The sequence below is a fragment of the Medicago sativa genome, chromosome 5 (assembly GCF_051527215.1).
Source record: "Medicago sativa cultivar Bolivia chromosome 5, Bolivia_mono, whole genome shotgun sequence".
In the NCBI taxonomy this organism is placed as follows: domain Eukaryota; kingdom Viridiplantae; phylum Streptophyta; class Magnoliopsida; order Fabales; family Fabaceae; genus Medicago; species Medicago sativa.
The window spans coordinates 63,566,190-63,638,278 of NC_140753.1; the positions used below are offsets into that span (position 1 = coordinate 63,566,190).

Below are 72,089 nucleotides of genomic sequence, written 5' to 3' on the forward strand. Positions count from 1 at the left end.
TAATAGTCGTTTAAGGTTTATGCATAGTTATTAAGAAAATGATTAATTGTGTTGATTTTGATGGTAAAATTAGTACTTCCTCCGTTTCACAATGAGTGTCACTTTAGCAAAAAAATTGTTTCAAAATAAATGTCACTTTACATTTCCAATACAACTTTAATTTTTTTCTTCCAACTTTACCCTCAATAAATACTCCAACTTTTCTCTCACACAAATTTTAATGCAACTTTAAGTTTATCTTTTCCGTATAAAGTAAGGGCAGTTTGGTAAAAGTGTTATGTCTAGTGATTATTTCATTTCTTAATCTGTGTGCCAAAACCTTAAACACACTCATTGTGAAACGGATGGAGTATCATTTACTAAAACACCCTTATTAATTCTAAAGTAATAAATGCTGCATTGCTATTCTAAAGTGATAATTATTTTGAAAAAAAAATGATAAAGAGACAATTATTGTGAGACGGATGGAGTCAAAATGACTTTAAAGGTCCTAAAAAATGTTCCAGGATTATTCGTTAACATTTTCCTTTAACAAATTATTTCAAAGTGACTTCCATCCAACTATGTAAGTTATGAGTCATAGAACACGTACAACTTAAGAAGAAGAAAAATTAAATCAATTAAAGTAATCTAAGTTAAAACATTTGTGAAATTAAAATCTAATTATGTTTTGCCGCTAAATTTAAGTGATAGAGAACTTGGAAACAATTTTACTTTTTTTTGTTAAGAGAACTGTTATGAACATTCTTTTTCTAACACTCTTTTTTACACTCACTCTCTTGTTGAGTAAAATTTATGTGGGTACCACACTTTAAAAATGGATCCCACATAAAGTTGTGAGACTCATCTGGGTTTCACCTAATAAGAGACTGAGTGTTATAGAGAGTGTTAGAAAAAGAGTTTTCTAGCATTTTTCTATCGTTAATTATGGTCATTAAGTCAACTCTAGTTTTTTAAATCTAGAAAATCGTTAATTATGGTCGTTAAGTCAACTCTAGTTTTTTAAATCTAGAAAAGGATGCAAAATCAAATGTATGAATACTGTTTCTAGAGGGCGACAATGTGGATGAAAATCAAACGATCCATATTCCGACTTTGTAATCTTGAGGCCATGATAATATGGATGGTTTTTGTGGGGAAATACTTCCATGACATAGTTTTGGTGCCATTGGTGCCATTGGGGAAATCCTGATCATTGATGTGTGTGGATGTGTGTGGGGATGTGTATGTGATGTGTGTGTGTGGTGGAGATGCAAGCTATGGCACCAATGGCACCAAAGCTATGGCACCAAAGTGCTACTCATTTTTGTGATACACATAAAAAAAAGGTCGGCTTTCAAATTAAAGGCTTGAATTGTTGCCAACATCATAATTGCAATTTCAGCTGCAACACATAAGTCGTACGATTAGTAATATGTCAGGTGAGAAACGAATAAGGAACAAAGCTCACTCCCACTTGGGTGCATGGACCGATTTATTTGGACTTATCTAGTAGCATAGGTTGTGTGAGACATTTTAGAAGCAAATGTCTTTAGAAGCAAATTTATTTGGACTTATATAAGTTTTTTTTAGAAGCAAATTTGTTAGATAAGTTGTCACTAATAAAGTTGTCAATGATTAAAAAAAAATGCGCCAACGGCGCAACCCGTGCTGACGCACGGGTACAACACTAGTTTTAGAAAAACTTATGGAAACAATTTATGACAATTTTCATAAACTTTTTTTAACTTTTCATAAGTTCTCCAATATAACTTATATAAACACAACTTAAAGCATATATAAAATCAATTTTACATCTTGTTCAAAAAAAAAAATCAATTTTACATTCTTTTCATCTTTTGCTATAAAAATAGTTTTTACAAGCTTATACATAAACACTTATCAGTTATCATGATTCCTTCACAAAAAAAAAAAAAAAACTTATCATGATAAACGCTTGTGCTAAAAGTTGCAAATAAGTCGTTTATCCAAACAACGCAATTCACGTCGTATGCACTTTGACGTTATATAGTTATTACTCTACTGTTAAAAGATGGATCGCTAACAATTTAGTAATTAAAATTGGAAGAGTTGGAAGATAATCCAACAGATGTAGAGCAAGCAACATACAAGGAGGAAAAGAAGGACTATAAAGCACAATTTATTCTTGACCAGTGTGTAGATGCAGCAAACTTTAAAAAGACTGGAATGGTTGAAACATCAGAAGGAGGCATGGGATAAGTATTCTTTCAATGTCCTATGCTGGAGATGACAAATTGAAGAAGGTGAAGTAGCAAACCCTCATGAGGCAATATGAACTTTTGCAAATGGAAACTAATGAAGGTGTGTCTGCATATTTCACAAGGGTTCAGTCAATAACTAATCAATTGAAAGCACCGTGGTGAAGAGGTTTCACATCAAATGATTGTTAATGTTTCAAAACTTAATGATGGTTAGAACCATATAAACCGATATCCAGAATTCCGATTAATAAAAAAACAGAACAATACTCCACCCTAAAAAATGTCCCTTATAGATAGGTATTTTTAGTCCATTTTTTATGTTTTTTTATTTACGAGTCAAAATGAAGAAGCACATAATAAGATTAAGTATAAAAAATCAAGATGATAGACCCAAAAGTATTTTGGATATATTTAAAAGATTTGTTATACTTGAATCTTATTATCAGCTTTTAGAAGAATTTTCTTTTTTTTTTTGAAGGACTGCTTTTAGAATGTTATTATCTGCTTCTTCATTTTTATTCGTAAGTAAAAAAAAATCGTAAATAATTGACTAAAAGCATCTTCCTATGAGGGACATATTTTACGGTGGGGTATTTTTTTTTTTTTCACCACCTTGTTGTGGCCATTGAAGAATCAAAGAATATTGTAAAAACGAAGTTTGAGGAGTTGCAAGGATCTCTTGAAGCTCATGAGCATAGGCTCGATGAAAGAGAAGCAGAGAAAATCATAGAGCAGGCCTTATAGGATCAATATGGTTCAAAAAATGATGTTGATAATTTCAAGAATAAGAAAAAAGGAAATATATCAAGACTAATAAAAGTAGAAGGGGACAATCAGATTGGAGAATTGGAGAAAATAATCAAAGAAGAGGTGGTGCAAGTGCATCCAAGGACCAAGGAACTAAGCTGCATTCTTGCTTGACAAGTTTGGCATAAAAGTGGTTTGCACCGAATTAGGATGCAACTCCTCAAACACTTTATCAGGCGAGCATATGCAATATTATAGCAAATAAAGCACTGTCTAGAAATCTCAAAAGTTCAAAAGTGACATGTATAATGTATGCAAATGCATCTCCAAAAGTAGTTGAAGTAACATTTGATCCACAAAAAGCAGTATTAAACTATAAATATATTAACAGAAAAAAAAATGATTTTTTTTTCAGTGATTCAGCCATTAATCGGTATCCAGATGCTTATCTTTTCTATTTTTTTTTTTTTTTGCTCCTATAAAGAATTCAATTCTTTCATTAATATTCAAAATCCTAATATAAAATAATAACATGTTAACAAAGTTAAAAAATAGTATTATCTTGATTTTAATTGGGATCTATGTGAAGTGTATATACTCTGATTAATAATTTTATGAAAATTGAATTGTTAAAAAGAATTTGAGTTCAATTTTGGAGTAGAATAATTTTTTATCGAATTTTACTTATCTCTCGGTCAAACTTCGGATCACCATCTTTCTTTTAAGAACTGGCCGGAAGGTTATACACAAACAAAAATATATACTCGGGTTAATAATTTCATATACTTCCTTCAAAAAAAAAATTTCATATACTCGGATTAATAATTTCATGATTGTCAATTTTTGGGTAGGGATAAAATCATAAAATGCTCCAACTCCAATTGAGGTGAGGAAAAGGGTAAAAAATGTCTTCGTGTGTACACATGACATGATTGAACACATCACCGTCTAAATTTTAGGCAAACCTCCTAAAAGTAAAGAGGATGTCCACTAAAGTTTAGACAAAATAATCTAAAATCAACCTGGAAATATGCACACATTGAACACATGCTTCCAAGTATGAAAAAAATCCCTTTCAAAAAAAAGAGTATAAACACAAATCAACTATTTTAAACTTTTTAATATTATTATTTATATATTCATCATTTAATTCAAAAACATTTAACGAGTTGAGTGATTTTTTTTCATAACTATGAAAAAGAGTGTACTTTAGTACGCTTATCTTATGGTTTACATGAAATATGAAACGTTAATTAAACTTAACTTTTTTTTAAATAAACAACTTAAGTAATTTTTTATAATAGTGAGCAGAGAATATAATAGTTGCATGTAAACGTCAAAATAAAGTAATGCATCAGAGTACTCCTATAAGTTTACAACTACATTAGTTTTTTTAACGGGAAATATTATTATTAGATGAAAATGAGAGAAATACAGAGAATATTTAATCCACTAAATAAAGAAAAATACAAGGGGTACTCAACTCAAACAAATAACAAAAAGAAACAAACCACTCCATAAATAAAAGTGAATTCGTGAACCACTCATAAAACAAGCAAGATCCTCCATTTTTTCTAGCAGCAGCCATCTCCAAGAGGTGACTTTGATGTCTTCCATTAACCCTCTGTTTGATAAGACTTAGAGGAGAATATAATCTCATTCTTTGCCTCCCAAATCTTCCAAACAATTGTGTGCGAAACAAAAATTAACCCCTAATGATGTTTCTTTGACCAAGAAGAAGAGAAAATTAATCAAGGATAGTGATTATGTTTCCGAGCAATATAACACTAGTGTTCACCCACTTGAAAATATCATACCAAACCAAGGAAGCAAATTTACTTCTACAAAACAAATGATCCATGCATTCTATCACACCACACACGATTGGGGGCATTTTGCTCCTCTCGAGACGCCCCTTTTAGCAAAGTTACCCCGAGAAGGAAGTTTTTTATGAATTAGTTGCCAACCAAAAGCTTTCACTTTATTTGGAGCTAGACTTTTCCAATTTGCAATAAAACCTCTTCTAGTACTCGTACCCCAAAATACAAGAAGGAAGGAATTTACAACTATATATTAGTATAAGTATAGCAGATAGAAGCAATTAAATGGTCTTACTCTTATTCCTCCGGTTCCCTCATCATTGGAAACAAAGGATTATGGTTTGTAAACTTAGAATTTAATGACCGAATTAAAAAATTAAGGACGTGCTTACTTTCAAAAAAATTTAAAAAATTCCACTTTGAATATGTTTATTTTTATTACAAAGAGGGTTAAACGCACATGAAAATAAAAAAAAAAAATAAGCAGATATTAACGACGGGTAGTTAATCCCATAAAATCAGTTGTAAGCAAAGTGCCAAAATTGCGTCGGGGTTGACTCGAAAAAACTGTCACTAGGCAATAAGCTTGCATAATTGACTAAAGCATTTGCAATTGGTTATAGCTTCACGATACGAGTGCTTACGAATAACTTCCCACACCAAACCTATCATACGACGAATTTTCTCAAAGACCTTCCCATAGGAACCTTTCCCATTACGAATAAGAGCATTATCAACCACCAGAGAATGCACATTCAACTTTATCGCACGAAAAACGAAGCTTATAGCATACCTCAAACTTTCGTGCACTCCCCAAAACTCATCCATATAAGCACTACACACACTGATGCTTTTAGCAAATCTGCCAAGCCATTCATTATCGCTGCCCCTAATAAAACCACCACAACCTGCTCGACCATTTTCACTGCAAGAAGCATCCGTATTTAGTTTAATCTAACTCTCTGCGAACCGTTTGATGTGAAATTGATGACGAATTTCACAAGAGACTTTAAATTTGTACGTTTATGAAAATGTTGTGATCGAGTTAATTTTGTGCTAGCTTGATTTTGAAATGTGTTCATGTTTTAGACTTTGTATGTTCGAGAAAATGATCTTCGATGTTGACAACTTGTAGCTAATTCTTTGATTATATTAGGGGTTATACATCTTTTTTTTATTTAGTTTAAGTAGACTCTTAAGCTAATCGTTTGTTACTTAGTTTGTAATACCTTAATCTTGTCTTCGTTGTGTTCTTGACAACTTTGATTTCTTGCAAGTATAGGACCTAAGTTTTTTTTTTACACACAATTATAAGGTGTCAACTTAAAGGGAAGAGTTGGACGATGTAACCTCATAGAATTACTATATTATAAGGTGTAAATTTATCGGGAAGAGTTTGATGATGTAACTTTATAGAATTACTAGAATTAAATTTCCACAAAATTATAAAATATGATGTGTCGTTTTTGACCATGTAACCTCAAATCTTAGTAAAATTATCATTATAATAGAGGAGTGTTATTTGAACAACCTTTAATTGACAACTTATAGGGACAACCATAATTTGCAAAGAAAAAATAGGTATTTGCACGAAAATCAAAGCAATAGAGAGATAAAGTAAAAAATAATATGAGTATGAGAGAGAAAGTTGTAGCAAAAGTTGTCACAAATGGATGTTCAAATATCATTTCTCTATAAGAAAAACTGGAGAGGTATGATATGTTAAGAACTCTCGAGATAAAGTTCCAAAGGTTTACAATTATTTTGCTGTCCCCATCTCCCTCTCATGGAATCATGCCTACCGAAACCAGGTGGCATTTAGGGTGGGTCAATGGAATACTTTCCCACCATGGCCCAATTAGTATTTAACCATGAGATCAACTAAAGAGTATAGCTTTATCATAGACTCACCACATTGGATCGTTTTATTTTCCACACTATCTTCTACCTGCATCCTCTCTCTCCTCCATGTCCCCACTCAACCACCACCCTTAGCAATCTCCATTTCAGTTGTGTTTGATTTCTCTACAACTACCAAATGATTTTCACAGTGATACACAGAAAATCAAAAGTTTCTTTCCAATGTTGGATATTAATATTCCTAAACACAATCATCATTTGAAAAAGCTATTTATGTTAATGTTTGAGAAAAAGTCTAGTGAATAATGAACTGATATGAGTCATTTAAGTTTGTCCAAATGTTTCAAATCAAGCGGTTATATTATGAACAACAATAGAGAATTTTCGCAAGCCAACGTCGTTGCTCTCTGAATTAAATTGAAGTGTAAACTAAATTCTACTACTGTTAATTTTAGAAAAAGCGTTGGAGAATAGAAATTTGATTTACAATTAATTGAGGATTCTTTAGATTGGAAGAACATAAATAAAAATTCCTAACTCCCAAATCTGGATCTGAAAATCCCATTTCCTGTCTCTTTGCTTCTTCTTTCACACTATTATTTTTTGGGGATTATAATTTTGGATGGTAGATTTTCACGTTATTTTATTTTATTTTAAGAAAATTAAATCAATAAAGAAACACATACAATGGAAGGAGGATAGTTGGAAAAGTGGGTTTGATGTTGGTGGTGGTGATAGATGAATGGGTATGGAGGAGAGAGAATGGAGGTAGAAGATAGTGTGAAGAAAAATAGAGTATAAGTGAGTCTATGATAAAACAATGTACTTCAGTTGATCCAATCGCTAAATACCATTGAACCATGGTGGGAAAGTATTCTATGGACCCATCCTAAATGCCACCCCGAAACCAAATCATCTCTGTTGTTTTTGGATTTCCAAACTGTTAAATTTGAATTTCCAAATTCTATCATCTACCGAAGTTGTTACTAGGTTGAGTCACGACCAGGTCGCTCTCTTTAAGACGTTTCGTGGCACTACCCAAAGTTGTGCAAGGTAGACTATCAACCACGCCGCCTCCAGGATAAAACAAGCCCAGCTACAACTGTTCGATTAACTACTGCACTGTAGATAAATCGTTCGAGAATTACACCCTCAAAATATGGCTCGATCGTTTGATCGAAGCCACTCGATACGGTACGTAACCGCTCTATTCGAAACCGTTCAAATTAATATGGTATTATTACCATTCTATTATGGTGCTGAGACCACTCAAATATGGTGTTACCACCATTCTAACTTCTCCAAAACATGAATATGGCACTACGACCACTCAAATATGGTGATACCACCATTTCTCTTTAAAATAATATATATATACTGTTAAGATCATATATTATCGAAGGGAATATGAACCTAAGACCAAGGGACTATGGTCTTAAGAACACTCTTAATACCGAAGGGACAGAAAGGAGTAGAAGAAGAAGAACGATTTGTTAAAATCGAAAGGGAGAAGAGAGAAAACCGCACAGGAAGCATCAACTGTGAGATTTTGGTGTAAAGAATGAGTGGGGCGAGCTCTCCTTTTATAGGCAGAGTTACTTGGGGATTAAGTTTGCTTAATCCTTAAGCAAACGCGTTTTACGTGTGACTTGGGGATTAAGTTTGCTTAATCCTCAAGCAAACGTGTTTTCTTAATTGGAAATATCCGGAAGCTTCTGGATACGGGTTTGGATCGGGTCGGAATGTAACACATCAATTTGTTACGCGTAACGCTTTCGTATAATGAAAAATTAATTAATTAATTAATTAATTTAACATTTTAAAGTGACAAAAAAATATATATCAATTTTTTTAAGCGTTCACCCGTTCACAAAATTGGGTACCCCAAGGGCACACCCTTAGAGGTCACTTTTCCCATATATAAACACTTACTAGTTGGGGTGACCCTTCAATGTGGGACATTTTTAAGTCACACCCACACACTAGTTTTTTCATAGTGTTTTTCTTTCCAATTTTCTTCACTAGAATTAACTAGTGTTCCAACAATCTCTTATTCAAAAAGTGATTAAAATATGTTTGTCTTGATTAGTATTTGAACACGTGATACGAACTTAAGCCTAAAAGCATGTGCAAACATGAAATTTCAATCTTCAACCTTCACTTTTCCATTCTTCTGTCCCTTTCTTTCAGATAACAGTGTACAAAATTTCAGATAACTTCTGTCCAACCCTTTTAACATTAAAAATTTCAACAACAGTGTATTTGTTTTCCCTCCTATAACAATACATTAGGATTGAATTTTATTAACTCCTTTGCACAAAACCAGTTTATATGTCAATCACTTGCAATTAACTACTGTTTAAAAATATAACTATTGTTTAAATTATATTATTATCTATCCATATGAAAATCCAATAAGAGACTCTCAACTACCCACAAAATTTGTACACAAACATAAGAATATTTCAAACATCATTCATTTTTCCATTCTCCTATGTCTCTCTTTTATTCAACAATTCAACTAGGAAAACTTTTAAGGAAAAGTGAGAAACTCCACCATTTTTTTTTACTTAACCCTCCAATTTCTAAGGATACTAGCAGATAATTTAGAATTTGGTACCTAAAGTTTGGCCAAAGATTTTAACTCCACCCTTCATATTAATTTTTTTATTTTAATTTGTTTAATGGTCAAAATCTCTTATCAATTATTGGATCAATTTATTGTTGGATCCATTTATTGTTGGTTCCACCCACCCTTTACATATAACACTATAATTAAGTCATGATATCATATAGTAGTAATTAATATCACTATCCAAATTCAGAACTACACAAACAGAAAAGAAACTTCCAAAGCAGAAACCATTCGGTATTATTATTATTAATTATTCTTTGGTACAAAAACCATTTGTATTATTTATTTTTTGTTGCGTAGTAACCATATAAAATTCCCAAACAAACATTGTGACACTACCACAAAGTTTACAAAACAAAACAAAATTATGGGAATTATGGAGGGAAGGAATCCCTTTAAACCCACAACAAAAGAAAACATCCTAACCTTGGCTTACTAGCTAGCTAGGACACATTACAACAAAACAATCTCAACTTGATCACATAAGTTCACAAGGAGTATAGAGTAATGTTATAATGTGTTTAGTGTTTGTTTGGTAAAATCAGTGAGTCCAATAAAATCGTAGTAAACTAATGTGATCAACTAATTTAGGTCAACCCACCGTAATACCAACCAAACAGACAGGTCATCTCAATATGGAGGTGGATGTGGACGCCAGAACACATCGTGTTCGTGTCCATGTCCACTACCATTTCCATTTTGAATCATACTTGGATTAAAGTTGTATTCACCTAATCCATGAGAAGTTGCACCACCGCCGCCACCACCACCACCACTTCCACTTGCTGACCCAGAAAGAGAAGCAGAACCACCATCACCATTAGTAACATGATTACCATTACTCATAGCATGGTTACCATTGGTAACAACAAGATTAATGTTATTAACCTCTTGCAAATTCTCTTCATTTTCCTCATCTTCATCTTCCAAAGGCAACCTCTCATAAGTAGCATTAGCAAAAGTAGCTGCAACAACCATCACCGGCCCGGACGCAATCAACGACCCGATAACCAGTCCTCCAACAACCTGCCCCTGACCTCCAGCAAGATAAACAGTCAGTCCAGTAGCATCCGGTGGCGAAGGCGGAGGCAAAAAAGCACCACTGAGTGACAGAATGTGACACCTCCCTTGAAGAGATATCATTCCTCCCGGAGCATTATGCTGCCGGAGTGTCACGTTGGTAACATAACCAGTGCCGCTGAGAACTGAAACACCACGGTGGCGACGGTTAGCGTAGGATGAAATACTCCCGGCGATGTCGGCTCCGTTGGCGACTTCCAAGATAACACTGCTAAGAGCGTTTGGAGTTTCTTTTGTGATCATCAACGGCGGTTTTGGCTTGTTCTTCGACCCCGGCGGACGTCCACGTGGCCGGCGTCCACTTCTGGCGGTCTGGTCGCCGGAACGGCCATTGCTGTTCTCAAGTTCGTCGTTAACGTGGCCGTTACTGTTCCCGGTGTTGCTGGTGTTACTCCTCGTTGGAGTAACGTTACCGCCGGTAACGTTGCCGTTAACGCTACCGTTACTTGCCCTTCGTGACTCTCTTCGTAAAATGATCCGGGTTGGACCGTTTCGGTTCTCTCCTTCGACCGGGTTCGCCTCAGTTTGTCTTTCGTTCCACCATCGATTCGCCATGTTTCTAAACCAAAACCAAGACAAACAAAAAATTAAAAAATATCACAAACCCAGAAAATAAATAAATAAATATCTAGAAAATAAATTGATATTCTGTCAAAAAAAATAAAATAAATTGATATAACACAAAAAATAAAAAAACCTTATCTTAACTTTGTAAAATTTAAAAAAAAATAAAAAAAATAAACTTATATAGAAAGAAACCTTGTAGAAGCTCACCTTGAAAAACTTGAGATGTTTTTTGGATGTTGTGTAAAAAGGGTAAGAAGAAGAAGAAGAAGGTGGAATTGAGTGAATGTTTTAGATGATAATGTTTGTGTTTTTGTTTTTGTAAGTAGTGTGCGGTTTTCTTTGACTCACAAGTAAAACAGTGTTTTTTGTTTTTGTGTTTGTGACCCTACAACTTGTTATTATTATGCCACCTAACTAAATAACCTTTGGATTTATTCAAAACTAAGAAAGAAGGATTTTAGAGCAAGTTGCATAAAAGGAAAGATTATGGAGGAGGAAAAATAGGGGCCATAATAAGGGATGGGTTAAAGGGTGAGAGGAGAGTGTGAGTTGATGGGGTGGCAGTGTGTGTTTGTGGTTTGGAATGTTTTGTAAATTATGGAATCTAAGAGCTCGAGCACCTCGTGGGAGGCCAAAGAGGTTTATGTGTTTGTGGTTTTATGACTTTGTGTGCTTGTATGAGCTTGCTTTTATAGGGTCAAAAAAAATGTGGCATTGACAATATTAAATATCATTTTTATAATAGTTTCTATAAATGAGGTTATTTCTAATATTGACATTTGAATAAAGTCAATCAATATCTAATTTTTTTTCTTTTCAATTAACTTGATAATTTTTTAACATATTTATCATTCATGTATTGTATCAATTTTTAGTAAATTTAATTCAAAATTAACAACATTTTTTAAGTATTTATTTATTTAAAAGTAATTTTATTAAGATTATTTTTTCAAGCCATTTTTGTACAAATTTAGTTTATACTAATATTCATTTAAAATTAATATGTATGCGCATATCCAAAGTCATGTTTGGAATCACAACAAGTTGTGACAAAAGAAAGGTGCCTTTGTAATTTTGTTGATGTTCCAATTAAATTGTAGTTTTTGCTAAAATCATGGTGGTACATTGTGATTATGTTAAACATGCGTCAATTTAACCATGCGTTGTGTTATAGGTGTTTCTAATTTTTGATACTTTAAGGACAGGCTAAGAAATAAGAAAAGAAAATGTGTATTTAATTAGTTAATAACGAAAAAAGAATAGTTAATTTTTTTACCATAAATCAAATTCAAAATTTACCGTTGAATGACTTATCGTTGAATAATTTACTATTGAATCGTTTACCATATAAATTTAATATAAATTTATAGTTGACCAATTTATAAATTTAATTAATTTATCAAATTTTTAAATAAAGAAATTTGTTAATTTAATACTTATTAAAGATTTTTGTATTAAATGATAAAAATACCGTGCAAGATTAAGATAACATAAAAGAAAACCGGGGGGTATAAGTTTGATGGTTTGGGTGGTGATATTAAGAAGTGAGGGTGATAAAAATAGCTAGGGGTTCGATCCTCACTCCAAGTATAATACTAATGACTACAAACAATATTAAATTTGTATGTAAGTACCCAAATACATATTTTGAGTCAAAACAAGTTATGACAAATAAGATGGCCTTGTAATTTTGTCGATGTTCCAAATTAAAGTGTAGTTTTTGACAAACAATAATGGCACATTGTGATTATGCCGTTGGTCCAGACATGCCATGTCTAATAGATGTTTCTATTTTTTACACTTTTAAGGACACGATAAGAAATTTTGATAAAATAGCTACTTAGAGTACAAAAAAATTGAATCCATTTACGGATTTACCATTAAAAATTTGTGTTTAATATTTTAATAAATAAAAATTATAGTTAATTATTTTCCAAATTTAGATAAGTTGAATTCAGAAGTTGCCGATTAATGATTTACCGTTGAATGACTCATCGTTGAATGGCTTATCATTGAATGGTTTACCGACATAAATTCAATTTTTATTTAGTTGACTGATTTATAGATCAATTAATTTATCAAATTCTTCAACAAAAGAGTTTAATAATTTGATATTTATTAAATATTTTTGTATTAAATGATAAAAACACATAGTGCAAGATTGGGATAACGAGGGCCATCCCAAGGGTCACGTGGTCCAAGTAAGGACTTTATGTCTCAAAATTTTGGTTGAAAAAAGGCCTTAAAATATTTTAATTTACTTATAAATATAGAAAATTGCTCTTCTCCCATCAAAAACTGCTCCCTCCCATACAAACTGACGAAAATACCCCCCACGTGACTTAAGTCACGCATGTGTTATACCCAACGTAACTTAAGTTACGTTGACATCTAGCATGACTTAACTCACGCTCATTACGCGTCAACATGAATTAATTAACTCACATAGGTTGTAAGTCAGCATGAGTTAAGTCACGTTCTGCTTGTGTCCTGAAAAGGCGTGATGTCTCGACTATCCTTGTACGGCCTCTAGATGACATCATCATTCACCATCAAATCAATGAGGCTTATGTAGGGTACATAATCAGAATAGCCCAAGGGGAGTTTCCATCTAGCCGCAAACGGGTCAGCATGCTCGTAGCCCTTCAAAATCTTCCTCGGAATAAGCTTCTGGAAGTGCTCCAAAACCCATTCCTACAAACACAAAGAGACACAATAATATTAGCATAAGTATCATAAATGCATATACAGAAACAATAATATCGTAAGTCATTTATCATCCGCTAAAAAAAAGAAAAAAAATATTACCTCAAGTAAGGTCATATAACAACCAACGACGCTAATCTTCGCGTTCGAGGTAAGAGAAAGCCGGGAGTACAGAAAAGCAAGTGTCATCCTACCCCAACACCACTCATCCAACGTGTCCAAGTCTTGAAACGACGTCAGTCGTATCAGATGAACACATTTGTTCTTGTTGGTGAAAATGGTGTTGCCAACCAAAAGCAACAAAAACACCTTAATGCAGGCGTTCCTAGCAAGACCCTGCTCCTTCCTCTCCTCGTCATCAACAAGTTGCTCCAACTGATTACACCTATTGAGAAGTCTTTCATAACACTCCTTCAGGTGAGGTATGCTGACATATCCACCCCACTGTTTAATCACCTCCTTTTGAGCCTCCTCCACCGTAAAACTCAGCTCGGTTTGTAGCAGTTGTATACCATTCTCATACTCTATATCCGCCTCAACAACGAGCCTCCCAATGATGGGGATGTCTAGAAGACACGCCACATCATCTAGTGTGATGATCATCTTTCCAACGGGAAGATGGAAGTTGTTGGTCTCCGCATGTCATCTCTCTGACAAGGCGGTGATGAGGTCATGGCTGATGTTCTCGTACCCAGTCTTAAGGAGGGGGGCAAGACCGGGACTGACAAGCTCTCAAAGTTATGATTCTTCTTGTGCAAGACAACGGTCAACTTATGTGTCTTCTGAAACTGAAATACAAAAAAAATAAAATAATAAACAATACACCGTTAAAAATATAAACATTTGAATAAATAAAAAAAGACATAACAAATAACAATTTAATCATAAAAAAAAACAATAATTAAAATAAACATTAAATATTTTAACATAAATATAAATTCGTACAGTTAAATTTAAATAAGCATTTAAATTGACGGTTGTAATTTAAATGTACGCGCGTAATTAAATAATTTAAGTCAATTTAAATGTTTTAACATAAAAAATTAAATCGTAAAAATTAACATATCATTAAAATAAAATTAAACAATTATACTTACTTTTCGACATTGTCTCATAGCCTGCATGCCACGTGTCTACCGAAAATTCAGTAGAAGCGACAATCAATAGGGTCCCCGAAAAAAACCTGCGGTCCGGTCTGCTCCTTCTGAGCCTCACCCTCCTGCTGGTGAGTCTGCTCATACTGAGGCTGATACGCCTCATGCTGATACGGATGCTGATATTGTATGGGGTCCACTAACTGGGACGCACCCGCTTGTGACGTCTTCCCCTTTGCATCATCACTCCTACTAATCCTCTTGCCGCCCTTGTCTCTGTCTACCAGCTTGAGCCTGAGGAGGGCGCGAAGCAACCTTTTTGGCTCGTGCACTCCCTGTAGCGGTCTCCCTCCCTACCCTAAGTCTGTCAGGTCTCTGAGAGATATCTACACAACATTTTAAAAATCAAAAAATCAATGTCATTTCTAACTATTCAACAACAACAACAGTTAAATTTGGCAATGTTATTTTAATCTGTAAACTATCACATTGCACTCAAACTCGCTATAATCAACATTAACAATCCAATTTCTAACTAATTTCATAATCAACAATGCAAAAAACAAACAAATTTTCATTGAGACATTTTATCAAACACCTAGAGTTCAACATAATTTCTAACAATTCCTAACTCTAACCTAACTCAAACCCACATTTCAATCAAACCTACTCTAATCAACATCTAAACAACAATTTATAACTTAATTCATCATTAACAATAAAAAAATCAAACATGTAAATCAGCTCTAAAACCTAAAATTTCACAATTTCATCTTAAAAAACCTAACATTTAAACAAACAAAAAAAACCAATGCAAAAGGTTGGAGAACACTTACTTGTGACGGAAGTAGAATTTGATGTTGATTTGGTTGAGTTTGGTGAAAATTGCAAAAATTGGGAGCAAAATTGTATTTGGTAAAGTGAATGGTTATGTTTCTGAGTTGATGTTCTATAACAACACGCTGCGTGAGTTAAGTCACACTGGGTTACAACCTGCGTGAGTTAACTCACACTAAAAGTACCGGGCGTGAGTGAAGTCACGCAGGGGTACTTTCGTCAAATCAGTTGAAAGTGAGCATTATTTGTTGTGAGAAGAGCAATTTTCATAAATATATAATATGAAAATTTATGAATGAATGTTTCCAAAGTTGAGTTGGTAAAAGTGAAGGCATCCTCTTTCTTTGTTCAAGGTTCAACTCTTCACTCCAACAAATCTAGAATTTAATTTATTTACTTTCATAAAACTTATGTGATTTTTTTTTATTGTAAAAGGTCTCCTAATAAAAATTGTTTTAGGCCTCTAAACTTGTTGGGTCGGCTCTGGTGATAACATAAAAAATAATGGGGGATATATGGTTGAGTAGGTAGTTTGGGTGATAAATTTAAAATTAAGGAGTAGACTAATAAGGAGGTCAAGGGTTCGATCGTTATTTATTTAAAATAAAAAATGTTTGATACTATTATAAAAAGGTTCGTTATTTATTTGAGTAGGTAGTTTGGTTGTTTAAAAAATTACTCCCTCCGTTTCAAAATGAGTGTCGCTTTAGCCAATTGCACACAGATTAAGGAATGAAATAAAGTAGTCAAATGTCATAACAATTTTACCAAATTATCCTAATCAACTATTGGTTTGTTTTTCAATAAAGAAAAATAATACTTTGGAAGTAGTGTAACATAGTATTAATTGAAGGGTACAATTGAATTTGAGTAGGTAGTTTGGTTGTTTAAAAAATTACTCCATCCGTTTCAAAATGAGTGTCGCTTTAGCCAATTGCACACAGATTAAGGAATGAAATAAAGTAGTCAAATGTCATAACAATTTTACCAAATTATCCTAATCAACTATTGGTTTGTTTTTCAATAAAGAAAAATAATACTTTAGAAGTAGTGTAACATAGTATTAATTGAAGGGTACAATTGAAAAGAAAAAGCTATTATTGCATTGAAAATTATTGCATTGAAAACCGAAAGTGACATTCATTTTGAAACAATTTTTTTTGGCTAAAGCGACACTCATTTTGAAACGGATGGAGTAAAATCTAACTAATAATTATTTATATAATTATTTAATCTTTTCCTTAAAAAAAAAAAATTCATTGAATTGAATAGTTAAAACATAAAACCAATATTCACATATTTTTTTTTTATCAAATACTCCCTTCGTTTCAAAATGAGTGTCGCTTTAGCCAAAATAATTTGTTTCAAAATGAATGTCGTTTTACATTTTCAATACAACTTTAATTTTTTCTTCCAACTTTACCCTCTCCAACTTTTCTCTCACACAATTTTCAATGCAACTTTAAGTTTGTTTTTTTCTTATAAAGTAAGGGTAGTTTAGTAAAAATGTTATGTCTAATAATTATTTCATTTCATTCCTTAATCTGTGTGCAATTGGCTAAAATGACACTCATTTTAAAACGGAGGGAGTACTATTATAACATTTAAAGCTGGTTGATTTTTTTTTATAATTGGGAATCGAACTCTTAACGCTAGTTGATTTTTTTATAAATATCAAACTCAATGCCTTAGAATTTCAACATTCATATACACAACGCATCAACCACTTGCCCTAAATCTTAGTGGTGTTAAGCTCATTGATTTATGTTTAGTAAATTTTGTTTTAAAACTAAATCAAGTAGTGTGAGAGAGGAATAATCATCTAGGTCGATACTACTAACAAACCACAAAGTCAATATTAGTAATGAGTAGTGTGACTTGATTTTTACTGACATAATTGATGAGTTAATCGATTAAGGGATATTTGATCCATTAAAAAGATAGTTAATCCATCAAACAATTAGATAATATTCGATTAAGATGAAGAAAAAAAATCAATTAAGCTAAAATATAATCGATTAAGTTCGGTGGATAAATTGATTAGGTGGTATAGTTAATCGATGTGAAGCATAAGTAAGATTTTTTTTAACAAGCCAAAATAGAATTTAGGTTTAATTATGTTTCTAGTCCCTATAAAATAGCGACCTTGTAAGTTTAGTCCCTACTTAATTTTAATAGCATTTTTAGTCCCTATAAAAAAAAATTTACTTATAATTTTAGTCCCTGCTAAAACAAAGTTTGATTAATTATCCTTAAACTCTTAAATTTTTGAACGATTTTTTTGAGACAAGATTAGAACACTATGAAAGGTTCGTTTACTAAAATTTAGAATTTTCTGACATGAAATGAATTAAATATGAATTTTTTAAAACGACAAAAGTTAAAGATAAAAAGTAATAAAATCTGGATGTAGAAATCAAATTTTGCGATAATTTTTTGCGGACGAACTTTTAGTAATGTTCTAAACATATCTGCAAAAAATTGTTCAAAAATTTAAGGGTTTAAGCATAAATCAAACAAATTTGAATTGAGTAGGGACTAATACTCAGTGCAGAAAAACAAAATTAGGGACTAAAAATGCTATTAAAATTAAGTAGTGACTAAACTTACAAGGTCGCTATTTTATAGGGACTAGAAACATAATTAACCCTAGAATTTATTATAAACAAAATGTTCTATCCAGCACAAGATTTGTTAGAGTACAACAAAAAGAGTTTAATAATTGTTGCATAAACAGCAAAAAGAGACAAATATCATAAAGAAAAGCTACATGGTACTCATATACAATAAAGGGTTAAGCCACCAAGTATTATAAAAACAAACAAAGGTAACATACTATACTTTTAACCACCAAAATGTTAGTTGCTTAATTTTGTCAATCAACTAGTACAAATGATCTTACATTTCTTTCGAAGTTGTCTAAACACAAGAAAACCAAATTACTTGCAAAAAGACCTGTGGGGTTTTGAAGAACCACTCAACTGACGAAACATAAATAAGATTATATTGTTATTAACTTATTATTGAATAAATAAATAACTATTGAAGGTGACTAAGAGAATGATGGTGGTTTTATTCACTCTACAAATTATATATGGTTGACGAAGATGAATAGTATAATTAAATGTTTAAAATGCTAATTGTGTGTGATAAATATGATGTTAGACTAAGATAGAAAATCTTGCTTGCTATTTCTGAAGATAAAGACATGATGATAATTTATGTAAAAAAACGACATGATGATAATTTGTGTAAAAAAAAAAAAAGACATGATAATAAATGTAGGGCTTGTTGTCCTTAAGTCCATTATATGAGTTAGGCTCTCTGTTTTTTTTTTAGAAAAAAAAAAGGGTTATGAGCTCTTTTGTAAAAGTATTTATGTCACATAATATACTATGGAATCATATTTAGTTGTGATACTCTTTCAAAAACTTGTGTGACAGATATATTGTTTGAAATTTTTCAACAAGAGTAATTTATGCAAATTTTCCATTATTGTACATATTTTAGGCAAGTGGTATGACATTTTGTAGTATTAGATTTACGTATGTCCATCAGAACAAGGAGTCATTGAGTATTTCTTGCTTGCTGAATGCTTATTGCAAATAATTTGCTAATTATTTCATTAAGTGTACTAACTTGACCTCGCTATCATAGTAGAGGTGATTTGTTAGCATGTCGGGATCATTTTTGTTTGAGATTTCATTTTGAATAGGTGTAACCGAGTAGGTGACTTCCTAGTTTTACACTATAATCTAACTAATTATAGAAATATTAAGACAACATAGTCCTAGTTTTTCTTGCCTTAAACTAAAGGAATTTCTTGCCTCAACTAGATGACTTCCACTAAGATACCACATACCCTAGATTTATTTGCTTTTGCACCAAAGGACTTCCTTGCCTTAAAATAAGAACTCGGAGAGAGGTAAACTACAATAAAGCATAGATTACAAGTGTGGTTAACTTTCCTAAGAAAGTTATAATCTAATGACACTTGATGAAATTTTTTATCTTTTCTAAGTATAAACGCAGTAGCGGAGCTAAATCATATTTTTGAATGTATTCTAGATTTTTGTGTTGTAAGTTTTTTTTTCTTCAGCAAAGCTTATTGCTTCCTTGTACCTCATTTTGTCTTGGAGTGCAACTTTTGCGTTGAAATACTATTGTAACCATCACGTACAAATGTTTTCCGCTGGCAAAACATGACTGTTGGGTTTCCCTGTTCAGATGATCAAATTTTTCTACACAAGGAAACACACACATCAAAGTATCAATTATTCTCAAATATATGTTATCATTAAAATCTAAAATAGAGGCATTGCTCTTAAAAACCATTTTTGTTTTATAGAATTTTGTTGCACAATTTTACTATCCTCGAAGAGGTGTTGAGCCTTAATATTATCATGGTGGTGAGATTACTTCACATCAATTTTTCCTGGATTAAAATCTTCTTGAAGGGAGCCAAGCTTTTATGTTTGATCGTCTGATTTTGTGTGTTTATTTATCGTCAATTTGATAGTTTGACAATTATCTTGTTTGCCGATATAGGCAGATATGCGATTAAGGTTTAGGCAAGGAAGCCTCCGAGTCAAGGTAAGGTTGAAGTCTAGGACATATGAGCAAGGGAGAATTAATTCTTAATCAAGTCTACTGAATAAGAACACGGGTATAAAGGAATTTATATTTAGTCAAAGCTTAGTACGACATGACAATAATGCTAAAAACCCACATTTCATGTTTATAGTGTCACTAACCGTGAAGGGCGATGAGAGAGGAATCACGTTCTTATGGAGCTGCACGCTAAAGACCATGTCATGATGGAGGAAGCTAATAGTCGAACTTAGGGCACCATGATCCCTTCAACGAGGAAAACTCGTGCACACTAAAGACCACGTCATGATGGAGGTAGCTAAGAGTTGAACTTAGGGCACCATGATCCTCTCAACAAGGAAAACTCATGCACTACCCACGAAAGTAGCCAATATAAGTTAAATAGTGTAAGCCACGTCATTTGGCTAGTAGGGATAGCTTTTTTATGTAAATACCCAATTTATTAATTATAACAGATACATCCAATCAAACACAAAGTTGTTTTCACTATTAATTTTTATCTCTTTACAAATTTTCCTTTATCTATATTTTTTATGCATTTCGTAGTCTAGTATCTCAAAAATCCACAATAACCATACTTAAAGCTCTATTGGAGCAGACAAGAAATCCACAGTTGAAGGACAAAGATTTGAAATGGAGATGAAAGGAGTACTTTTCAAAAAACGAGTATATAATAAGTAGAGACATTCTTGTAAAAAAAATAAAAATAAGCAGAGACGTCTCTAAAAATTTCAATGCAATGTGTGAGATAAGAAAATATTCCCGACCAATCCTTTAAATAGTACTTATTCTTCTTCTTTTTTCTGCAAAGTTATTCATAATTTTTTATCAACTCTTTATTTGAAAAATATTGATAAACAAAAAATTATTTAATCTTCCTTATAGTATACTTTATTTAAACAATTTTTTTATAGAATTACATACAACTTCTCATGTAACCAACATTGTAGGTAACAAAATTTTATTTAAATTTGAAAATAACAAAAAATACAAACTTGAGATTTTCAAATAGATAACGTTAATTAGTTTTAAGTAAGTGAGTAATGGTATAATTGACAAATCGTACCTTTAAACTATCAAAATGAGAGTTAAATAAGAACGTTAATTCGTATTCAAACGACACTTAAAAAATAATATATTTTTTTATTTTATAATACATCAATAGGGTTTTTTCCTCTTATAAAATCAATAGGGTTTTTTTCGGAAAATACTTCCATGACATAGCTTGTGTGCCATTGGTGCCATTGGGGAAATCCTGGCCATTGATGTGTGTGAATGTGTGTGGGGATGTGTGTGTGATGTGTGTGTGTGTGGTGGAGATGCAAACTATGGCACCAATGGCACACAAGCTATGGCACCAAAGTGGAGTCCGTTTTTTTCGTAGACTAATTCTATTTTATTTTACTAAATTTACTGCACCATGCCAATCCACATACTTTTGTCAAGCGTTCTGACTCCTACAATGCTTTTACGAAAATCATGTTAGATTTTTTTTAGGGCGAAAATCATGTTAGATAATTAGTGAAGTGTGAGTTAAATTGGCTAAGAAGAAAATTAAGTGTGTTGAGTACTTCTAGCCTAAGGTTAAAGAAAAGGGTTCAAATTTTTCTTATTGGATGATGGAGATTCAAATTCTATTTTTTTTATTAAACATTGAGACCCTAAAGTTTTATCAAATGCTTTTTAAGAGTTAATTAAGTTTTCGATTCCTATAAAATTTTCAAATTTCGCTTTTAGTTAAACATTTAATTGAATTATTATGAAGTTTTATATGTACACATGAATTGAATGGAAAGTTAACTTGAAGTCTCCAATCTTAACTAGATGGATATTCATAAGTAAGAGTCAACAACAATTGTATGTAGACATTACAAGCATGATATAGGGCAGTCCATAAAGCATTTTCGTCTGTATGGGAAATAATAGCAGTGTCTCATTTTTAATGGAAGTCATGTTGCTATCGTTCTGGGACAAGGAAAGTACGTGCCGCACTGTAGATAGAGGAGTAATGGGGTTTGAACTTCTTCCATTTTCTTTTGAGAAAGAACTTATTAAATGAGTCAAATAATTGAAGCCAATGTAGTAGACTTTTTTTTTATATTTATAAGAAAAGTTAATATAGTAGATTTCTACACGTATTAAATCAAAAAGTATGAGTACTTTAGTTAGGTGTTTTGTGAGGAGGAGGTGGAGGTTTGGAAGTGTTGTTGGCACGATTACCAGTGACATGACTCTTTTCCGTTGATGGGGGTTCAACAGACTACGATGCTCGTAAAGGTTCATGATATGGTAACGATTATTTTTCTACCGTTTGCAACCACTGTGTTGGTAGTTAAAAAGTGAGAAAGATTCGAGGGTACGATGCTACCATAACAATGTTCCTGCAGACGATGTCACTGATCTAAACACGATAAAAAAGAGACGGTCGGAGTGGGTGCTCAATGCTACTACAATTGTTGGCACTGGTTGTTGATTGTTCTTCATTGGTGCAGGGTGTTGTACTACAAAGATACTTTGACGCTCAAAGTCATTGAGGGCTCAAGTTGTTTTAGAGGATTTCTCGAAAATGGAAGCATGTTCTTGATAATGCAGTGAGTTGCTCTGCTTATAGATTCCTAGGAGGTACATGAAAGTACATATTTGATGGTTGAACCCCAATGGCCTAAAGGTCGGGCGACCGCTTGGTTACTCTGAGGGCTCAAATTGGCTATGAGCACCTTATTTGGCGTTTCACTACTTTTTGCTGGCAGAAGTGATTTGTAGATTTTATTTGGACGCCTTATTGCACATTAGCTTCGTTAGTGGATCTTTGGGCCAAAAGATTGGACTTCGACCCAGTCCAAAACAAAATCTTACGAATTCTGCTCTTTTCCCAGCACAAAACACTCGCGCCCAACTGAAATTACCAACTTACCCCTGCGCTACTTAAGTAATGCAGCGTGAGTTAACTCACGCAAGTGTTAATTCCAGCGTGAGTTAAGTTGCACAGCGCATGTTAAGATGCGCAGATTTTAACACGTGCGTTACTTAACTAACATAGAAGTATTTTCGGTATTTCAGTTGGGCGCGAGCAAAATGTGCTGGGAGAAGAGCAGAAATCAAATCTTACTATGTTGAATCTTTCAACACCAATAGTGTGATACATCTTTTGTATAATTAATTATTGTTGTTTGAACATCAATAAAAGTATTCGAACACTCAAGTTATTGAGAGCATTTGAAGATGAGAGTTTGTGTGAAAATATACATAATTATAAGAGATGATATATGAGCCTCCTTATAATGAAAGGTGCGGGGGAATGATCCCTCCTATTCGAGGACTTTTTATGGGACATGTTATTTGGACTATGAGTTGTAAAAGGGGAAACCTTTACATGGTTGAAGTTCGTTGCGACCAAATAGTACATATAGTCAACACTAACGAAATAACAAAGTGAATAAAAGGTTCAATTTTAACTCTTACATGTGTACAAACTCTATTTAGGATGGAGGAGTCCATTTTGCATGTCCAACAATTTCTCCGACAAAAATTAATCACATCACATCACAATAAAAGTAAATATTTTACACCTATAACATGATTATAAAAATACATACTAACAAAAGAAGCATTGACATTTCTTTTTTTGAATAATAAAAAAGCATTGACATGTCAAATGGTACAATTATACTCTCACTTTTGTCTATGAGGGATCTTCATTAAAAAGTCTATTCTGATAAAAAAAAAAAAAATAATAATAATTTGAAGTGAAGGAAACTTGTAGCGAGTTAATAGTTTAATCAGAATCGAAACACATAGTAGAAAGCAACTCAACCAGAACCATAAGCAACATTCATGGTCCAAATGTGGTCCTTGTTAACAAAATTCAATTTCATAACACTACTTAGTAAGTAAGAATCAGCTTATAGCCGTGAAATTTCGACAAGTTTTTATCATATATTTTATTTGTATTGCAAAATTAACTCTTAGATTAAAATTTATATTTATATGATGTACAAGTAGATCGTCTTTTTTTTTTTTTGGTATAAGAATGTAGACAATCTCTATATAAAGTACTAGTAAAAAAAAAAAAATTTGAGATGTCTAAAGAACAAATATCCAAATTAAAAGGTCATAAATATAACTGAGTGCAGTGGACTAGCCCAAACACACAAGGACCAATCGGAAAGTATTAGTAAGAAATTTTTTTTGTAAACATATGAAATTATTTAGCATGTTATCTATTGAAATATCTTAAATATTGTTTTTTTTACAAAGTTAAAGGAAAACAAACAAAAGAAGAAAAAAAAGGAAAAGAACAGAGAAGTTAAACTCTCATAAAAAAGGTTTCAGCCTTGGATAGGAAGAGGATCTGTCGGAAGAGAGTCATGACGAAGGAGCTCAAAATTTGAAGAAGCATCAAACTTAGCCATATACTCCTCCGGTCACTATTATAAGCAAAACTCCACTTTTTTAAATACATTGAATAGTTAATGGATCTAGTCTTTATTATAGACTAGATACATTAATTATTCAATGTATCTAAAAAGTGGAGTTTTGCTTATAATAGTGACCGGATGGAGTAGTCTGCACATTGATTTCCGTCACAAAGTGTGTGGATAAACGAGACATTTCCCTGCTCAATTAAATCTCTAATGTCTTGAATCAAATCGCATAAATATGAAACTTCAAGGAGGTACCTTTGATGATGTTGATACAATGTAAGGAATCAGAATAGCAAACTAGGTTGGTAATACCCATGTCTTTAGCTAACAAGAGACCATGGTATATGGCATATAACTCAACATATAGAATGTCAGAAGAATTTGGAATGTAGCCGGAAAAGCCTGACAAGTAGACACTTGCATCATTTCTTAAAATTCCACCATAGCCAGCTCTTGTTGGGGAGCCAAGACAAGTACCATCAACATTGATAATGACACCTGAATGGTTTGCGTTGTTCCACTTGACCGATATAGTTTCCGGGGCTGCGTCAGTGTCTGTGGTGTAACAACAGTCTAGAGTATGTACCATGCCATGAATGTTGAGGGAAAGACGGGTAGTGGACCAGTTTTCATTGCCTAAACACATCGTGTTTCTGTTTCTCCAAGCCCACCAAATCGTAGAAGCAAAGAGGAAAGAGAGAGGCCCCATGGAGCCAACTTTGACCCAATCATGCGTCACTTCATTTGAGAAGAAATGTGGTTGATTGAAACTGACCTGCTGCCACAAAATTCGAGAGTGGTTGCAATCTCGAACACAATGAAGAAAAATCTCATTTTGAAGGCCGCACCTTGTACATATTGCAGATTGAGCCATGTTTACGTTGTTAAGCAAGGAAAGAGTAGGCACCGAGTTGTGGCAAGCCAACCAAAAAGAGGAATTTAATTTTTCCGGTAGCTTAAGCTTCCAAATCCAAGTCCAAGAAGGAGGAGAATCAGGAATCTCGACATGTTCCAAGTGAGAAATCAACCAAGAATATCCGCTTTTAGTTGTGTAAGTGTCGTTTATGTTATGACTCCATATGAAAGTATCTTCTAAGGTGGCATTGAACTTGATGTTCATATTATTTAGAGCTTCTGAGATGGATGGAGGAAGTTGAGAGTAGAGACAATCAGTATGGCGGTTGTGAGTAGAGAATAGATCTTTCACCGTCAACTGAATATCATGAATGTCAATGTAGGGAGCAAATGAACCTATAAAACCAAGAAAACTCCAAGGCCAGGCCCAAAAAGAGAAAGAACCTAATCCTGCTCGCCAAGAAAAACCATCTTAAATATTGTTTGTTTTCAAATTATATTTTAAAAACATTTATCATTTCAAAATATATTATTTCTTGTATCCAAAAAATAAACAAGATCAGTATTTACTTTGTATAAAAATACTCTCAATGTCCCTTTCTAAGTATCATGTTTTATTAAAAAACTTGTTCATTTTTTGTCATATTTAAAGTCTAAAATAGTATTAATTATTATTTTATTAAAATCATCCTTTTACATATAATAAATAATACAATAATAAATAGTTAAAATTATTATAGAAAACAGACAATAATATTTACAAAATTCTAGCTCATGTAGCAAATGTTGAAATTACTCGAGTGACGAGGCGAGTTTTGTTAAAACTTGAGACTTTCACTTGCGTGTGCTTTTTCTTTTACTGGAAATAATCATTTATTTAAAATGATAGAGTACATTGATAAAATTCAATTTCGCTAAAAACAAAAAGATAAATTTACGAAGAAATTCACAACATCTATCTTAATATCATGAGACGACAAAGTACAAAAGCCTACAAATTCAACTATATTCAAGTGTTTAGAATACTGATGCACCCGAACTTGTAACGTTGACAACACCAACGTTAAAACTCTTAGGGAGAGTTTGCCGCCTATTTGGGTCTCACGAAGCTCGATGCATTAATCTCTGCAGTTGCACGCGTGGATGATACCCATCATTGGTTATATTTGCACTAGATCAAAATTGAACTAACAATCTGAGCGAAACAAACACCTTTACAAGACATGAAAGCAAAACAATGTTGTAAAAGACAAAAAACAAAACAACATCACACCTGGACATTCTTTAAAAAAAACGTCACACTTAGACGACGAAATTATTAAAAGAAAAAACTAAATATATGTAAAATCACTTATTTAAATAGAGGGAAAGGAGAGAAAATGATTTCAAATGTGATTTATTGTAAAAAATTGATCATAAGTATAGTTTTCAAATAGTTATCGTAAGAATTTAATTAATATATTATGTTGATATGCAATTATTTTACACAAACAAATCATATTAATTAAATTCTTATTATACTTTTTTTTGTGGTGGTCGGAGTTTAAACCTCAAACTTTATATATTTTATGCATTGTCCATACCAACTAAGCTAAGCTCACGAAGATTTATAATAATTTCCTTGATCTAAAAGCTAAAAGGATTAAATAAATTATGTGTCATAAAACAGTGGTGAAATAAAAATACCAAAATTGAATGAAAAAAAAAATTCTATAGTGACATTTTTGTCATAATTTGTCGTGTGTGTAAAAAAGAGGAACCTTGTTGTTGTAAAGATTTAGATTTGAAGTAGCATGATTTCAATGTCACATACCAGCTCCGATTTTTGACCTAACTCTCACGATCTCGGTAATCTTCCCTCTTCTTCTTCATCTTCAACTATCTTCATTTTCAATTCCACATTTTTTAATATAAAGATTGAATTTTTAATTTTGATTTTCGTTTTTTTTCGTGTGAGTGTTGGAATTAAAGGGTCGATATACTGTTTAAGACTCAATAATGTTGAATTTTGAGTTTAATTTGAAACGGGTCATGTTCAAATTGATCTTTGCATTTGTTGTTACTGTGTAATGATATGGATTTGATCAAAAAGTGGGTTTTTTTATTCTAGATTTAAGGGTCTTGTAGGGAATTTCTGGGTGAAGTTAAATTGAGGGTTTTTATTTGAGGTTTGAGCTTTGGTGGAGGAAATAGTGAGTTATAGTTGCTGATTAGAGTAGCAGCTTGTTCTTCGTGAATTTTGAGTTAGTTGATGCTTTGACAATTTGGAAAGTTGATGTAGTGTTGGTTTGATTTTGATATGTTTATGTATGGTTTTAAGGCGATAAAGTTGAATTCAACTTTGCCTTCATGTTAGTGTTGCCAATCACGGATTGCAGAAAATAGTTGTCTACATTGATGATATTTGACCATACTTTATACTAATTGTGTATTGCAGAACAATAGCATTCTGTTAAAATTCCACTATGCTATGACGCTATAGCGTCACTATAGCTGCTATTTGACAACACTGCTTCATGTTTACATGTTCTTGTACGTATTTATTATTCACCATATGTATACTGCCTTGACGAATTTCTCTGGAGTTTTAGTTGATTCTAAGCTGAGTTTCATATTTTAAACTTTGTTGAGATTGGAATTTTGTGTGGCTTATGCTTTACTTTGACTTGTGGATATCTATATTGCTCTATGTTAGTTGTCCGATTCAACATTGCTTATCCTTGGGCTATGTTTCATTTCTGAAAATTCTATTGGTAAACATCAAATAGGTTTGCTAGGCAAAATGGCACATGCGAAGTTGCAAATGCAAACTGATATCAATGCAATGGAAGAGGAAGCTGGGCAGTGTGGTGTTGGATACCTTAGCAGAACTTCTGTGGCATGCATGATCAATGCAGAAATTGGTGCTGTTTTGGCGGTCATGCGAAGAAATGTTAGATGGGGTGTTCATTATATGTCGGATGATGATCAATTGGAGCATTCCCTTGTTCAATCTTTAAAGGCATTAAGGAGGGAAATTTTTTCTTGGCAGAGTCAGTGGCATGTCATAAACCCTGTCTTGTATCTCCAGCCTTTTCTGGATGTGATTCAATCTGATGAAACTGGTGCACCAATTACTGGTGTTGCTCTGTCGTCTGTTTACAAGATTTTAACTTTGGATGTAATTGATCAAAACACTATCAATGTTGGGGATGCCATGCACTTGGTAGTCGAGGCTGTTACAAGTTGCAGATTTGAGGTGACGGATCCAGGATCCGAAGAAGTGGTGTTGATGAAGATATTGCAAGTTCTTCTAGCATGTGTAAAAAGTAAAGCATCTGTGATGCTAAGTAACCAACATATCTGCACCATAGTAAACACTTGTTTCCGTATAGTTCATCAGGCGGGAACCAAAAGTGAGTTGTTGCAGAGGATAGCGCGCTACACTATGCATGAACTTGTCCGCACAATTTTCTCTCACCTCCAAGACATTGATGTCACAGAGCATGCTTTGGTAAATGGAAGCACCGCTTTAAAGGAAGAGGTATAAATGTTGTGTTACCTTTGCCCTGTTTCTTGCAATCATCTTCTATTTTTGTGACTATTCCATCAGTTGCTACTTTTTAGCGAGGAACATGATTATGAGGAATAATAGGGACCTTAGTGTGGGGTTACAATTCAAATTTATGCTAAAATTTTTGTTACGATGATGTTTTTATTCATTTATCTTCAGCTGACAAATCATAAATCATTGAAACTTACCATATTTTTCTCTTCTTACATTATTGTTAATCACTTTCAATTTTCTAATTTCCATTATTTATTATCGGACAAAACTTAGGTGCATTTCTTTAGGTGCTTTTTATGCTTTTCTTAACTACTCATGATTTCTTCAAACCCATAATTTTCTCAACGTTTGTTTTAACCATAATTTTCTTCAAACTTAAGTGTATTTTGAGAAAAGCAGGAAAAGCTCCTAAGATAAAGGAACCTAAGTTTTGTCCTTTATTATTCCCCTACAAATTGTGTGGTGGTATTTTTGGATTTTAGTATATCATACAATGTTTGATCAGCTTATTAAAACCTAGCTTCTGACTAAGTTTGTAGTCTGACCTAAAATGAACTAAGACCTGCCTTACTGACTTCCCTTCAAATGTAGGAGTGAGACTAATGATTGAGTTATTGTTTTAGATCAAGACCTTGAAAGGTTTTAGGTAGATTCTCTAGATCATACCAGGAAAGAAGGAAATATTTTAGGAGTAATATTATTTAGACATACGTACTGAACACATCCAGATCCAGGAGATGGTGTCACAATGCCTTCTTTCTTCAGATAATATAGTTTTAGTTGGAAATCAAGAGAAAAAGTTAATAGGAAGTCAAAGATATGGGGACAAGCCTGTGAAAACACGATTTCGGGTAAATCACTGTCAAATGCAAGTTTAGCAAGAGACTAACATCTAGCTTAGAGGAAAAAAGTTGTGGAACCATCATGCACAATGATGGGGAGATAGAGGGAGATATCAAACCATAGGATATAGGCAAGGATGGCTAAAATACAAGAATGCTCTAGGAGTGATTTGTGATTGAAAAATACCACTCAAGCTCAGAGAGATATTATATCTATATCACACATTTGTAAAACCTGCATTGTTATACGACGAGACTAGATGTTGGGTTGTAAAGAGTCGCAAGAAAGTAAACTCAGTGACGCAGAGATAGAATGGTATGATGGATTAGTGCTGCGCTAGACAGTAGAAATAGAAATGCAATCATCAGAGAGAAAATTGTGGTAGCTTCCATCGTAAAAGAGATGGTAGACTGTTATCTTGGGTGATTTAGACAAGTTTGGAGTTAGGTTATCAAGAGTTCGCTATAATGGTTGAAGACTTCAGTAGAGTGGTTTAGAGGTGTGCTATAGCCTATAGGGTAATATAAGGGGTTGAAAGAAAATACCATGAGCAGCCATGCGACCCTAGCCTCCTCTCCACCAGCCCCAACCTTTTTATTTTCTACCTCTTTTTTGGGCAAAAGACCACCATCCAAAGTTCAATTAGCTGTGCTTTTCTGCTCTTTAAGTAGAATATTTATTTGAATTTTTAATGTTTAGTTACTTTAATTTAAGCCTTAGAGGCTTAAACTTGTTGAATTCCTTGACTTATGTTGGTATTTACTTCTATGTTTTCCTTAATACCTGTGAGTTTCTTTATTAATTACTTATGAATATTTCATGAAACACAAGTAATTCTTTTAATTCTTCAGTATCAAATATTTATTAAGCCTTAAAAACTACATAATAGATGTCAGCTCGCTATGCGCTATCCTGCTATAGTGTTTTTGGGGTCGGCCACCATTAGAGTTTATAACCACAGTGTGTAGAAGACTGGTAGAGAGATTGGTTGGGAGGGTTGATTAGATGAAGTATAATCCAATAGTTAGCAGTGTTGTCAAATATTGGCTTTCCGCCATGGCCAATTTTGTTAAGGATAGCGGCGCCATTTGTCAGCCGGTATATCGGATTTCTGGCTCTCCGCCATGGTCCGCCATCCTCCATTGACCAGTGGATGATCCAAGAATTTTTTTATGAGGGGGCCGTAATTTTAAAATACATATTTAATATGTCACTATAATTTTAATCTACAGCTACATGTTAAGTGGTTTGGATGTTTGTATTTTCCAACCCAAATACGCATTTTCATGGCCTTTTTTGTATTAAAATACAAAAAATACTGCTGATAGGCTAAAAATGACCAAACTGAGGATCGAACACACGACCTAATTTTATGAGGGGGCCGTAATTTTAAAATACGTATTTAATATGTCACTATAATTTTAATCTACAGCTACATGTCAAGTGGTTTGGATGTTTGTATTTTCCAACCCAAATACGCATTTTCATGGCCTTTTTTGTATTAAAATACAAAAAATACTGCTGATAACCTAAAAATGACCAAACTGAGGATCGAACACACGACCTCCTAAAGCTTATATGTGAGTTGCATGACCACTGCGCCGGACTACATATGAAGGATATGTTATGCAAACGTTAGTATATATATCATATAACAATTAGATAAAATGTGTTTATATTACCTACTAAAAATGAAATTTTTGAGACTTTGGGGAGGCCCTGACCCTCCCTAGTCCCCCCTGGATCCGCCTCTGCCATTGACAACACTGATAGTGGCAAAAGGAGACTGAGAAAAACCATTAGAAGAGACTTAGTTAATTATCTATTTTTGTACATTCTACTACTTGATTGGCTATTATGACATCATTTTTAATAAGTATATGTAGCAACCCTTAATATGTAGCATTTTTACCCCTTTTAAACTTGGGCATAATAATAAAACTAAATGAGGAAATTTCTACAACTTCCCGTAGTCCGCATAGTCAGGCAGATTTTGAGTAAATTAACAAGGGGGACCATTGTGAAAGATTTAACGATGAGTAGGGCTTAATTGATATTTTTCGTTCTTGCAAAAAACCGGAAAAGCAATTTCTTTTGAATAAAAGAAGGGGTTAATACCTCCTCACCTTTAAGGTAGTGCCACCCCTGCATGTTGTATGCTATAGGACTTCAACTGTATTACAATTACCCTAAAATTTCCTAAAGTACTCAATAGAATCCCTAAATATAAAATCTATGAAAATTCCATGAAAATGATAAGAGACCTAGAAATGTTATGTTGACAATTTTTTGGTTCTCCAACACCGTATATATACCGTATAAGTACTGTTTCATTTTAATTAGTTGTTTCTCTCTCTCATAGTCACACTCACATCAATGATATAAACTGTTTATTTTTATACGGTTTGTCAAATAGTTGTTGATTTTTATTTTAGATGTTCAAATAACATTACTCTAAATATAACTGTCCATGTCTTTTCCTGCACCACGTTCTTGTTGGCTGTTGCACCTCCATGAATGGGGAAAAACATTAAAGGTGTGTTTGGATGGAGGGTTTAGGAGGGGAAGGGAGGGGAGGGGAGGGGAGGGCTTACTTTTCTTTTTTAAATTACCGACATTATAAAACGAATTTTAGAAAATTGAATTCACAACATGATTAATGATTATATAATACTTCAAAAACACTTAATTTATTTTAAAAAAACATTTTACATTGTTCGTAATTTAAAAATTAAAAGTGAACCCTCCCCTCTCTTCCCCTCCTAAACCCTCTATCCAAACACACCCAAAAGAGAGTAATTGTTAGTTCGTGTATGTAAGTAAGAGGTTTCTTAATGTATGCAAATACTGATATTTTTATAGTTAATGCTGCAAATTTTCAAAGGGATGCTTTTAGTTGTCATATAAATCAAACTGATCTACTGATGCAAAATTTGACAGCGAGAACATGTATGAACATGTGTATCTAATAACTGATAGCTTTTTATTTTTTTGACAGATTGATGGGCAAAAAAATGAGCATAATTCTACGCACAATCAATTGGAAAATGGTAGTTTGATTTCAGCCAGTGATAGTCAATCTGTATCCACAGACATTGCTTCCAATATCGTGAGTGATGTAGCAGCAGTTATAGTGGATGCAAACACAGCTACGAGCAGTGGCAAGGAGACTGATCTTAATAAACAGCTCATGAATGAACCGCATGGGATTCCCTGCTTGCTGGAAATATTTCACTTCTTATGTTCACTGTTGAATGTTGGTGAGCATATGGGAATGAGTCCTCGATCTAACACAATAGCATTTGATGAAGACGTTCCCCTTTTTGCCTTAACATTGATTAATTCAGCCATAGAGTTGGGAGGTTCTTCCTTTCACCGACACCCTAGATTGTTGAGCTTAATTCAGGATGAATTATTCTGCAATCTTATGCAATTTGGTTTGTCAATGAGTCCCCTTGTACTTTCTATGGTAAGTAGCATTGTTTTAAATTTGTATCACCATCTTCGTACCGAACTCAAGTTCCAGCTAGAAGCATTTTTTTCTTGTGTAATTTTGAGACTTGCACAAAGCAAATATGGGGCTTCATATCAACAACAGGAAGTAGCCATGGAGGCACTTGTTGACTTCTGCAGGCAAAAAGCATTCGTGGTGGAGATGTATGCTAACTTTGACTGTGACATAACTTGCAGTAATATCTTTGAAGATATTGCTAATTTGTTATCCAAGAGTGCATTTCCTGTGAACAGTCCATTATCTTCCATGAATATTCTTGCTTTGGATGGTCTTATTGCTGTCATACAAGGAATGGCTGAAAGGATAGGTAACAGATCTTTGAGTTCAGAACATTCTGTTGTGAATCTTGAAGAGTATACACCATTTTGGCTTGAAAAGTGTGAAAATTTCACTGATCCAAATGATTGGGTTCCTTTTGTTGGTCGAAGAAAGCACTTCAAGAAAAGATTGATGATTGGTGCTGATCATTTTAATCGTGATACTAAGAAAGGTCTTCAGTTTCTTCAAGGAACACATCTTTTGCCTGACAAACTTGATCCCCAAAGTGTTGCCTTCTTTTTCAAATACACTACTGGGTTGGATAAGAATCTTATTGGGGATTACCTTGGAAACCATGATGAGTTCTGTGTTCAGGTTCTTCAGGAATTTGCTAGAACATTTGATTTTAAAGACATGGCATTAGATACAGCCCTGCGAATATTTTTGGAGACTTTCAGACTGCCTGGAGAATCACAGAAGATCCAGAGGGTGCTTGAAGCATTTTCAGAGAGATATTATGAGCAGTCACCGCATATCCTAGCTAACAAGGATGCTGCTCTTTTGTTATCATATTCAATTATATTGCTTAATACAGACCAGCACAATTCACAGGTAAAAAAGAAGATGACAGAAGAAGATTTTGTCCGAAACAATAGGAGAATAAATGGCGGCAATGATCTACCTCGGGAAGTCCTGTCCGAACTATATCATTCAATTTGTAAAAACGAGATCCGTACAACTCCTGAGCAAGGTTCTGCTTTTCCAGAAATGACCCCGAGTCGTTGGATTTATCTCATACACAAGTCAAAAAACACAGCTCCATTCATTGTTTCTGATTGCAGAGCACACCTTGATTATGATATGTTCTCCATATTGTCTGGTCCAACAGTTGCAGCCATTTCTGTGGTATTTGATAATGCTGAAACTGAAGAGGTGTACCAAACATGTATGGAAGGATTCTTAGCTGTTGCAAAGGTATCAGCTTATTATCATCTTGAAAGTATACTAGATGATTTGGTTGTGTCGCTTTGCAAGTTTGTTACTATTTTGGATCCGTTATCTCCCGAGGAGTCAATCTTAGCCTTTGGAGAGGACACAAAAGCAAGAATGGCAACTGAGACTGTTTTCACTATTGCCAATAGGTATGGTGATTACATTCGTACAGGGTGGAGGAATATTCTCGATTGCATCTTAAAATTTCACAAGTTAGGTCTTCTTCCTGCTCAAATGGCCAATGATGCGGCCGAAGAGTCAGAGCCTTCCACAGAAACTGGGAATGGGAAGCGTTATGCTAACTCTTTATCTTCATCTCAGCTTTTATCTGTTAGTACTCCAAAGAGATCGTCGGGATTTATCAGCAGGTTTAGTCAACTCTTATACCTTGGCGCTGAAGAGACAAGATCAGAACCATCGGAAGAACAACTTGCTGCTCAGCAGTGTTCCCTTCAAACAATTCAGAAGTGTCACATTGAGAGCATATTTACTGAGAGTAAATTTTTGCAAGCTGAATCTCTATTACACCTTGTTAAAGCACTCAAAAGCGCAGGAGTGAGACCTAAGAAAGGGAATGGCACATCTGAGGATGAAGATACTTCAGTCTTCTGCCTGGAGTTACTTGTAGCAATCACTTTGAATAATCGAGATAGAATTGAACTTCTTTGGCAGGATGTTTATGAGCATATTTCCAATATTGTGCAGTCCACTGTGATGCCTTGTACACAGGTAGAGAAGGCTGTTTTTGGACTCTTGAGGATTTGCCATCGCTTACTTCCCTACAAAGAGAACATGACCGATGAACTTTTGAGGTCCCTGCAACTTGTCCTGAAGCTTGATGCCCGTGTTGCTGATACATACTATGAGCAGATTACACAGGAAGTTAGCAACCTTGTGAAAGCAAATGCTCCTCATATCAGGTCTCAGTTAGGATGGCGGACGATAACATCACTGCTTTCCATTACTGCTAGACACTTGGAATCATCTGAGGCTGGATTTGATGCATTGTTTTTCATTATGTCAGACGGTGCCCACATACTTCCATCTAATTTTGTTCTCTGTGTAGACGCTGCAAAGCAATTTGCCGAATCTCGTGTTGGACAGGTTGAGCGGTCTGTAGTGGCACTTGATCTAATGGCAGGGTCTATCAATTGTTTTGAGAAGTGGACTAACGATGCTAAGCAAGCAACGACTGAAGAAGTGGCAAAGATGTTGCAGAATATTGAGGACATGTGGTTGAGGCTCGTACAGGGACTAAAAAAACTATGTTTGGACCAGAGAGAAGAGGTTCGAAACCACGCGTTGTTATCATTGCAGAATTGCTTAACAGCATCAGTTGGAATTCATCTCCCACATGACTTGTGGTTACAATGTTTTGACCAAGTAATCTTCACCGTGCTGGATGACCTGCTTGAAATTTCTCAGACGCACTCTCCAAAGGACTACCGGAACATGGAAGGAACACTTATTCTTGCCTTGAAGCTCCTGTCTAAAGTTTTCCTCTTGTTACTCCAAGATCTATCACAATCTACAGACTTCAGCAAATTGTGGTTGGGTGTGTTGAATCGTTTTGAAATATTTATGAAGGTCAAAATTAGGGGAAGGAGAAGTGAGAAGTGTCAAGAGCTTGTCCCTGAGCTTATGAAGAACACTTTGCTTGTTATGAAAGCAAGCCATGTACTAGAGCGAAGCAGTAGTAGTGGTGATGAAAAAAGTTTATGGGAACTGACATGGCTACATATAAATAATATCGCCCCGTCATTACAATCCGAGGTGTTCCCCGAGCAAGAGGCTAAGCAATTGGAGCAGGAAAAGGCTGAACAAGTTGGAGATAGAGGGCCGGCTGAAAATGTTTCTGCACCTTCTAGGGTTGGAAATGAGTTGAGTCGAATCGAACTTGTCTGAGCTCGATTTGATAAGAATTGGCTAGGGTAGAGCAGTGGGCGGGCTCGGGCTCTGCCTGAACTTGCCAAGATGGATGAAACTGTTCACCATATTGCAAGGCCCAATTCCGACCACAATCACACATGGTTTAGGCGGGTCTCGGTTTCGATGGTTTTACGGTTTGCACGGGTGGGTTGGATCAGTTGTGGGCCTTCTTCAAATGGGCCATTTGTTTTTTATTTTTAAAATTTGTCCATATTTTTGAAGCCATTTTTTAAGCCTAGCTGATAAAAAAAAAACAATTTAAAGATACATTGTAGTTACTAGTCTTGAAATGATCCAATGATATACATTTAAATACACATCGTTCTTGAAAAAAATGGAAATAAAACATGGCATTTTAAGAAAATACTACTAGTCATAATAAGAGCAACATCCATTGGCACTTTCGCAGTGCACTTGTGCAGTAGATATTTAAGTCTTAGCATCATCAACATACAATATCTAGCAATACAATCCATATGCTACTATCAGAGCAACAAGTGCGCTTAATAGATAATAAACTGAACCTAATAATATTTGTTTTGTCCCTGCTTGATTTGGACCACATTTACACACGTTTAGTAGTCATACAGTCATACCAAATCTAACCCGCCATTGAAATATATTACATTCCAAATAAGAGAAGTTTAGACAAATCAGAACATGGCATTAACATTTTCCCATGGTTATTTACTGCCAGTGCCAACATTGTTCCAACAATTCCTACAAAAAAATGAGATATCAATAAATTAAGTTAAGAAATAAAGCATTAGTGCACACTTGTATGATACTAGCATTAAATTGTTATGTCATCCTTAACATTTGTAGCTCAGTGTAACAATCAAATATAAAACATATATTACATCAGTAAACCACCTTATTTGAAACTTGTATCCAAACTTGGTAGGGGAAAGCCCTGAAGAAACAAGTGCATATCTCCAACTCCAACATCAGCCTGTTAAAATCAAAGAAGAAAATGTTCCATTACTCATGAATCTCAAACAAGTAGAATCTATAGTATTTCAAGGAATAGAGAATTAAATTTCAATCAACAAAACTACGACAAAACTCAAAACTTCACTACATAAAGGAGTGGTGTTTCTAGTTGTAATGGTGCTAATATATTTTACTGAAGATACCATCTAGTAACCAGAACCACTATCCTGCCACTGTACAACCCAGCATTACTCTTCTAAACTTATTTCTGTAATCAACTGTGGCCAATATATTAAATGTCAAAATGAAGAGAGATAATGCATTTGGGTTTGACCAATATATATTTGTGTTAATCTCTTCATTTTTTTATTTGGGTTTGTGAGTAAGCATTACTCTTCTAAACTTATTTCTGTAATAAACTCGTAAGACCCTTTCAGCAGTTGCAGTAATATCTTGACTAACAGGCTATGTATTCCCATGTTGATTAAAAAGTTTACTATTGGATATTATAGTTTGTTTTCCCCAAGAAAATAAATAACTTCCACATTCTGGTGGTTTTATTCCCAAGGGAAGGAAGGGTTGGGAAAATAGATTCCCATGAGGTGGGTATAAATTTTATTCACAAAATTTCTTTTTATAATTTTTGTAACTGCCTCTACACTCCACACACACTAATTTCTAAAATCCTGAGGAATCCTGATGGCGATATTCGCAAGTGTACGAAATCGTTCAAGTAGTAAAATAAAACGGTAAGACCGAGTGTCGAACTTGAGGATCGCGTTCTACTATTGAATTGTATTTAGACTTAATCGAACAAAAGGTTACGAAGTTGGTTTTTAGTGCAATAATTGAAATTGAACTATATAGAGATGGTTCAAATTAATAAAGAGAAAAGTGTTGGAGATGAGTTTTACTAGATGACTTATTTCATGTTATTAACCTAATTCTCATTATTGAATTGACTCACTTAATTGCTACCGAATCCTCTATAAAATTCGTGCCCTAATTCCTTAGTGACAGAAACGTTGACTCTAAAATAAACACCTAATTCCTTAGTGAATTTTAAGATTAGAATCAAGCATGAACGAACAAGGATTCATAATTGGTTCCAAGGGTTTGTATCTATTCCTAGATTACAAAGGCAAAGATTTCTTATCTCAAGCGTTTATAAATTCCACTTCCGTATCACAATATAAACCGTAATTCAATTTATAGATGGCCAATTAATAAAAGCATTAAGAACAGAGATAAGAGAAGCAATTCAATGAAATTCATCAATAAATAAAATTAGGTCAAATAACAATCATGTTCATCTAGGGTTACTCATCTCCAACAATGGAGGATTTAGTTACACATAGCAGCTAAACAAAAAGAAAGAGTGAAAGAGAGATTACAAGAATAATTCATGAACTCTTCTTGATGAATCTCCTCCAATAGTGCTCCAAAATCCCTTTCCTTGAGTTTCTATGTCTTTTTATCTCCAAAAACGTGAACTCCTTTATGAGAAACACCTCTTTTCTATTTATAAGAAGCTAAAAATCGGCCCCCGAGTGCCTAAAATCGGCCCCCGAAGGCCGAAATTTCGTGACCAGAGGCAGCCAAATCGGCGCCCGAACCAGGAGGGTCGGGGCCCGATTTTTCCAGTAGCTCCAAGCCTTCCTGCTGCTTGGAAATCGGCGCCCGAACCAGTAGAGTCGGGGCCCGATTTTCATTTTCGCTGGCAACCTGAATTCTTCAATTTTTTGTGCTTTTAGCTTCATAAACTTGATGAATTACCCTAAAAATTACATGGAAAGTGTCTACAAACATAGTAATGACAGAGAGTCATCACAACCCCAAACTTGCATCGTTGCTTGTCCTCAAGGAACACACTAAAAATGAAAAATAACAGTAAAGTAACACTTACTCCACCAAGGGTCATGTCAAAAGTTCACTCCTTAGTTAGCAATTGATGAGCTAACTTGCTTGGCAACACATCCAATCCACAACTTCTCGCAACAATATTGAACAAGGTTCACACAGTCGACATGCAAACTACTATATTACCAAGACTTGAAAAGTTTCTAAGCATCAATCAAAGTCAATATCATGCACACACTTTTAAGGACTTTTTCGGTTATAACGGGGCTTAGGTTTGAGGTGGGATAATTTGGAAAGTAGGCTTAAGAAAAATGACTTGGAGTTAAGCATCATCCTACGGTTCTAAAAATTAAAAAACAATACCACAACAAAATTCAGGGACTAGAGATCATTAACATTGAATAATAAAAACTGATCACTTGTTGTCTTTATGCATATATACTTTTTTTTTTTTTTGAGCTGAATTTTTAACGTTTCAGCTTATTTTTGACATGATTTTTCTTCTTTTTTTTTTTTATAAGACAACACAAAATGATCTTCAATTCTCTAGTACCCCTACCCCAAACTTAGAGTGTTGCTAGTTCCATGAGCAACCCCAAACTTGAATTTTTGTAACATTGAAACACACATTATGCATAACTCCAACAAAATTATTGGGACAATCCTATGGTCTCTAGGCTTGTAATGTGGTTCGTCACCGAAACAAGGGGTCTAATCCTAATGGCTCAACTTGGCTTAAACAAAGGAATAATTCAATATAAACTCAGGTTGGCTTCAAAGGCTCAAGGTACAAGCAATTTGCCTTAGTGTGCACACAATATAACCAATCAATAGCAGAGAAAAATCGCAAGCTCTAGAAATAGCATTCACATGGAAACACTCATATTTGTAAAAATTGAAAAATAAAATTTGGCTATGACCTTACAAGCTGAGGTTTCTGGAAGTTGTGGCTACCTAAGCATTCCGTCCGGCCGTACACTTCCCATTGAGAGATCCAATCAAGCAACCACCTCCTTTGAACTTTTGACAAACCATTGGCAGAATCTTTGTTACTAAACTGGTACATTTCAAGAAAAGTGAATTCATTAATAATAAACAAACGCAGATGCATCACAAAATAGGGGACTAAACCATAAGTACCAAGACACTACTCAAGTTGGACTCCATACTACAGTTCATACTAATGAAAATAACAAAACAAATGACAGAAGTAAATACTGAAAGCGATAAAAATAGTAAATATCTGGGCTAGACAAGGTGCCCAAATCACTGATGTGCTCCAGATGACCCTCCTGGTCCTGAAGGTGGGAATGGATAGTAAAGAGGCTGTGAGTCTGCACCCGGATTCCTCTCAGCTTGAATCCTAAAGTACTCCGTTCTAATTCGCTCCTCTGCTCTGAGTCCCCGCCGCCTCTCCTCAGCAAAATAGTTCTCCATCTCAAGTGGACTAGCAAACCTGTCATAAGCATTAGTCCTTGCATTAGCATCCTGACGGTAGAGCTCAGCTGCCTCATAGAAGGGCTGAGGGAATGCTGGTGGGGGCATCCTATCTCGAGAAGAAATGTCCTGAGCCCAGTTGGCCATGGCATATGTATACTCCATGAAATAGGGTGGAAGACCATGCTGCTGTATCTGAGGTGGTGGCACTTGTGGTGGAGGCACCTGTGGGATGTGATCTTGTTCCATAGCCTGATGCTCGTCTGCCTCCCTAAGCTTCCGATCATAGTTCTCCTGCTCTCTCTCAAAACCTTCTAGCACAGAGTCTGATATAGGCCTCAAAGACTTCACATATACATCAGTGGGTTCAACTGGAACCTGAGCTTCCTGACACAATCTGTTAATCAAACAACAATGCCCCAAAGTATTTTTATCAGTACCAATTAGATTCCGCAAACTATCAATCATCAACTGAGCAACATCTATCTCCTCATCAGCTATCAATGCCAACAAAATAATCACCCGGTCTCTTAACATCTCAGCTGTCGACGAAGTTTGCTCAATGACCGTCAAAATAAATGACGCCCATGCCTTGTACTCCGGTAGCAAATCGACAGTGTTAATCCTCTGAGGTCTATCCAAGCTTCCTATCCACCCCTTTCCATCTCTCATAAGCCCCTCAAGCAAACTATCCCAGCCGGTGCGACCTCGGAAAGTATCATATACCTGCTTCCGATACACAACATCACACTTCTCCACATCCCTCAGCCCAAGCACTCGCTTAATATCCCTCTTCTGATAACCAACCCTCTTCCCTCTCACATAAGTGTAACCATTTTTATGAACAAATGCATTTGCCAAGAATTCTAAGGCAATGCTCGAATTACTCTCCTCGGTCACCATGTTCACAATTCCTTCCCACTTTCTAGCTTCAATTTGCCAAACAAAAACAGGGTGTTTTTCTAACTTATCCATAGCAATACCCCTTTCTTTGTTGAAACCCCTCTTCTTTATCAAATTATACCTTTCCTCCGCAATCTCCGAAACAAACCTTTGGTATGGTGGTTGGATGGGTGGTTGAGGTTGTGATGGGCTAGGTGGTTGTTGAGAAGAGGTTCCGGTAGCTCTTTTACCTCTACTTCTCTTTGTGGTGGGTTCTTGGGCTTGGTTCTTATTTTTGGCCATGGTTGTTGTTGTGTTTGATAATGGGTATGTGAATTTGGGAATATGAATTTGGGGATAAAGTGAGTGTTTGATGAAATTGATGGAATTTGGATTTAATTTGTTGGTAAAAGTTTGTGGGTTTGATTGTTGATAATGATTTGTGATGGATTTGTGGTTTTTGGAAATGATTTTTGAAGGTTAGTGTAATGGGTAGTGGTGTTGTTGATGGAGGTTTATGAGATGGTGAGGATAGAGATGAAGTTTGGTGGGTATGTGAATATGTTTGAAGGTTAGGGATAATGGGTAATGGTGTTTGTGAGGTTAGGGATGAAGATTGGTGAAGTTAGAGATGGTGGGTGTGGAGTTTTGATGGAGATTTGTGGTTTGGTTTGATGAGAATGGTAAAGAAGAAGATGAACAAAAGTTGGGCAGCATAACACTAAGTGTGGACTTTGAGAAGAAGAGTGTTGGAGTGTTGTGTTTATAGCAAAAATCGGACAGCACTAAGGATGGGTCGGCCGCCGAGTTGCCTATGAAGCGGGGAAATCGGGCGCCGATCTTGAGGTATCGGGCGCCGATTTTTACAGAGGCTTCAGGCCTCCCAGCTTCGACAAATCGGGCCCCGAGCTAGTGGGGATCGGGCGCCGATTCTTTTTTTTTTTTTTTTTTTTTTTTTTTTTTTTGAGTAAATCGGGCGCCGACTAGTAATGGGTCGGGCGCCGATTTCATCGTTTTTTTTTTTTTTTTTTTTTTTTTTTTTTTGATGACAGAAAAATAAAATTTATACCTATTCGAATCCAGTGGGTTGCCTCCCACTCAGCGCTGGTTTAACGTCCTAAGCTTGACGGTCCACTTCTCTTCCTTCAAGTGGAGTGCAGCGGGATAGACTCGGTTGGACGTTCTGACTCTCCCCCATAGTATGGTTTGAGTCTCTGCCCATTCACCTTGAAAGTTCTATCAGAGTCTGGATCCTTCACCTCAATGGCACCGTAGGGATACACTTTCACAATTTGAAATGGACCGGACCACCTTGATTTCAGCTTCCCAGGAAACAACCTCAACCTGGAATTAAAAAGTAAAACCAATTGCCCTTCCCTAAATTCCCTATTTTGAATCTTTTTGTCATGCCATTTCTTGGTTTTTTCTTTAAAAATTTTGGCATTTTCATAAGCGTAATTCCGGAATTCATCCAACTCATGGAGTTGAAGAATTCTGGATTCACCTGCTTTGGTAAGATCAAAATTCAAGAATTTGGTGGCCCATAATGCTTTATGTTCAAGTTCTAAAGGTAAGTGACATGATTTTCCATAAACAATTTGAAAAGGAGACATACCTATCGGAGTTTTGAAGGCTGTTCTATATGCCCACAAGGCATCATCAAGCTTTAGTGACCAATCCTTTCGGGACGAGTTCACTGTTTTTTCAAGTATTTGCTTGATTTGCCTATTTGATACTTCTACCTGGCCACTTGTTTGAGGGTGATAAGGTGTGGCAATCCGATGATGCACATTGTACTTTTTCAACAACGCCTCCATCTTTCGATTGAGGAAGTGGGTGCCTTCATCACTAATTAACGCTCTAGGTACCCCAAAGCGTGAGAAAATATTTTTCTTAAGAAAGGCAACCACTACTTGAGCATCATTGGTTTGCGTGGCCATTGCTTCTACCCATTTAGAAACGTAATCCACTGCCACCACAATGTACATCTTTGAGCATGAGGATGGGAATGGTCCCATGAAATCAATTCCCCACACATCAAAGATTTCCACTTCTAACACAGGATTTTGTGGCATCTCGTTTCTTTTTGAAATATTTCCTGTGCGTTGGCAGCGGTCACATTTCTTAACATAGGTGAAGGCATCTTTGAACAAAGTAGGCCAAAACAGGCCTGATTGTAGGACCTTTGCAGCAGTCCTATCCCCACTAAAGTGTCCCCCATAGCTGGAGTCATGGCAGTGCCACAACACCTTTTCTTGTTCACCTTCGGGGACACACCTTCTTAACAAACCATCAACCCCCCTTTTGTACAAGAATGGTTCATCCCACACATATGACTTGCAGTCATGTAGGAATTTCTTACGTTGTTGGGAGTTAAAGTCAAGAGGAATTATCTTACCCACCATGTAGTTCGCAAAGTCGGCGAACCAAGGCATCATCGTAACAGCTAAGATGTGCTCATCAGCAAAGAGGTCCTTGATAGGCCTCTTCTCCTCCGTTTCATCCATCTTCTCCAGGCGAGAAAGATGGTCAGCCACCGTGTTCTCCGATCCTTTCTTGTCACGGATTTCTAAGTCAAATTCCTGCAATAACAGTATCCACCTAAGAAGCCTTGGCTTAGATTCCTGCTTAGAAAACAAATACCTTAGTGCAGCATGGTCAGTGTAAACAATAACTTTAGACCCTAACAAGTAAGATCTAAATTTATCAAAAGCATAAACAACAGCCAGAAGTTCTTTTTCAGTGGTGGCATAATTCAGTTGTGCCGGATTCAGAACATGACTTGCATAATAAATTACATGCAACAATTTATCTTTTCTCTGACCAAGCACTGCCCCAACAGCTATGTCACTTGCATCACACATAATTTCAAAAGGTAGCGACCAATCAGGTGCAATGACAATAGGGGCAGTGATCAATTTTTGCTTCAAAGTATTAAAAGCATTCAGACACTCATCATTGAATTGGAAAGGAATGTCTTTGACAAGCAGGTTAGTAAGGGGTTTTGCTATTTTTGAAAAATCTTTGATAAACCTCCTATAAAAACCTGCATGGCCTAAAAAGCTTCGAATGCCTTTCTCATTAGTGGGAGGAGGGAGTTTTTCAATTACTTCAATTTTTGCTTGGTCAACCTCTATCCCCTTGTGGGAGATTCGGTGACCCAAAACAATTCCCTCTCTCACCATGAAATGGCATTTTTCCCAGTTTAGGACTAAATTAGCTTTTTGACACCTTTCCAATACAAGAGATAAATTATGCAAACAATTATCAAAAGAAGAGCCAAAGACAGAGAAATCGTCCATAAAAACTTCGATATGTTTTTCAAGCATATCGGAGAATATGGACATAACACACCTTTGAAACGTGGCAGGGGCATTGCATAGCCCGAATGGCATCCTTCTGTAAGCAAATATCCCATAAGGACATGTGAAAGCAGTTTTCTCTTGATCTTCAGGTGCCACCGCAATCTGATTATACCCGGAGTAACCGTCCAAGAAGCAGTAGTACTCATGACCCGCTAACCTCTCAAGCATTTGATCAATGAAAGGTAGTGGGAAGTGATCCTTCCTGGTTGCAGTGTTCAGCCTTCTGTAGTCAATACAAACTCTCCACCCGGTGACTGTACGTGTTGGGATCAGCTCATTCTTCTCATTTGTAACCACGGTAGTCCCACCCTTTTTAGGAACAACTTGGACGGGACTCACCCACGAACTGTCAGAAATGGGATAAATGATACCAGCTTCAAGTAACTTCACCACCTCCTTTCTAATCACCTCTTTCATGGCTGGATTTAGTCTTCGTTGTGGCTGCACCACCGGCTTGAAGTTATCCTCCATCAATATTTTATGCATGCAGAAAGTAGGACTTATGCCTTTCAAATCCTCAATAGACCATCCCAAAGCACCCTTGTACATTCTAAGCACCCTCAACAATTTTTCTTCTTCAAGTTTGCTCAAGTTAGAACTAATGATGGCTGGGTACTTCTCTTTCTCACCAAGGAACACATACTTCAAGTGAGAAGGTAGTTGTTTGAGTTCAACTATTGGTGCTTCTTTTGATTTCTCCACATCTTCGTTTTGAGGATGAAGTTCCTCCCACCTAGTAGGGGTGCGACGGTTGTGGGATGGAGAGGCCTCCAACATAGCTAAGACTTCACATTCTTTAGGATCCTCACTCTCTTGTGCACTTTCCGGTGGCAAGCTTAAGACTCTTTCAAGTGGTAGGGCTGGTATCTCTTTTTGGAGTTTTTCTTTCACAAAGGATTTGATCATGTCGACCCTATAGCATTTTTCTTTCTCTTCGGGGTGCTTCATAGCTTTAAGAACATTCAACTTCACCACCTCATCAAAGAATTTCAAAGTTAAAGTGCCATCTTCCATGTCAATTAAACACCTTCCGGTTTGCAAGAATGGTCTTCCTAGTATCAAAGGAATGTCATCATCTTCTTCCATCTCAAGAACAACAAAATCTACCGGAAAGATGAATTTATCAACCTTCACAAGAACATCTTCAACTATGCCATAAGGAAATTTGTAGGACTTATCTGCAAACTGCAATGTCATCCTTGTATCTCTTACCCTTCCGATGCCAAGTTTCTTGTAGATGGACAGCGGCATCAAGCTCACACTAGCTCCAAGATCAATCAAAGCTTTCTTGAAAGTTCTATCCCCAATAGTACAAGGAATAGTGACACTCCCGGGGTCTTTTAGTTTCCTTGGTATTTTTCTTTGTAAGACCGCACTACACTGCTCGGTGAGCATCACATCTTCATCATCAATTGTTCTCTTCCTTGAAAGGATGTCCTTCATGAATTTTGCATATGAAGGCATTTGTTGGAGAGCTTCAGCAAATGGGATGTTGATTTGTAACTTCTTGAACATCTCGATGAATTTTGCAAAGCACTTCTCATCTTTTTCTCTCTTCAACCTTTGAGGATAAGGCAGCTTGATTTGTGGCTTTGGGAGGTCATCGTTCTTTTTCTTTTCTGGCTCTTTGACAACCTGAGTATCAACAACATCACGCACTTCAACCTCCACTTCAATTAGTTCAGGAGATGAGTCACCTTCATCATTGTCATGTTTAGCTTGAGATGATAGTGATTCATCCCTCTTCATGCTTCTTGTGGTAACCATGTTCACATTTTCATGATCCCTTGGATTAATAACAGTGTTGCTTGGAAGGGTTCCTGGTGCTCGTTGTGTGAGTTGTTGAGCAATTTGACCAACTTGAGTTTCAAGATTTTTGATTGAAGCCCTTGTATTCTTTTGAGCCTCTCTGGTTTCTTGAGCTAAGGAATTCATGTTGGATGCCATTGCTTCTATAGCTAACTCCCAATCAGCCTTCTTTGGAGCTTGGTTTGATGGACCTCCTTGATAACCCCCTTGTTGTTGATTTTGAGAACCACCTTGCTGATTTTTCCACGAGAAATTTGGATGGTTCCTCCAGCCTGGATTATATGTATTTGCAAAAGGGTTATTTCTAACCTGGTTCCCTTGACTGCTGAGGTAGTTCACCATCTCCACTTGGGTTGCATCCATGGGCACATCACAATGCATAGTGAAATGAGGGCCAGCACACCAATCACATTTGACAGTGTTCATTTGATTCACCGGAGCAACTTGGGTTTGAGTTAAGTTAAGTGCTGCCATTTTCTTTGACACTTCCGCAGCTACTGCATCTTGAATCTGCTTACCAGTTAGTATGCTTTGAGCATTTTTGAGCTCAAGTTGATTCAGATCTATGAGTCCTCCCCTTGTACCACCGGTTCTATCATACATCTCCATTTGTTCATTAAGTGCAACAGCTTCAATGATTTTGATTATTTGAGAGGCAGTTTTGAAATTGATGGAACCACCGGAAGCTGTGTCGAGAACTTGTCTAGTAGCCAGACGTAGACCATTACAAAACATCTGCATTTGAACCGTAGTATCAAAGTTGTGCTCGGGACATGCTGAGATTAACTTCTTGTACCTTTTATAAGCCTCTCCCAAGGACTCTCCCTCTTTCTGTTGGAAGCTGGAAATGTCTTGTCGCCTTCTCACAAACAGGGCTGTAGGAAAGAATTGCTCCAAGAACTTGTCTTCCATCTCATTCCAAGTTGTTATGCTACCAGCAGGTAAGGAATCAAACCACTCATAAGCGTCATCAGTCAAAGTAAACGGAAAAAGTCTCAACCGTTTGGCTTCTTCAGAGTGCCCTTGCACTTTTGCTGTCTCACAGAGTATCAAGAAACTCTTCAAGTGCTTGTTGGCATCTTCATTGTACTTTCCAGCATACTGATTCTCTTTCAACTCCCGCAATAGACCGGGATTGATCTCAAACTTGTCCACCGTTACAGGCTGATTAGTAATGGTCAACCTGTTTCGGTTTCTGTCACGGGCCCCATAGTCTCCTAGAAGTCTTTCTTCAGGTTGGGGCTGTGGCTGTGGGCCTGGTCCCTCCGCCATCTCTTCGTCTAACTGCTCGTCCGTGTCAACCTCTACTCCGCTGGTCCCTTCCTTTTCTCGAAGTTTTCGGAGTTTTGTTTCTTTCCGGATTGCTCGGCAGTACTTTTCGACTTCTGGAATAAAGGTAAGTTCAGCTGAGGGCTGGCCTCGCATACAAGGTTAGACAATGAGTGAGTACTAATTTTAAAAACAAAAATAAAAACAATAATTTTGTTGCAGAGCAAAAAATTTCAATTAAGAAAATAAAATTCAACAGTGATTTGGCAATCCCCGGCAACGGCGCCAAAAACTTGATGGCGATATTCGCAAGTGTACGAAATCGTTCAAGTAGTAAAATAAAACGGTAAGACCGAGTGTCGAACTCGAGGATCGCGTTCTACTATTGAATTGTATTTAGACTTAATCGAACAAAAGGTTACGAAGTTGGTTTTTAGTGCAATAATTGAAATTGAACTATATAGAGATGGTTCAAATTAATAAAGAGAAAAGTGTTGGAGATGAGTTTTACTAGATGACTTATTTCATGTTATTAACCTAATTCTCATTATTGAATTGACTCACTTAATTGCTACCGAATCCTCTATAAAATTCGTGCCCTAATTCCTTAGTGACAGAAACGTTGACTCTAAAATAAACACCTAATTCCTTAGTGAATTTTAAGATTAGAATCAAGCATGAACGAACAAGGATTCATAATTGGTTCCAAGGGTTTGTATCTATTCCTAGATTACAAAGGCAAAGATTTCTTATCTCAAGCGTTTATAAATTCCACTTCCGTATCACAATATAAACCGTAATTCAATTTATAGATGGCCAATTAATAAAAGCATTAAGAACAGAGATAAGAGAAGCAATTCAATGAAATTCATCAATAAATAAAATTAGGTCAAATAACAATCATGTTCATCTAGGGTTACTCATCTCCAACAATGGAGGATTTAGTTACACATAGCAGCTAAACAAAAAGAAAGAGTGAAAGAGAGATTACAAGAATAATTCATGAACTCTTCTTGATGAATCTCCTCCAATAGTGCTCCAAAATCCCTTTCCTTGAGTTTCTATGTCTTTTTATCTCCAAAAACGTGAACTCCTTTATGAGAAACACCTCTTTTCTATTTATAAGAAGCTAAAAATCGGCCCCCGAGTGCCTAAAATCGGCCCCCGAAGGCCGAAATTTCGTGACCAGAGGCAGCCAAATCGGCGCCCGAACCAGGAGGGTCGGGGCCCGATTTTTCCAGTAGCTCCAAGCCTTCCTGCTGCTTGGAAATCGGCGCCCGAACCAGTAGAGTCGGGGCCCGATTTTCATTTTCGCTGGCAACCTGAATTCTTCAATTTTTTGTGCTTTTAGCTTCATAAACTTGATGAATTACCCTAAAAATTACATGGAAAGTGTCTACAAACATAGTAATGACAGAGAGTCATCAAATCCCCTTCATTATATTCTTGAAAAAGTTATTTTTGAATGAATTTACATCTATTTAAACAGTTCCCTGTGTCTTTTACATAATTTATTCTGGTCAAATTACCCATATGGAGAGGATGGATATTTATTTTGAATAATTGTTTTCTCGAGGATTTTGCTTGCTCTCTTGAATTTTGTAATCATCAAAGGATTTAGGTTTACAACGTTTGAATTTGTTTCACAATTTTGCATCGTGCAGATGACAATGTAACTGTTTTGGAGTCAGAAAAGCGTGCCTTGGAGAATTCCCCAGAAGCTCAAGTAATTAGAGAAGCTCTCAACCCTTGGAGACATGTTGATACAAAAGAAATAAACAAGCCCTGACGCCAATATGAACCATTTTATTAAAATCCATGAATGATTTGTCAAGAATTTTACCGAGAATACGCTGGAAGTAGATTGCATATGCATATGGACAGCTTTTCTGTTATACTTGGTTCAACCACGTAAAAGTCATATATTTTCATATATTTATATAAATTATATATTGTTAGTTATATATTGGTCACAAAAAATTCGCATTATAATATTGACCCCAAAAAATATGTCGGTGAAATATCGAAAAAAAAAGATTAACACCGACAAAAAACCAGTCATATCGCATCAAGTGAAATTGAATCTTCTTCATCTTTCCAATAACTTCAAATTCTTGCTTTGCTTTTTAAGGAGTGCACACAAAATAGGTTTGGCTTGGTTTGACTCCTTTTTTGGTGAGGGACGGTTTCTCTCCCTTTTCAATCTTCATGACATCTCGATACTTAGCATGTTGATCCAAATACTCAAATTTCCAAGTTGATGCCTAATCACTCTTGTGGAGGTAGTGGACAACGATCTTTCAAAAAAAGAAGAACAAAATGATTGAGAATTAAGCCAAGGCACATGATGAGGTTTTTTTGCTTACCCGGTGATCATCCTCTAAGTGGGAAAAAAGATTTTGAAGTTCCAATGTCATGATTTGTCAACAAGACCACAAGCCTATTGTAATAATTTGCAACGATGTGTCCCATGTCCGGAAGCGTCAACCACTTATCTACAAGTGCAATACCAGCACTATTTGTGGGAGGATGCAAGCCTTTTAAGATGTAGTAATAATGTTCCTCGCCTGCAAATACCCGCACATAATCATTTGTATGATCTTTCACCTCTTGAATAAGATTTCTACAAACCATGATATGACTTTCTTCGGTCAATCCCAAGAATTCAGTTATAGCCCGAAATCCACAATTCCCATCGCCTATAACATCCACCATATTTTCAATAAATGGAACCATGAATTTTGACATATAATTAATAGGGCTCAAAAACCAGAATAGGCGTTGGAACCGGAATAGGCTTTGGAACCGGAGTAGATTTTGGAAACCGGATAGGTGGTGGAAGTGGGGAACATGATGTTTTACCAAGATGAGCACCTTCCCTTTTAGGAAATGATGACGCTGTTGGTGACAGTTGACTATCCGGATATTGGGAATCAACACGCTCCCACAAAGAAGGGATTCGAGTAGTCGATACCACTTTTGCTCTAGACCTCGTAATTTCCACTTTTTTCTTGGCTCCCTTGGTTGGTACTTTTTTTTCTTGGCTTCCTTGGTTGAAACTTTTGCTCTTTGAATTCTAGCTTCATTTGATAAGGGACTTTCTTGAGACGTTCTTGATAACCATTTCACTTCTCCTTGATAAAAAAAACCATCTTCATTACTTTCTTCACCCATACATAACCTATGCCAATGACGGTGTATCTCATCCAATAAAATAGGCTTGTTGTCACGGATTTTCATAACAATGAAACATGCACATGGTAGCTCATACGATGTCCTTTGAATACAACCATAACTTTACTTGTCCATACACAATGTTTCCCTGCAACATTGTTCTTCCAAAACAATGTTGCCCAAAGCATATCTAGACACATAACCCCCCAACCGAGAGTACAAAATGACGTCTTTGAATCTATGTTCCAATACAGTACAACTCCTCCCAAACGATGTTTGTATCGCAGTTAACTGGACCACCAACATATCATGTATTTTCTCCCAACAAGTATCCAAATCACCCACACTATTGCTCAAATATTTATTTACTAAAGCATGAGCCGATTCAACTCTGTTGGTGGTTCTGCAGCCAAGATGGAAGACATGGTCTGTCCATGCCCTCACTATTTTCTTCTTAACAACATCCAATACCGTGCTCTCGACATAGGTTAGAAATTTGGAAAATCGTTACAAACATTTTGGAACTCCACTAATGCACTTGCATATAATTCTTGAGTGGGTAATTCAACAATAACATACTATGCTCTCATTATCTTCTTCGCTACATCACTATGTTTCTCTCTTTCCCTTCATTTTTCCCAGAGCATATCTACAGTCAGTGATGCACTTGACTCTAACATTTTTCCCAACATGAAAATAACAAAGTATTGCACTACTTTCTGGGAGAACAGTTGCAACCGCATTCATCAAAGTCGTATCCCTGTTAGTCACAACCACCTTAGGCATATTAATCTTTGACTTAAGATGTTTAAGCATCATTTGTAAAACCCAAACAAAGTTTTCCTCATTCTCGTGTGTCACAAATCCAAAGCCAACTGAATATGTCAAATCGGTAGAGGTGACCCCAACTATCTCAAACATTGACATCCTGTATATGTTGGTTTTGTAGGTGGTGTCCATAACCAAAACTGTTGGAAAATTGTTAAACAACTTAACAGATGTTGGATGATCCCAATATATGTCTTTAATAGTAGTACTTTCGCTTTGTGTTCTGGTGAAATAAACATAGTTGTGCTCCTCCAACTTTGAGATTAGATACTGCAATACCGTCTTGTCACCTCCTTTTGACTTCCATATTTATTGTCATTCATTGTATACTTGCTTGATATTTGTGTTGCAATCTTGTCTTTTGCTCTTAAAATTTAACAAAATATTTCTTGGAAAGCACCAAACTCTTGGTCAAGTCGCGTAGAATTTGCTTGTCATCCTCCTTTAATCTACCCGCAAGCATGTGTCCTTCTAAACTTGGCTCCATCTCATGGTTGTAAACTCCATTAAGAATGTTCAATCTCCATTCATTTGTTTGCCTACTAAAATATCCACGAACCATGAACATACACCCACATTTTCTTGATCTCGTTGCCTCATGCTTCAATTTTTTTCGGCACTTTGTGATCATCATCCGCGTTCTCAACCATAACTATAAATGAACAACACATAACTATGAATAAACAACTAACTAATGCATAAACATCAATTGCATAATGAACTAAAAAAATAAAAAAAATAGGCAGTAGCATGCATTTTTTGAGTCAGCGCATCGGTAGTTAACTACCAAATTCCATCGACAGTTAACTGTCGATACTCCCATACTTCGGCACTTGAGTGCCGATACATGCATGTAAGGCATGTAATGCAACACACTTCTCTTTTTATATCTACTCCTCATGTATGATGTTTTAAAATCTCCGATGTGGGACTAATTTTAGTACACATATGTGTTTAGTTAAAAACCAGTGCAAATTTGTTAATTAAATTAGTTACAATTCCTCTAAAAACAAGTACATAAATATTAGAGGAATTTTTTAACTTCGTCTTGATAATAACTAACATATAACCTTTACATCTTTAATAGTATCTCTTATATTCATGTATGCAGTCACAAATCACAACCCTATGAAGGATGGTTCAAATTTCACGTAGGTCTTAAATTTAAAGAAAATAAAAATATCTACTTTTAATTCTTCATTGTTTGATCATAACCAAAATCCTAATACATGCCGTTTGTTTTTTAAATTCTCGTCTTTGCATTATCATTTCATCTCAACCATATATTTATTTCATCTCAACCATATTCTTTTGTTTTTGAGAGAAGTTTCAACCATATATTATACTATATTTATAGTGTTAATTAATTTTTTTTCTATCAATAATTGTCATACCCTAATTTTTGACCAATTATTTTTTTCGCTTTTTAAATCAGTCACGTTGTTTTTATTCGTATTCTAGTCAGTTAAACGTTTTTATTCGTATTTTAGCTCGTCAAAGTATTCTTATTCGTATTTCAAGCAGTTCATTTTTTTTATTCGTATTTTAGTTGGTTAAAATGTTTTTCATTCGCTTGTTCAAATAGTTGAATGCTTTTATCGTTTTATTTGTAATTTTTCTATTTAATTAAAACTTTTTTTTAGTCGCATTTCAAGCAGTCAAAATCTCTTTATTCGTATTTTGAGTAGTTAAAAGTTTCACTCGTATTTTATACAATTAAAACCACTTGGTTTGTATTTTTAAGTATTTAAAGTTTTTCTCCGTGCTTTTATTTAATTAAAATCTTTTTCGCACTTAGTTGTGGATATTTTAAAATTTCCTTATTCCTTTTAGTTAAAATTTCTTTTCCGTTCGTATGTTAAACATTTAAAAATTTGTCCGTGTTTTAAAACGCTGTTTTTTTTAGTCGACTCAGTCGAATTTTCGGCGGAGAGATATTTTAAAATACCTCATTTTGGTTACCGAAAGGGACATTTTAATTTTCTGTTTTATTATTTTTATTTTATTCTATTTCTTTTTTTATTATTATTATTTTTGTTTTCTTCATTTATTTTATTTTTAGTTTTTTATTATTTATATATATATATATATATATATATATATATATATGTGTGTGTGTGTGTGTGTGTGTGTGTGTGTGTGTGTGTGTGTGGACTGTCACTCACGTGACAGCTTTTCTTCACCTTCCATAACTCTCTTTTTTCATTGATTTATTTATTTATTTTTAAGTTTCGGTCCAGTCCATGTGTCCTCTGATGATTGGTTTTTAGAGTCTTTTTCTCCAAGTTTCAAGCAGGGGCAGTTTAGTCATTTGTTCACGTCAGAGACAAACCCTAATTTTTACTATTTAAAGTCGGTAGGTCAGAGTTAGCCCCAATGATTGGTAGCCGCATAGAAATCAACACAAACACCAATTTTCTTCTCTTTCTTCAAACTCTTGGATCAAACCACAAAAAAAAAAAAATCATGAACTGTGAAGAACATTCATGATACCAAAAATATTTTCCAGATTCCATAAATCACAAACACACATCTCTCTCCAAAATTATCAAGAAAACAATGAACTACAACGATTTTGATTCCATTTGTGGATATGTAGGCAAAAAAATTCGTTCCTTCCAAATCAAATAAAAATAACCAAAAACATAATTCTTCTCCCTCCATTCTTTCACTTAGACTCTTAAGCAATAATTTTCAAATAAGCAAAATAATTTAGCACAAGATTAAAGTAGGCAAGAGGTTCCCACGGAATACCGTGGTTGTTAGGGGTGCTTAACACATTCCCTTATCGAAACCAACCCCCGGATCCAAAGTCTTAATAAGGGTTTTTACTCGTTTTTTCCCTTCCCACGAATAAAAATCGAGAGTCCAAAGATCGAAGGTTCAAAACCAATTAATGTTTTGACACCCGAAAATCATCGACTACAATAATCTATGAAAGACATAAGCCATGGTAGATAAAAGTGTTATTTGAGAATAGGAGTATTTAGTATTCAGTATGAGTTTCTAATTTTTTGTGACAGATTCAAATATAGTGTCTAAATAATTTTAAATTTTATTTAAACAATATGAGTTGTGAAGATTAAAAGAATTAATAAAGGACCTGTTTGCACCCTATGATTGTTTTCCTCAATGCACATATATATAGTAGTAGTGTGAACCCATCAGCATCCAAACCTTTTGTGACACAAAAAAAAGCATCCAAACTCATCATCAAACCATCATGGGATCATTTTCTCTTCTTCCCAAGAAACAAAGAACAAAAAACCTTCTAAACCCATCAAATCAAAGACAAAAAAAGTTTCTAAACCCGTCAAATCATCAGAAGGTACCATTGTTATGCCTCCATTTGGAGCTGGTTGTGGTGGAGGCGATTGTTGTGCTGGTGGGTGTGGAGGTGGGTGTTGTGGTGGTGGAGGATCTTAGTAGCTTCATCCTCTTCTACTTTCTTATTAGGTTTAAATAAATGTGTTTTATTAGAGGAATCTTCTAATTTCGTCTTTTAATATTAAAGTTTGTATTTTATTAAATTTTACTAAAGCGCGCGCAATATATATATATATATATATATATATATATATATATATATATATATATATATATATATATATATATATATCTTAGCTGTTGAGATGTGAGGTAAGATGCAAACAAAAGTTTTGAAATTGTTATAAATGTGTATTTGAATGTCCATGGTTACACATTATGCCAACACAAATGACAAATTAGAGCCATATCATTTCTCTCTTAGTAACTTTTATATTGTACATCACACTTGTTCTTGCTATTTAAGTACAAAGATTGAGGAATAATATAAATTGAGTCATCAAGGCTCAAAGTCTAACTGATTTAGTCAAACTAAATAATATATTGAAGTGATATTATTAATTATGACCTTAATTTGTTTGCAATAATATTCCTTCCAAGAAAAGTCCACACAAAACATGAAATAAAATACTAACAAGAACTTAATGCCAAATTCCTCTACATGATTTGAAGACGATTTATTTGAAAACACAGTCGCTAAATATATGTGCGTGTGTGCACGTGCGTGCGTGCGTTCGTGTGCACATTAAGTTTTGGAAACTTAAAAAGAATATCAAAATAGGGCTACTTTTTCATTGTTATGTACAAAAAATGTTTAAAACTTGAAATTAGTCAAGTAACTTCTAGTGCAGCTTTGCCAAAAGTATAATATTGTTCGATTGAGAAACTCCTAATCATATGATAATTATCTTGCATTACATTTTTTGAAAGAAAGAAAGATATATCTTGCTTTACATGTATACAAATTGAATTAACATCATCCTAGCAAGAAAAACTTGTCTCCTAAGAATTTGACTAATAAATTGACTTGAGTTGACTTTTTCAATAAAAATCTGGATTTGTGAAGGTTTATTTAAGCTTTTTTATATGAAGTTAAAGTATTTTCCACTATATATGTCTTTATTATCTGGTAAAATGTCCACTTTAAAAAGTTTTAATACAAAAAAAAGCTTAGAGGCATGTGAACTTGAATAGTAAAAATGTTTTTATTTATGTGCATTTTGAGCAGTGAATATTATTTCCATTTTGATCACTTTAATTAGCTTAAACATCAATAGAATAGAACTTGAATAGTAAAAAACACTTTTAACCATTGGACGTTAAAGTGAACTTGAATATTATTTTTTTTGGTAATAACTTGAATATTATTTGCTTAAACATTTTTTATTTAAGCATTTTGACTAATAAATTAAAATTATGTGTATTTTATTATTTAAGCTTTACAATGTTCACTTTTTTATTTGAACGTTATTTTAGGTCATCATCCAGATAAGTTTATTATTTGAAGTTAAATGTATTATTAATCATATGTTTTTGAACGTTATATTCAAGCTTATCTAATTAAAATGTTTAAAGCTTTTTCTACTTGAGTTGACTTTTCCAATGTTGTATTATTGAAAAAATTTAAGTTCCACACAGAATTTGGTAAAATAACGTTCATGAACTTGAACATAAAATTGAATAAAATACATTCTATTAGAGGCATGTGACCTAAAAACACTTAAACACAAAATTGGATAAAATGCATTCTATTAGAGGCATGTGACCTTAAAACACTACTCCATATTTGTCTCACAATAATAGTTACATTTGTTTGTTGCACAAAAATTAAAGATATAGTGTAAATAAAAAACAAAATAATAGTAATTTTACTAAATTATTCTTGTTAAAATGTATTCACCGTTATCATAAATGCACATAATATTAATTAGAGGATATCATTTAGAAAAAAATAGAGCAAATTGCACTCACCTCCCCTGAGGTTTTATTAAAAGACATTTACCTCCCCTTTAGTTTAGGAAAAACATTAACCTCCCTTATGCTAACACCGTTAACTAACGTTTTCTACATCCACTATTTATCTCGAACATCAAAAGTTAAACCCTAGTTTGCTTTTTCTCCCAAAAACTAGGAATATGAATCGTTGTCACCGACCTTTCATCACTTTTCCACCAAAACACAACTGGCTTCACACCATTACTTGTCTCTGGCATCTTGCTTAATCGCATACTCCTGTTATAATATTGCTTTGTAAGGAACTCATGATTATTTATTGAATTTGTGCCAAATCTGTCTGACTGCACCAAATATGCAGACCAGTGAGTTTTTAACCAAATTTGATTCCATTAACAGTAAACATGTGCAAAACAAATTGAAAAGGCATGCTATATAATAGACAGAATCTTATTTTGGCTTGTTCAATTTTAATTCAAATTTAAGGACCCTTGCAAGAAATAGTAACAATGAAGAGGGTAATAATTTTGACATATCATGATTGACGTTCCTTTTAATTTGCCAATTCTTTAGTGTTTGTCTATTTGTCTATTTGGTGTGCACTGTTAAAATTAACAGATGTTAGTGTCCAAGGGGGAAAGTGCTCCAATCATGAAATAATTAAGGGAGATTAATGTTTTTTCTAAACTAGAGGGGAGGTGAGTGTCTTTTAATAAAACCTCAGGAGAGGTAAGTGCAATTTGCTCAAAAAAATAACTAATGTTACATCGAAAACGAAAAGTAGAGCTAATGTAAACAAAACAATAGAGAAAGGATATAAGTGAAAAATAGAGGAAAAAAATATGATAAGTGTACGTAGATATGTATAAATAGGAGATGAATGAGAGCTTACTGATGGGTGAGGCCACTAGTGTCAAATGGTCATATAATTATTTTATTATATATAAACTTGTGATAGAAATAGCCGTCAATAATTTGATTTGATTTTCCCTCCAAAGGTTAGTAGCAAACAAGGTTGTCAATATTGTTCAATGGTTATAATTTAAATATTTTTCGCACTACACTCCTTAATTAGATTTTTGATGGATCTTTCTACAGCTAATATACACAAACACAAATTTGGATAATCTTTCTTTTAGAAATTACCGGAGACCCGATAATCTTTCTTTTAGTCGGCCAATAACATGCTTCTTTCTTGTAGTGTCGACCTTCTTCCCTAATTCATCATTCTCCTATTTAATCAAAATTACCGTTCATAGAAATCATCATCTCCAATTTTCTCTGGTTTCTAAAACCCTAATCAAGAATGTCGAACATGTGAGCTTCTTCGAAATAATCTCTTTTGAGATCTTTGACTAATGATGAAGATTGTAGCTCGAATAACATTTCACACGTATCTCAAAATCACAATGGACACCAAAGTGTTGGTGTGGAGATTTGACCGTAATTATAATGGCAACAATAGCCCGCAATTTCCCAAAATCACTGGTGTTCTTTTATTTTCCTTTAACATCTTTGCTAATTTGTGTACTTACAATAAAATTGTTTTATGGTTATACACAACGACTACAAGGGTTTGGTTGGAACATTTGTATTGGTATCATGAAGAAGTTACAAATGAAAATAATTTTTTATCATGAAACAAAGGATTGGTATAAAAATAATAAATGTATTTTGTGATTTAAAAATAGTCTTATAAAAAAGGGAAAAAAATCTAAAAAATCTAAATCTTACGGGTGGAGACCATACTTCATATCAGATTTCAATTATTATCACTCTTAAAGATTTGTTTGGCTCTAGGGCCCGTTTGGATTGGCTTATTCTGACTTCTAAGCTTATATGAGTTTATCTACTAACATAAGCCTTTTAAAAAGTGTTTGGGTAAACCAATAAAAATAGCTTACCATAATTTCATAAGCTGCTTATACCAAATTTTAATAAGACCAAATTTTAAGCTTAACAAAAAGCTTATTACGGAGCTTATGCAAATACAAGACCTGCTTTGATTCCTGCATTACACTTTTTTTTCCAAAGCCTATATTTTTTTCATTGTATAATTATCTTTTCCAGCGATTAGTTATATACATATCTTTGTTTTATCTCAAAGTAAGTAATAACACACGTATGTAACTACCAACAAAAAAAATAAAGAATTTTTCAACAATGTATGGGACTATCAATTTTATTTTTTTAGGGAGTATAGGACTGTCAAACTTTTGCCTATGTTTCATTATTTCTTACTTATATATTTGCATTATTATACTTTTTTTAAAGGGTATTTGAATTATTATACTTGAGAATAGTGATGTTTGGACTATTTATTTACACCTCTAATGTTGATTTTGTTATATAAGAATATTAATGATTTTTTATAGGGTAATATATGTTTTTAGTCTCTATAAATATATCTAATTTTGTTTTTAGTCCTCATAAAGAAAAGTGGCATGTTTTGGTCATTATAAAAAATTTGAGCACATAGTTTTAATTCCTATAAAATTAAAATTTGTGTAGTTATGCTTAAACTTTTAAATTTTTAAAAGTTTTTTTTACAAACATGTTAAGAATATTATAAGAAACTCTTTTATCCAAAATTATAACTCTTTAACATTTAATGAATTAAATATGATTTTTTTAAAACGTCAAAATTTCAAGATAAAAGTAGTAAAATTTTAGACTTAAAAATCAAATTTTGAGCTCATTTTTTATGGAGGAACTTATTATAATGTTCTAAACAAGTATGTAAAAAAACCATTCAAAAGTTTCAGATTTTAAAAATAATTAAACAAGTTTTAATTTAACAGTGACTAAACTATGTTCTCAAAAAAAATTTAGGGACCGAAACATTTCACTTTTTTTTTATGAAGACTAAAAATGAATTTGACTATATTTTTAAAGACCAAAAGCTTATTTAACTCTTTTTTATGTATATTAAAATTATTACTACATTTTAATATCGTTCTTTTTACAACTTTAAAATTGTGGTTTGATTCCTTAAAAAAAAAATTGTTGTTTTGTTCTTTGATTTTTTTTAAATTAAAAATATTTTAACATTTCATAATTGCTTATTAATGACACATCCAAACACTTTAATTTACGTAATTACTTTTTAGTGTACATATCCAAACGTAAATAGCTTATTGAGTATAAGAGTTTATGATGTAAGCTCTAGTGCTATAAACTCTAATGCTATAAGTATCAATATAAGCTTTTATCCAAACGGGGCCTAGCTCTTTATAAAGAACATTAAACACACAATGTTATTTTTAATCAACATCACATCTAAATTTAAGTGAGCGTAAAGTAACATGTTTTATGTTTTGATATTTTCATGTGAAAATAATTAAGTTGAACATTAAATTTGATTGTACAAATCACATTTTGATGCAATTTCGAATCCTAACTTTAAGTTAGATCTAACTCTAAAGATAAAATCAATTCTATTGAAAAATCCCAAACATATAAAATCAATTTCAAATCTTTATAAACACTTTGTGCCTCTCTACAAAAGTGAATCGAAACCTATACTAACTTACTTCTCCCCTCATTCTTTTTGTATATATTTTAAAAACATAAATTACTACTATAAGCTCAAAGTAGACTTCTCCCCTCATTCTTTTTGTATATATTTTAAAAACATAAATTACTACTATAAGCTCAAAGTAGAAAACAATTAAATTTAGTCTTTATGCATAACAGATTAGTTGATGTAATGGTACAGAGTTATAAATGAGCTATATACTTCATGCACATGCACACAGTACATATATACTGCATTTACCAAAGGAAAAAACTAGTGTCATATTAACATAAGTCAACACTATTACCATATATATAAGGTTGATGGAACCTTCAAAAATCAATCCAGTTTTGCAGTATTTCTTAATTCTTACTATCATAACCGTTATTTTATTCATCCGTGTGAATCAAATCTGATGCAAGACAGTTTCTTAAAAGAGACCCCACTAGACCTTTTGTATCTCACCAAGAAAAAGAAAAAAAAAAAAAAAAACACAAATAGTAGCTTCTTCACTAAACTAAAGCCAAATAAATAGACACATAACTTATAAACATAACTTTATATCTAGTCATTATCTATGATCACTCATAGATTCCTAAGTTGCAAAAATATTCCTAAATATGTTAGGTATAGTAGTGTCAATATAGTCTCTAAATGTATTGAAATTACAAAAATATCCCTCATTTTGTCTTTTCTTAAGAAATTCTATGAACTAAATTGACTAACGAAAGACACATTCGAGGATTTAAATAACTAATGAAAACCGTGATCGATGATCAAACTAAAAACGAAAGACACATTTATGTGTGTACGTTTTTGTAATTTAACACATTCAGATGCTATTGCGACAACGCCTCACATCTTTAAGGACTAAAAATAAAATTACTATTTACTCAAGTATATATATACATGGACAAGGTCACCCCCTTAAATCATTTATATTCACTTCAATTTCTCTTGCTTTACTTCATTGCTTCTTATTTCCACATAGTCCTATAGCTATTTGCTCTCAATTAATACTCTCTCAACTTTAGTAGATTTAACTTTTACTTGCATGGAGGGATCTTACTCTGATCAGTACTGGTTTTGGATGAAGAGAAGGCAAGTTCAAGCACCAATTGAATCATGGGAAGAAAAGGCTTTTGCAGAAGATGCAGCTAGGAATATATTGAATGGTAGCATGTGGCCACCAAGATTTTATTCATGTAACTTTTGTAAAAGAGAGTTTAGGTCTGCTCAAGCTCTTGGTGGTCACATGAATATTCATAGGAGAGATAGAGCTAGGCTCAAACAAAATCTTAGCCCTCAGAAGAACAATGATTTGATCAACTCATCACTAGGTAATCATTATTTTTCTGCAAAAATGTCACCAAAAATAGATTGTAATTATCATCAACTTAAACCTTGTTCTAGCCCTGCAAAACCCTTAATTACAACTATAAGAAGATCCCTCTCACCTTCTAGAATTATCTCAACTATTGTCAATGCTAAAGAAGACAAATTTTTGGATCATAATGATTGTGTTGAAACAAGTTTGTCTTTAGGAATGTTTGGACAAAAATCATCAACTATTCCTAGTGAGGAAAAAGGTATCATGAGGTGTAAGAGATTGAAGACTAATAACATTTCTTCATTGCCTTCTGTGTTCCTCAAGACATGTTCAAATGATCATCATAGATTTCTGGCTTTTCAACAACCTTCAGAAATTGTACTAGGACTTGATCATGGAATGGAAGATTTAGATCTTGAACTCAGGTTGGGGAAACAACAGAAAATTAAGTAGTTTATTGTATTTGTACACAACATGTGATTTCTGAAGTTGTATTTGCTTCTCCTTGATGCTCTTTTTTATTTTTGTTGGGTCATTTTTAATTAGGTTTTTAGAAAAATGACAAGAGAAACCTTTTCTTTGTCTAAGTAAACATTGAATATAATGAGTATCTTCAAATGTTTGGATATTAATTATATTTTATTTCTCTTTCAAGTTAATTGCAACCTTTTTTTTTTCTTCAACATGTCATGGAATTGTGTTATCTCATTTTTCTGTTTGAGATATTAAATATTAATTACTATATATAGAGGTTAACTGCATGTAGTTCATTGACTCAAAAATGACAATGGAAAATACAATTTACACTCAAAATTAATATTTTTTTTTTTTATAATCTAAGTCCATTTTGTTGAAAGGATTGACTAATATAATGCACAAGTTGTTCTGAAGAGATATATATATATATATATTCAGCCGCCTATAACAACCAAAAACATATCCAAAAATTGAAAAATTAAAATAAAGAGTGCAAGTAGAAGCCAAACATAAAAATGAAAGCAACACTACAAGACTCAAAATTACTTGTTAAAGAGCTAGGGTTTCTTTGAAGGGTGAGGCAAAGAAAGATGAACAAGAGGAATAGCTCTAGAATAAACTATACTTGGTTTTTTCTTTTTTTGAAAATAAATAAATATGCAAGTGGAATAGCTAGGGGTTTTTTTTTTTGAAAAAAAAAAAAATTCTTCATTTTATTTATTTGTTTTTGTTCACAGCAATAGTTTACATATAGAAATATGATGCATCCAGTAAACTGAAAGTCTAGATAGGAAGCGGAGAGAGGGAATGTAAAGTTTAAACTGGAAGGTATATTGAAGTGGTGAAAGAGACTGACGACAGTGTAAACTGACAATATGAAATCACTTCAGCTACATACATTCCAGCTAACTAACAGTAGTCCCCACATGTATAACCTGGATAAATAATCAATAACCTCCTTCTTCCTTGAATATCACTAATAATAAGTTTGCTAGCTAGGGAATTTTTTTTGTATAAATCTATATATTTAACTATCTATTATAGTTCAAAGTCACTAAAACATTGACAATGGTTGTTAATAAATAATATATTGGGGGGTGTCTAACACGTAGGCGCACGTAATATGAACCTCTAAAAAATGGTTTAAGACGGCATGTGATCTCACCATTAAAATTCACTATAGTATTATGTCTTTATATGCATATTCAATCGTCAGGGCTTTTGATTTTCTTCGGCATGCAAGGATATATTGGCGAATTCACCATTAATATTCATTTGCACATTTTTTTAAGTTGGTGGATCCAACAAGAATAATGATGAGATCATCAACATAAATCATTCCCTTATGTTGAATTATAACATTGGAGAATGTAAATTCATCATAGATGATGAATTGCGAATCAATATCTACATTTTAGTGCACTTAGATCAAACGACTCTTGAACAACTCCAAATTGTGCACGGTGCAACAACATGAAATATCAAACCTATTTGTTAGTTTCACATCACCTCAGTTATTCTTAATAGTAATAAATGACCACTTCACTTATGTCACGTAGATAACTCGGTTGGTAAACTAAGACACGTTGAACAAGGAGATCTATGGATTCAAATCTTGAAACTAATGTAACAACTAACTTGACAACATTTCACTGTAAAAAAAAGAAATAAATAACTCACCTCATTTTTTCCTAATAAATTCTAAACCCTAGAGTTATCTTCCACATGACATATTTCATCCTAATTAACACATCCAAAAACCCAACTAATCACACATTGGATTGAATATTACTTATATAAAAATAGAGAGGAATTAATATAGTTTGAAAAATAGAGAGAAAGGACAAAAGAACATCACATCATTTAGCCTATAGTAAATTAAACGCGTCATTTGTTTTTAGTCTTGGAATGGAATGGATATATATATATATACACATATACATATTCATGACATGTTATAGATGTAGCTGTTACACTTAAAAGCTGGAATGAAACCTCCCAAAAAGACCAACCACCTAGGAACCTAAAAATGTCCAAAATTTTGCTTATGTTTGGAATCCCAAGATTGTTATTGTTATAGTAAAGCAAAATAAAAACAGTGATAGCCACCTTATTATACATAATATTGTGACATCGACCGTTCCTCCATAATACACGGCGACGTCACACCCTCTGATTTGTCAATGTAAAGAAACTATATTAATTTGATGAAATATCACATTTGACTTGTTTTATGTTGTTTACAATGTAGATAGATTACTAGTAGTAGATAGATGCATTGGTGTATACGAGGGGAATTCAGGTACACCCTTTCACAATATTTTGTCCTATTTTTGGGATGTACTTTTATTTATTCACTTGCTTCTACCTGTGTTCACATGGTAACAGGAAATTAATTGGTATAGAGAATATTGTGGGGGGAGGTTCACTCAGTACTCTGGGTGTGAGGTAGCATCTAACTTTATGCATCTGATTAAATGTTGGATATCAAAGTGGCAAAGTGAATTGCTATTAAACATAAATAAATTATTAAATGAATAAGTGATAGTATAACTATTAAAAAGTTAATAGTATAACTATTAATTGATAGTATTACTATTGCTAAAAAAAACTATTAAAAAAAGTTAGGTTAAAAAAAACTACTGTATTAAAAAAAGTTGAAAAAACTAAAAATTTAGAAATAGAAAAATGGGCAAATTGTTTCTAATTTTTATTATTTCAACTTTTCATATGTCTATGTCTGATAAGGTTGGCCATTGAATTCATCCAAATGTTGTGGAGAGTATTGATCTCATAAGTTTATGTGCATGTTTAATATGCTAAATTTTGACGATGAGTTATCATAATTTTACAGAAACTAGACTTTCAAAATTTTACAAAATTACAATAATTTTCCGTGATTTTGAAAAACCTACTGTAATATCAAATATGCATCGAAAAACATACAAATGAAACCTGATGAATTATATAAAATTTGGTGAGATCATCAACATAAGTCACTCATATTGAAATTTAGTAGTATGAGAGAAACCAAATCTTGTGGATATTTAGATTCATGGTTGGAGTTTAATGCAGTTCAGATAATGAGAGGAGTTCATCAGAAACTAGAGGTTGATCTGACAAATAGAAGGTACCTAGCACGTGTGTGACTATGCATTAGGAGTTTTTTTTAGCTATTTGGCATTGAAAACAACTAAACAGACATTTCATCCTATAATTAATCTACTCATTGGTTATGAAAGTAACTTTGATATATGACACTTCACAAGCTTATTCTCCTTCACTCTTTCCTATATAGAAACCCCATTACTCAAATAAGCATGTTATACAACGTTCCAAACAGAGTAATTTTGGAACTCTATTATTTTTACCATTATTTTTTATACCAGGGTAGAGGCACTGATCTACATCCTTGCATGCACGTGATGCCATTTTGTAATATTCAAAAAAATCTCATTACAAGTGATTGGTGTTGGTTTTAGTTTGACATGCAAGTTAGTTAGTTATAGCTTGATTTTGTTTGAACCAGAAATATTGGATTATTTTTGTTAAATGAACAAGGTTTATATATAACTTTTATATACTTCAAAAAAATTTCAATTAAATCATACAAGAGAGGTGATTTTGAGCTTTTTTTTTTGTCCGGATCCGGAATCTACCCTCTCTTCTTTATTGGTTTTTCACTTTAATTTTAACTAGACATAAGCCCGTGCGTTGTGCGGATATCTTAATGTTTAGTTTGTGCAAAAATTTAGAGAATAAATAACTATTAATTAGTTATAAGGTGAAGTTTGTGATAACATATGAAATCGAAGATAAGTAAGAATAAGAAAGATATATTGACATTATCCTTCAAAAAAGAAAGATATATTGACATTAATTAAAAACATGCAAGTAAATCGTTGTAGTTGAGTGTAAGTTGCATAGAAAAGAAAGATGAGTGAGATGAATGTCAAAGCAATTTCAAAGTCACCTAATAAATTGCCTATGAAAAAAAAAATACGTTGCAAGGTCAATCTCCCATTTTGTTTTTCGACAGTAAAAATTGTGAGTATAATGATTGTGACTTGTAAGCTCTTAGCATGGGATAATAATAGAAGAACTTGGATACATAACAAAATAAAAATAGAATGAAGTAGAATAGAGTTTTTTTCCTAATAAAAGACATTAATGAATTGGAATAACGTATGACAATGTTTGTCATTTCTCATCTACTCCCTCTGTCCCTATATGTAAACACCCTTTTATTAGAGGGAAATGGTGGTTACATATAGGGACGGAGGGAGTATAAAAAACGTATGATAATATGCATGAAAACAAAACAATAACGTAATTTATTTATTGCTTAAAAAAACGTAATTTGATTAGCAAGCTAATAGATATAAGGAAGTTGGGTGTTCTAGAGTAAAGGGAATGAAAATGTGTTAGAATTGTGAATAGTAGAAAGGGTAGATGGTGCGATTTCAGATTTTTTGATGATGTGGAATAAATTTGATGATGTTTCTGTAATGATATGAGATCTAAAAAATGGAATTAGGACAGAGAGCAGCAAGAACAAAGGAAAATAAAAGCTAAGAAAACAACTTCTTTCAATAATCATCTGCTTTATTCATTGGATCAGTAGTACAATATATAGCTCCTTTACCCTTTTCAAAGAAAGAGCATATTCTTACAGTCTGGCACATGTAGTACTATTGATACCTTATCCTAACAGATGTGATAATGACTCATACTATTCTAGACCCTTCCTAAGACTGATGAGCTGTCTTGGACGCCTTCTTTGCATTTCCAGCTTTGGTGACATAGTCCTTGAGCCATTTGGGTTGGTCTTGTTCCTTTTGGATCTGCCCCTTGGATTGGGCTCCTCATCCTCTGGCCCATAGTCTATCTCCTCTTCACTGTGGTTCATGACATCCCCCGGACCTTCAAAAGTCACCTTGTCCTCAAGGTGGAAGTCAGGGTACTGTAGTGCAATAGCAGAATAGGGTTCCCAAGTGGAGTCTTCTGGAAATGAGCTTTCCCACTGGATCAGCACATAAGGTTATGCAGCATTCTCTTCATGCTTCCAGTCCAACACTGCCAAAGGCTGAAGTAGTGGATGATTATCCACAACATTGTCAGGTAGGGCTAAGGAGCTTGGAGGATGTCCGTGACAAGGTTTGAGCTTGGATACATGGAAAACTGAGTGGATTTTGCTTGTCGGGGGTAGTTCCAGCTCAAAAGCAACCTCTCCCACGGCTTTGATTATCTTGAAAGGGCCAAAGAACCTGTTGGACAGCTTCTGAATACGCTTTCCTGTCACTGAATGTTGCTTGTAGGGGCGCAATTTGACAAAGACATAATCACCAACATTAAATTTGTGAGGAATGCGATTCTTGTCCTCAAACTCTTTCATTGTGGTTTGAGCTTTTAGGAGTTTCTTCTTGAGGACAGTAAGGAGTTGTTCGCGCTGAGTAAGGTCAGTGTCTAAGGCTTGGACTGGACTAGAGCCAGTGATGTACTTAGGTAGTGCTGGTGGTGGTCTGCCATAGACAATCTAAAATGGAGAGAAACCAGTCGAGGAATGTATCGATGTATTATAGTGCCACTCAGCCCAATGTAGAAATTTGCCCCATTGCTTAGGCTGATCATGAACAAAGCATCTAAGATACTGCTGAAGTGTTTTGTTGACGTTTTCTGTTTGTCCATCACTTTGAGGGTGGTAAGCTGTTGACATCCTTAGTTTGGTACCACTCAATTTAAATAGCCCTTTCCAAAATTGACTTAAAAAGATTGGGTCTCTGTCGGATACTATACTCTTGGGCATACCATGTAGTTTACAGACCATTTGTGCAAAAAGGTCTGCAACTTTAATAGCTGTGAAGCCAGTTGGTAACATGCAGAAATGTGCTGCTTTTGAGAGGCGATCAACAACGACTAGGATGACTGTGTTGTTTTGGAAGGAAGGGAGCCACACGATGAAGTCAAGGGAGATGTCTTCCCACACTCTTTCCGGTATTGGTAAAGGTTGAAGTAACCCAAAAGGAGCATGTGTTGGTGACTTTGTAACTTGGCAAGTGTGACACTGTTGGACAAAGTTTTCCACATCTTTTTTCATTCCATACCAAATGACATTTTCTCTTAAACGGCCATAAGTCTTCGCGACACCACTATGTCCTCCCAAGGGTGATGAATGAAATTCTTCCAGCAGTACCAATTTTAGGGGAGAAGAGGAGGGAATGAACAGCTTACCTTTGAGAAACAGTACCTCATTATGGACCTGAAATCCTGGATTTGTGGATGGTTGATTGATGATTTCTTCGACCCATTTCTTTAATTCTTCATCAGTTGCATATTGTTCCTGCAATTTGTCAAGAAAATTCCAGTGTGGTACTGTAATTGCAAAACAGTGGGTGCGAGACAAGGCATCGGCGACCCTGTTTTGTGCTCCTGGCTTGTACATGATCTCATAAGAGTACCCTAACAATTTTGCTAAGTAGAATTGTTGTTCCGGTGTCTGGATAACCTGAGTCATGAGCTCGCGAATGCTTCTTTGGTCCGTGTGTATGATGAATTTGTTGCCCAAAAGATAAGTGCACCATTTTTTTTACTGCAGAGGTAATAACACACAACTCTCTCACATAGGTGGAGGCATTCAGCATTCTTGGACAGAACTGCTTACTGAAAAAGCAGATTGGGTGGCCGTTTTGGATTAGAACTGCACCCATGCCTGAACCGGATGCGTCTGTTTCTAAGATGAAAGGTTCAGCGAAATTGGGAAGGGCGAGAACAGGCGCTGTAGTCATTGCTAGCTTCAATGAGTCAAAAGCTTTCTGGGCAGAATCGTTCCAAAGAAACGCGTCCTTCTTCAGCAATTCGGTTAGAGGTGCTGCAATAGTGGCGTAGTGACGGATGAATTTGCGGTAAAATCCTGTCAAACCAAGAAAACCCCTGAGATGCTTAACTGAACGTGGTTGAGGCCACTCCACCATAGCATTAATTTTTTCGGGATCAGGTCCAATGCTTGATTCTGACACCACATGCCCCAAGTAAACAATGGAATTCTGAGCAAAGGCACATTTAGAATACTTGAGACAGAATTGATTCTCAATAAGGCAATTGAATACAACCTCCAGATGATGAAAATGATCTTCTAGTGTTGGGCTGTAAATCAGAATATCATCGAAGAAAACAATTATGAATTGCCTGAGATATGGTTGAAAGATCAGATTCATTTCAGATTGGAAGGTTGAAGGAGCGTTCGATAAGCCGAATGGCATGACAAGGAACTCGTAATGGCCTTGGTGGGTGCGAAACGCAGTCTTGTGAATATCTTGGGGTGCCATTCGAATCTGATGGTATCCGGAACGAAGGTCAAGTTTGGAGAACCAGCGGGTACCATGTAACTCATCCAGTAATTCATCAACTGCTGGTATCGGAAAACGATCTTTCACTGTTAGAGCGTTAAGAGCTCTATAATCAACACAGAATCGCCAAGATCCGTCTTTCTTTCGAACAAGAAGCACCGATGAAGAGAATGCGCTAGTACTATGTTGGATGATACCATTTGCCAGCATGTCACGGATTTGAGCTTCAATTTCTTGCTTTTGGAAATGAGGGTAGCGGTAGGGGCGAACATTGACAATTTTATTGTTGTCGGTGAGAGGGATTTGGTAGTCAATCTGTCATTGTGGAGGTAAGGTGTGGGGGGTTGCAAAAAGTGGTGAATATTGTTGGAGGAGGGTGTTGATACGGTTATCAGGGTGTGTTGTTGTTGTGGGGTTTGTAGTGAAAGAGATCTCCTGGAGCTGATACACTGTATTTATAGCATCAGTAGTCACCAATCGTTGGAGCTGGTGAAGGGAAGCCTCTGCAGGAGCTGGTCTTGGTTCGCCCGAAAGTAAGATGTGATGACCATTTTTGATAAAGCTCATAGTGAGTTGGGTATAATCCGTGACAATTGGACCTAGGGTTTTCAGCCATTGAACCCCAAGCACGAGCTCAGCCCCACGTAAAGGCAGGACAAACAGATCAATAAAGAATTCATGGGGACCTAGCATCAATTGAACGTTGGTACACATTGATAAACATTGTAACTCCTCCCCATTGCCCACCAAGACTTGAAATTGTTCAGCTGTTTGCAATTTGAGGCCCAATTGTGTGGCAATACGGTCTTGGAGGAAATTGTGGGTGCTACCACTGTCAATGAGTGTGTGAATGGGCTTTTTGTGGATATGGCCTGTGACACGAAGGGTTTGTGGAATAGAATGGCCCATTAAGGCATGTAGGCTTATTTGGGCGGGTTCGGGTTCGGTTACGATTTCTGGGTCAGCTACCGGGTCGGTTTCATTTGTGGAAAGGGCAAGATGGGTAATGTCATCAGTGGTTTCGGGTTAGTCTGTTTGGACAATGAGAAGATGGAATTGTCGACGGCAACGATGACCCGGTGTGAATTTCTCGTCACAATTGTAGCATTAGTTCTTTTCACGACGAGCTTGAAGCTCAGCTGGAGACAATCGTTTGATTGGTGTGGTAGGGGGTTTCGGTGGTGTGACCGACAAAGTAGGGCGAAAAGAGTTTGTTGGTTGTGATGTTGGCAAGGGATTAGAAGTTGTGGGATAATTGTATCTGAGTTTGGATGAATTTGACCGGTCTAGGAGTTTTTCTTCCTGTAGTTTGGCCAAACTTATGGCTTGTGTCAAGGTCATAGGTTGGAATGCTTGCACCTCTCTCCGGATCTCAGGTTTGAGTCCAGAAACAAAGCAGCTGAGGTAGAAATTGGGAGGAAGACCAATAATTCGGTTGGCTAGGGTTTCAAATTGGGTTTGGTAAGCATTGACAGTAGTAGTTTGGCATAGTTTGAAAAGCTCACCTTGAGGGTCTTTGTAGAGTGACGGAGCAAATCTGGACTCCAGAGCTAGAAGAAAGCCAGACCAAGATAGGAGTTGAGAGTTGGAGTGCATCCATTGGAACCATGTCAAAGCTTCACCCTCCATGTAAAATGAAGCTATGCGAAGGCGCTGCTCCTCTGGTGTTTGATGAAAGTCAAAAAACTGCTTTATCTTGAAGATCCAACCCGGTGCGTTTGTTCCGTCGAACCTTGGTATATCGAGCTTCATGGTGGTAGTTGAGAGTGGTGTGATGTCGGGGCCGGTTGGAACGAAACCAGGGGGTCCAAATCGGTTCCGCCACTGGTTCATTTCGGTGGTGAGGGTGAGAATTTGTTCTTGGAATTGCTGTTGGCTCAGAAGGATGCGGTTGAGGATCTCATCTCTAGGAGGAGAGGTCATGGTAACGAATGAAAGCACCAGTTGTAATGATATGAGATCTAAAAAATGGAATTAGGACAGAGAGCAGCAAGAACAAAGGAAAATAAAAGCTAAGAAAACAACTTCTTTCAATAATCA

The 72,089-nt window shown here is 34.8% G+C and overlaps 3 protein-coding genes and 2 pseudogenes across 4 annotated transcripts; 2 read left to right on the plus strand and 3 right to left on the minus strand.

Annotated features, from left to right (window-relative positions):
• Positions 1 to 9,497: 9,497 nt before the first annotated feature.
• On the minus strand, positions 9,498 to 11,235 carry LOC146923938 (AT-hook motif nuclear-localized protein 22 pseudogene; annotated as a pseudogene). The gene is made up of 2 exons (XR_015009929.1): positions 11,139 to 11,235; positions 9,498 to 10,923 (listed from the first exon to the last, which is right to left on the minus strand). The product of XR_015009929.1 is annotated as an AT-hook motif nuclear-localized protein 22 pseudogene (transcript).
• A 16,002-nt stretch (positions 11,236 to 27,237) lies between these two features.
• LOC146923939 (ARF guanine-nucleotide exchange factor GNOM-like) lies at positions 27,238 to 36,906 on the plus strand. Its single transcript, XM_085709017.1, has 3 exons — positions 27,238 to 27,306; positions 28,227 to 28,981; positions 32,847 to 36,906. The coding sequence occupies exons 2-3, from the start codon at positions 28,241 to 28,243 to the stop codon at positions 36,516 to 36,518; spliced, it is 4,413 nt and encodes a 1,470-aa protein (XP_085565143.1). The 5' UTR covers positions 27,238 to 27,306; positions 28,227 to 28,240; the 3' UTR covers positions 36,519 to 36,906.
• Positions 36,907 to 42,584: 5,678 nt separating this feature from the next.
• LOC146923940 (uncharacterized) lies at positions 42,585 to 48,899 on the minus strand. The gene has a single exon (XM_085709015.1). It carries the CDS (start codon positions 48,251 to 48,253, stop codon positions 42,800 to 42,802), a length of 5,454 nt encoding a protein of 1,817 aa, XP_085565141.1. The 5' UTR covers positions 48,254 to 48,899; the 3' UTR covers positions 42,585 to 42,799.
• A 1,256-nt stretch (positions 48,900 to 50,155) lies between these two features.
• LOC146923941 (PKS-NRPS hybrid synthetase cheA-like) lies at positions 50,156 to 52,661 on the minus strand (annotated as a pseudogene).
• Positions 52,662 to 61,860: 9,199 nt separating this feature from the next.
• Positions 61,861 to 62,679, plus strand: LOC146923942 (transcriptional regulator SUPERMAN-like). Its single transcript, XM_085710918.1, has one exon. The coding sequence runs from the start codon at positions 61,951 to 61,953 to the stop codon at positions 62,677 to 62,679; it is 729 nt and encodes a 242-aa protein (XP_085567044.1). The 5' UTR covers positions 61,861 to 61,950.
• The last annotated feature ends 9,410 nt before the right edge of the window (positions 62,680 to 72,089 follow it).

Coding starts and splice junctions, on each gene's coding strand:
- LOC146923939 (XM_085709017.1), top strand. CDS start 28,241: ATGGCACATGCGAAGTTGCAAATGCAAACTGATATCAATGCAATGGAA. Junction 28,982..32,846: donor GCACCGCTTTAAAGGAAGAG/GTATAAATGTTG, acceptor TTTTTTTGACAG/ATTGATGGGCAAAAAAATGA.
- LOC146923940 (XM_085709015.1), bottom strand. CDS start 48,253: ATGCGAGGCCAGCCCTCAGCTGAACTTACCTTTATTCCAGAAGTCGAA.
- LOC146923942 (XM_085710918.1), top strand. CDS start 61,951: ATGGAGGGATCTTACTCTGATCAGTACTGGTTTTGGATGAAGAGAAGG.